Genomic DNA, 72,089 nt, shown 5'->3' with positions numbered 1-72,089 from the left:
CACGTGGGATTAAATTTTGATTTTTCTTTTTTGGGGTGTATTTTTTTGAATTTAGAATGAAAGGGATAGGGCATTTTCCCAAAAAAGGTAAATGGAATCAAAAAAGTCAACCCAATAATGACACACCTTACACCCTTCATAAATGACTCCCAAAATGGACAAATTGACAACTCATGAACGTCTTCTCATTGAATGCTCATTACCCTTAATGAGTTTTGTAAAAAGGTGATTAAGATTAATCCAAGATTAATCCTTTCACTAGTCTTTCCCTAAGGACTCTAATTAACCTTAATCTCTAATTAACTCACACAATTGAGCACGTCATTGGATAGAGCAAGGAAAAACTAATCTATGTGCATCAACAATTGTATAAATTAATTTAAAGTAGGGGATTAATTTGACTCTAAATTATAGTCTCCTTTTTAAGGTAAAATTAAGCAGAGTCAAATTTTTCCTTTTTATGATTTTAAGAAATTTTTTGAGAGATTAAGCTACTCCTAATGCTTGCTAACACTCTAATCAAAACAATTTCAACAAAAAACACACAATTAAACTAAAATTAATGATCTTAGATCTATGTTTAAACTAAAGAGAGCTAACATTCACTAAGAAATGCATTCTCTTGTATTGTTTTATGCAATGGATGCAAATTAAGCCTAATAGAAACTATGTGCAAGCTCTAAGAACATGAAAAACCACAAAAACAACAACAAAAACAATAAATTAATATAAAAATTAAGTAAAAAGCATTCTTTTCAAAAACAAAAAAGAGAGCTATTCTACACCAAAACTCACACAAATCACCATCAAATCCACATCTTTTTCATGGAAAATCACTAATCAAGATAATGGACAATGGGTTATGCGTAGATTAGAGACAAAACGATGGAAAAAGCCAAGGGATAGCTCCCCGGCTGCGCCGCCGGCGAAAATGTTAAGGCTCACCCTAACCCTCCTTAAAACACATCCAAAAAGAGCTTATCTAGTGAAACGCAACTGTCGTGTGAGGATCTTTCCAATGGCCGAGCTCATAACCCTTGAGGTCTCCAAGCTCTACAACTCCTTGGGAAGCAATTCCACCGCGTCTCGCGAGCGTTGTCACACTGCTGCATTGCACTGTTACGAGTCCTCGTTCCTCCTCTCACCTCACTTCACTCACACACACTCACTAGCATGCAAGCACTAGGGAGAGAGATTAGCAAGAGCAAGACTCAATTGCACAATGGGAGAGTATGTTATATTATGAGAGAAATTCACTTATATACATGGCCATAAGTGTTCACACTCACTTAAACTATGGCCAATCGGGCACTTTAGGCTTATAAGAGGCCTAATGCTATTATAATTACTACTCTCATAATATATCCATGAAGTACATCACTTAGGACTTCATCCCCTAACTTGCTACCACATGCTCTTGAAGCGGGAATCGCCATAAATACTCCATCACACCATTACGGGCGCCCATCCAAGTTGAAGCTTTGGACACTATTGCTTGATATCTTGAATGTATGACCCTTTGGTGTATCTACCGTGACTCCTTGATGTAAGATAATGGCGGGTAGCTCTTGTTAATCCTAGAATTGGATTAACAATACTATTACAATGACTACTCTCATAATATATCCATGAAGTACATCACTTTAGGACTTCATCCTAACATGCTACCACACGCTCTTGAAGCGGGAATCACCATAAATACTCCATCACACCATTACGGGCGCATGTTCAAGTTGTAGCTTTGGACACTATTGCTTCATATCTTGAATGTATAACCCTTTGGTGTATCTATCGTGACTCCTTGATGTAAGATAATGGTGGTAGCTCTTGTTAATCCTAGAATTGGATTAACACTCTTAAATGACTTGATTGAATAAGAAGGGTGAAATACAGACTCTTAAACGTGTTACTTGAAGATGGGGCACTCTTAAATGAGTCGCTTGAATAAGAGGGTGAACATAGGCACTTCAGAAAAATCTTTGCTTCTCTTTTGTTGTCCACCAAGTTGCTTCTCTCTTGCAATTTGAGAAGGGGCATGTGAAAAGGGATTTGAGATTTTAAAAAGAGAGTGTAAATGAGCTTAAAGTTCAAAGCTTGAGCTTCAATGGTGGTCAAGAAGCCAGTCAGGCGTGCATGTATGATGGATGCAACTTGACTCTCTAGCCCACAAAAAGTTTAAACATCTTAATTCTCCACTAAGGAGGATATATGGTTTTTATTACAACCATACATGAGTTTGTGCATCAAGATACTAATTCCTTGTTGCATTTTGCATATGTTCTAGTTGCATATGATCTAGTTGTATAACTTGAGTGGTTAGGTGAGGGTTTGGGTTAGGTTAGGATTAGCCATGGTTACTTTGTTTTTGTATAAAAGGCCATCTTGATGCCTTTTTTTTAAATTGACCACCATCAAGAGCAAGGAGGTGACGTTCTCTCTCTATCTTTTTTCATTTTTGAACACACATCTTTCATACATCTCTCCCCTCATAAATACACACACAAATAAAAACACACCAACGGATAATCACTCTATCTTTTACACACACCTGATAAAAACACAAATGCGGATAATCACTCTATCTTTTACACACATGCTAAAGGAGATTCTCTCTCTCTCTCTCATACACTCAGGTATAGACACACAGACTAAAACACACACATGTACACATACACACATGTCTTGCATGCATCTCACCCCCCCCCCCCCACAAATACACACACAAAGAAAATCACAAATGCATATAATCACTCTCTCTCTATCTTTGAACTTGACTTCAAACTCATTTGAAATGTTGTATTTTGCAGAATGGCTTCATCAACCCGATCTTGAAAAGCTCTTCCCAGCAACCTGACGTCATTTCTCAACATTGTCCAAGTACACTAAAAATGTAGGGACAAGTGAGATTGTCTCAAATGTGGTCCAAGAAACAATTATAGCAAGCTCCTCTACCCCATAGAGCTCTCAAAAAAGGGTTGTCAAGCAATCAGTGTGGAAGAGGATGAGCACTTGCTCTCTATACTTGAAAATTTTGGGAGGCTGGTGCAAACTAAGATGTTGCAGGACTGGTTGGCTTCACACTTTGTCGATGTTGTGAGACTTCCATCTGTACCATTAAATAGGCTTTGTGTGAATCCAGCCATTCGAAACTATAGATAACCACATTTTGGAACTTAAAGGAGAGCTTCAATAGGCATGGTTATGTACCATATCTATGGGAGAGTTCATTATTTCTGAGTGTTTCCTCGGGGAAGCTCCCCAAGAACATAACCCAAGGACCCGAGGATGGAACCTTTGTAACCACTTACATTTGTGATAATTTTAGTGACGTAGTGGAGGCAACAAGAGGGCATGATCTAGATCTACAATGCACTTTATATCTTGAGTTTCAAGAGAGTTACCATCGCTTTGATGAGCTAGATTTTGAAGAGGTATGAATCACCACTTTTGCTAGAAATAGTATTGGGAAATTAAAAGAAAACTCTGAATCATTTTTCAATCAAATGAGGTGTATGTCATGAGTGTGCAGGTAGTAATGTTAATTGTTGGGGTGTTTGTTCCAAGCGTCTATCCTCCAACATATATGAGACTAAACAGTAATGATATGTGAGCTACAGACTATGGGTACAGCCACTTCATTGATCTTTTGAGCCACTCCACCTAAAAAGAAAGCATGCCACATATTAAGGGGACAAATAATTATCCACTATGGGGTGCAGTTAAGCAACCCGTTCAAAGTGCAAGGTACATAATAAACACTTGTTGCTGGTAATGATTTGATACAATCATGGACGTTAATCTTAAGTTTTTCTTCATTTTGGTAGGTGGCTCCTTGGTACTTTCACAATGGAGGGGGAAATGGCTAAGGCATGCAAGGAGCCTTGTCAACATTGTATTAGGATAGAAAATGAGTGGCTGTGTTATAATCAGGAGTTGACTCATTTGCAAGATGTGCCCATAGACCTAGGTTCCATGTGGTTTCAAGGAAAAGAATCCAAGAAAATTATTCAAGCAAGCACAAACCTCAAATTTTGTTGGAGGAACCTTGGCATGGACAATCCAATGGTTTCTAGGGCATGATGCATATGTACCATGTGGTAATGCTACTTCTACAGCCCGACAAATTTCTTACTATCCACCACCACCTGGAGTAGCAATGACACCGGCAATGATGCCACATCCTTATGGTATACCACAACATAACATGACCAACCATATCGGTATCCAAATTGGGGGGGGGGACGACCTTGGCCCAACACAAACCAGCAAGATCATGCAACTTCAAGTAGTGTTAGTGCCTCACATGGAATATGAGTCATGGAGATGGCCATGTCATTGGTTGCCAAGAACACTTCTACAGCCCGTTACTATCCACCACCACCTGGAGTAGCAATGACACCGGCAATGATGCCACATCCTTATGGTATACCACAACATAACATGACCAACCATATCGGTATCCAAATTGGGGGGGGGGGGGGACGACCTTGGCCCAACACAAACCAGCAAGATCATGCAACTTCAAGTAGTGTTGGTGCCTCACATGGAATATGAGTCATGGAGATGGCCATGTCATTGGTTGCCAAGAACACTTATTGATGTTTTATATGGATGTTGTATTCAATGTGTCATGTATGGAAGAACTTTTATCAATATCTCGCAAAAGTGTGAAACGTGTTGGCGTGTACATGTGTAAAAACCACACACACAGAGAGAGAGAGAGAGAGAGAGAGAGAGAGAGAGAGAGAGAGAGAGAGATTTTAGAGGTACCTATGTGTTACGGAACACATATTGGTGTTTTCCATGGATTTTGTATTCAATGTCTCATGTATGGAAGTAAGTTTTATCAATATCTTGTGAAAGTATGAAATGTGCTGGTGTGTACATGTGTCAATAACCCCACAGAGAGAGAGAGAGAGAGAGAGAGAGAGAGAGAGAGAGAGAGAGAGAGAGAGAGAGAGAGAGAGAGAGAGAGAGAGAGAGTAATGTTAGAGATACCTACGTGTTATGATTTCAACCACTCGCTAGTTTCACAATTCACCAAAAAAAGCACCCTTCCTTGCATAATTAACGACGACTGTGATGATTATGGAGTTCTCACCATGCAAGTATTAATACAAATACTTATCTAGTTGTTTAGTTAACATCCAAACAATGCAAATAACAACTTTAAATGCTGCAAAAAAGTCTCGTTTTCCTCTTTCTTCACAACCTTATCCACATCCTATTCTCTTCTCTACCAATCACACAACTTCAAACAGCCATATTAAGTGAAAAGAGAATTGTAAAGAAGATGTCAAGGAGTGCGATTAAAGTAGAAAAGACTAGTGTCCCTAGCAGCGGGGTGCCAAAAATGTTACAAGCTACACCATCCCTTCCCTAATGCAAAGGATGATGCTAACCTTAGCTTGTCGTGGGGTACTTGTCGGTGTCCAAGCTTGTATCTCGGTAGACTCCAAGATTTGCTAATGGTAGCTAGCACCTCTCTCTTGCCTCCTCCTTAAAAATGTTATAGGTTCTAGAAATATAAGCCCAATTTGTCCCTTAGCCATAAATCAAATGTGCATAGGATAAAATGTTAGCCTAAGCTAGAGTCAAAGTGTGTAGCATCACTCCTCATGTCCATCCACATGTTAAGGGGCATCCCTAGCATCAAGGGGTTGTGGAGAAATCAGTAAAAATAATTTATATGTACCTCATCAATGATGTCAACAATGTACCTCCTCAAAGGCTATAAAAGCCCATGTAACTAGTTCATTTCAATCTAATGCAATCTATGTTAATCCCTATTATGAATGGTTCGTTGGTCTTTCCACCATGATTACAACGTGGCATTAGATATTATGAGGTCCCTAGGCCTTATTAGAACTTAATTACCTAGTAAGTATATCCTAATTAAGTTAATTAATTATCCCACTTTTAATGGAGCTTTTTTAGGAGTTGCCATTTTTAGCATACACCTCGCTCAAAGGGCTTCCACCGCCTATTCTAGGGCAAATTTCACTAAGCTTTCTTCACAAAAGTTGTAAAGCTACTAAAGGTGTTGAAGCCCATCACTTCAATTTTGTATATTACATACAGCTCAATGTTGTGTTTATCCCCCCAAAATAGCATTATTTTCTATACACGAGCGAGTGCTGAGACTCATTCTTCGAGCTATAAAAGGCAGTTTGGTCTAATTCTTTCTAGTCCATAAGTTGTGCCCTTATGTGCTCTAAGTACCCCTAAAAGGATTTTCAATTTGGTGAAGGAATTGGTGAAGGAATTGAGGAGATCCACCTCCTTCTTCAAACCCATATCAAGCTACAAAAAAATAGGAAAGTACTTTTTAAGTACTATATTTGGTAATTATGTACTTAATTATGAGCTTAATAATTGTTTAATCATTAACGTGATGCTATTTTATGTTTATTCTGTATTTGAGGATTGATTCCTTGCTTGATTAAGCTCTGACCTTCCTCCACAATCATCCACTTGCCATACTTGTAAAAGATTTAGGCACTACCTTAAGAATCTCAGTGGTAAGACCTATCATAATCATGGCATCAAAATCTCTTGACAAATTTAATGGCACTGGTTTTCATACATGGAAATCCAAGATTAAAGGTTATCTAATAAACAAGAATGTATGAAGTCTTATTAGACCTCAAATAGAAGGGGGGGGATGAAGCATCTACTATTACTACTACTAGAGCCACCACTACTACATTGTAAGCTAAGGATGAGCAAGCTTAGGGATCATTATCACTATATTAGAAGATGGTTATATACAATATATAGATAATGTTGAAAATGCTACTCAAGCTTGGGAAACACTTGAAAGGACCTTTGGTGCTAAGGCTAAACATTCAAAAATTAGCCTTAAGTTGTAACTCTATGAGCTAAAAATGGAAGATAATGAAAATGTAGCCCCTTTTATCAATATGCTAAAGAGTCTCATGACTTAAGTTGTGTATGTCAAATCTATTGTTCCTGAAGAAGATGCTATTACTATCTTGTTGAAGAGCATGCATCCTAATTATAACCAAATTGTAATTGTGCTTAAAGAGAAGGATCACATTCCTTCGAAAGTGTGATAAACTCTTTGCAAGAAGAAGAAAAGAAGCTAGCCAAAGACTTCCAAGACAGCGCCTATATAATGTGCAAGTTATGGAAGGAATAATCACCAAAAACCAAAGATTACTATACCAACAACCCTTGTGTGCATTGTGGAAAGACCAACCATCCACCACACAAGTGCTATCTCAAGGACAAGAAGAAAGGTAAAGAGAAGGCTAACACTATGCAGACAAAGAAAGTAACTTTGGAGATGAAGATGACTCCTATGCTTTGTAAAGGATTTATCATTGTTCACTCTTATATGGTCAAGCCTTTTTTTGTTGTCCATACCCTTGATTATTTGTTAGAGAAGAGTACACACACCCTTTGTTGTTTTTAGGGGTTGTTGTATTAGGCAAAATCTATTGTTAAGTGTCAAGTCATTATATCTAAGTTTGGTAGACTACACCATCCCTTCCCTAATGCAAAGCATAATGCTCACCTTAACTTGTCATGGGCTACTTTCCGATGTCCAAGCTCGTATCTTGGTAGACTCTAAGCTTTGCTAGTGGTAGCCAGCACCACTCTCTTACATCCTGCTCAAGCTTCACCAAGAGGTTGCTATTCTCCACACAAGGGAATTCACTCCTCTCAACTCTCACACTCAAGAACTCAAGCATGAAAGGAACATGTACCAAGAATGTAGCTCTATCTCCTCTCAACTCTCTCTCTCTCTCTCTCTCTCTCTCTCTCTCTCTCTCTCTCTCTCTCACACACACATACCATAGAAAAGCAAGAAAGTAAGGATATAAAACTAGACTTGATTGTCACAAGGGGGATTGTGTCTTTCATTATGAGAATAATCTTATTTATACAACTGGCCCTTATTCACACTCGAGAAGCACCCAAAACTTAATAAAAGATGAACTCAATGTTTACAAATTACATGGTTTTGTGGCATAGCCAGGTATTCTCATAATTACAACCTTTAGAGTGCCATTACATGATGCTTATTATGCTATCTCTCATATGTAATGAAGAGATGCTAAGCTAATCTCAAAATGGCGTTAACAAGAGCCCAAATCATCAGACTAAAGGTCTTTCTCTTAGGTGACACTCCTTCACTCTCAAGGGGAATTTGTCTATGTATAAATTGATGTAGGAATTATGTATGCTCAAGCTTTTATATCAAGTCAGACATGAGAGTTTCACGTGTTAGAATCATTGTGTTCTTTTGTATCACATGATTGCAGAGTTTAGAGCCCAAATCATCATACTAAAAGTCTCTCTCTTAGGTGACACTCCTTCACTCCAAATAGGGGTTTGCTAAATATCTTAAAGTCTAATAAGTTTTTGGATAGTGGTGTGTGAATACTTTAGATGTGAACACTCTCTTATTTAAGAGAACATAAGATAAGGCATTTATGCCTATATAAAGTATTGTACATGGTGAAAGTATTATCATAATATAATCATTGTTGTGTTATGCAACCTATCTCTATTATTGGCTATCAAAACTCTCTCTCTCTCTCTCTCTCTCTCTCTCTCTCTCTCTCTCTCTCTCTCTCTCTCTCTCTCTCTCTCTCTCTCTCTCTCTCTCAGCACCATCTCCATGGCTTGAACCTCCATCTCCATCTCTCTTTGCATAAGATATGCTCCTACACTCACGTCATTGACATCTTTGACCCACCATAGTATGGGATTTGATTATGTGATGCCAAAAACCTTGTGATAGAATTAAGGGGGAGTATATGGATTAGTCTTCCTTGTATACTCAACAAGTCAAAACTTATCTAGCTATTGCTTTTGCCACTCTGGCGATTGTGTCACTAAGTTTTGGGACAATCCTTATAAAGTATGTTCAAGTCCACACTTGTAACATATGGAATAAACATGTTTTCAAGTCCGTTTAGGCGATTGTCACTATGTTGGGACAATACTTACAAATATGTTCAAATCCACACTTGTAACATATGCCACTATAAGGAATAACATTGAGGTTAGGCACATGATTCATAGTGCATGGAGCACTGGCGAGACTTAGTGTGGGGTTCCTTGTGAGGACATTCCATAATATGGTGTGGGCCTTTGCACATCAAAAGCATTGCACCAGTGCCCTACATACCATATTGTTAAGGTCTCTTGTTGTCATCACAAGAGTGAGGATTTTGAAATATTTTACTATCCAATTTTTATAAAAAGAAAGCTTGTAGAGCAAGCTTGGGCTAAAATAGCCATGTAATCTATTTTTGATGGAATATAAATACTATAAAAATACTCAAGTGAGGATGCTTTTGGGGCACACGCTTTGGGGGGCAGTTTTTGGGACCCAATCTGGCATTCTCTCTTATTTTCTATGCGCGCTTCCTAAGGTCTACGTTTTCTCGTTTCACTTGCTCTTTTTTGCACTGTAGCTTTGAAGCTTTGAACAAGGAGCCATAGTCTATGGCTAGAGCTTGTTCTAGATACCCATACATATCATACTACTTTTATGGGGTATTTTTGCTCCTAAGATTTATGGATCTCTTATTCTGGATTCTCTGCATTTGCAAGTCGAGCTACTATAAGTACTATTATGCTAGTGTGGTTCATGGAGGAGCCAATTAGGGTGGTAATACTAGAGGTGGTGGGTATGGCAACAACTACAGGTGGTTTGTACATTATCTCTTAATAAGGGGTTATGGTAGATGGTAGTCATTGGAGCTAGTGTGTTGGGAATGGTGGTTGTTGGAGCTAGTGTGTTAGTTGTGAGGAATGGGTACAAGTTAGACTTACCAGCGTGCAACACAGATGGTAAGGGTAATAGTTTGATAATATAATGTTTGACTAAGGTTTTCTTAGGCATTGGCAACCACCATGACTAAAACTTTGGAGCCTACATCCAATCATCTTCTCCCCTTAACCCATCTGTTAATTTGAGTGCCTCGATGTCATTCTCATCTAACTCTCAGATGTGGTTCCTAACATGTTACCGAATCATATCCATGTAGTAGTGTGTGCTATAGGACTAGCTCTAGCTTGTTAGGTTGTATTAGTTGGAATTTGGCCTCGGCCCCCAAGTCAGTACTCTCCTCTTGGCTTATGATTAATTTATCCTCACTTTTCTAGACTCTTGAGATGATGAGGGATTGAGTACTCCTCTAAGTATTGGTTGACAAGATGGAGTCTTGGCTAGATTAATTTGATGTCTCGACATCTCTTGATGTTTGTTCTCCATGGAGAACAGACATCTCTTGTTGTCTATTCTCCATGTTCTTATAATGAACCAACCGCACACTAATCCAAGCGAAGATGTATGAATTGGTTGAAAATGGATGGAAAGTTTACTATGATGTCTTGACATCGCTTGTTATACTTTCTTTGTGGAGTGGGTTATAGTGAACAAACCATCAACCGCCCCAAGTGAAGATGCAAAAAAATTGATGGATGGAAAGATTGGGCTCCGATCAAATTTTTAATCTTTGGATAAATTTTTAATTTTCTATGTCATTGACTTCTTCGGTTGTAGAAGTCTCTAGACTTCTATGAGTGAAGAAGTATTGCTACTTTTGTAGGCATAATCCTATGCCTTCCACAAGAAAGGGAAAAGGAAAGATAAGAGATTAGGGTTTAGAACTCATTACATGGAGTGCCTACAGAAATATGGCTACTTCTATAGGCATAATCCTATGCCTATAATAGTCTCTAGACTTCTATGAGTGAATAAGTATGGCTACTTTTATAGGCATAATCCTATGCCTTCCACTACAAGAAGGGGAAAAGGAGAGAGAAGAGATTAGGGTTTACAACTCATTACATGGAGTGCACATATGAATACTCTTGATGGGATTAACACCATGGAAAAACTTTCTCATGTGCAAGAAGATGAGTAAAAATGATCAGTATGAGCTAATTGTGATTAGGCCCATGATTTGAGTTCACCTATGTACTTAGCCTATAGTTCACACCACACTTATTGTTTGGCCTCTCTACATGTCCATGGCCTTTAGCCTATACACACATATCCTAAGCTAAATATGTACATGGGCATGGTGTGCCACATTACACACATTGCACTCCAAGCAAGATCCTAAACTTGTGAAGCTTCTCTGTGTCCATAAAGACATCAGTCATGTGATCCTATGTCGTCCTGACATATACCAGATCTACGTCACCTGCTATACTAGAACCTTCTCCCTCACAAAGTGATAATGCACCTCAATGTGCCTCATTCTGGCATGGTATATTGGTTTACTAGCCAACTATATGCTAGTCATGTTGTCACAATAAATGACAATTGCCCTATCCACATGTTTACCCATATCACCAAGTAGCTTCTGAAACCAAGCTATCTCATAAAAAGCTGCCATAGCAGCACCCCTATACTCTACCTTTGTACTTGACAAGGCATTGTTAGCTGCTTCTTACTGCTCCAACTCACAGTAGCACTTATAAATGAAAACATAAAACCATTGGTAGATCTCCTGTCTACAACGCTACGAGCCTAATAGTATAGCTTAAGTCTAGCCTAGTAATGATCACGTAGATCAAGCTACTCACTATGTGCCTGTACATAGTGGGGTCCTCCAAAAGCTCACTTGTATCTGCGGCGGCGGCAGAAAGCTTTGTGTTCTACTCCAATGGCACTGAAAGAGGCTTACAGCCTGTTATACCATACTTGGACATGTCCAAGCCATACTGCCTCTGCAAAATAACAAAATGCCATGAGGCAATCTCACCGCCTCTATGCCCAAGAAATACTACAGGTCTCCCAAATCCTTCATCTCAAACTTCTGCTTCAAAAGCCTCCTGACATGTCAACATCACTATCACCAGTGATAATCAAGTCATCCACATAGATGACTAATAGCATGATCTCTCTATCTGCCTTTTTCACATAGAGTGAAAAATCTACGTTGGATATCTGAAATCCAATGGTAACAAGATACTCCCCAATCTTATTTGAGTCTAGGTGCCTGATTCAAGCCATACAAGGCTTTTCATAACTTACACACAGAATCTGGGTGTGCATCACTCTCATAACCTGGTGGCTGCATCACATATACTTCTTGCAAATCACCATGCAAGAAGGTATTCTTTACATCCATCTAATGTAAAGAGACCAACCCTTTGCTTTGCAGCCATAGAAGCAATGACAGCTCTCACGGTTGCTGGGCTGAATGTCTCCTCATAGTCAATGCCATAAGTCTACACATAGCCCTTGGCAACCAATCTTGCCTTACACCTACTCATTGAACCATCAATGTTATGCTTGACCTTATACACCTACTTATATCCAATTACCTTCTTTTCCTTAGGCAAAGACACTGACTCCCATGTTGCATTTGCATCCAATGCTACCATCTCCTTATTTATGACATCTTTCCATTTCTTATTTCCAAATGTCCACTCAAGTGGTGGTCTCCAACTCCTGTATTTCTTTAATCATGTAAGCATAATGATGGGCTGTATATCCATCATATCTCAACCTATCTCAACAAGGTACCTAACTCTCATGGACCTATGTACACTTGGATCACTGCCAGGTGTGCTCAAAATAGCCCTGGTTCTCCTTTATTTAGGAGTAACCACAAATGGAATTCCAAGCCTCTCATCAAGGCTCTGCTAAAAGCTGCTAGAGTCACCATCCACATATGAGTGACCTGCTAACAGATTAGGCACAAAAGGTTGATTTACATTTTCCTTCCCTTTGCATGATATACGTGTACCTACATTTGCCCTCAACCTGCCTGACCATGGAATGAGATTGGATCCACTCCTAGAGGACTCTCTAGGTCCACTAAGCATGTGTGATTACTGCTCTACATGTGGTGCAGTGTCAGCACTTCTTACATCTTCATCTTCTATGTGCCTTCACTGCTAGTGTATACTAGCTGCTCATGTCTTCAAAGATAGTATCTCTACTTACATCTTCATCTTCTATGTGCCTTCACTACTAGTGTATAACCTACTTACTCGCATCTCACAGTGGTAGGGTTATAACATCTATAACCTTTTTGTTCCATAGCATAACCAATAAAGATGCATTTCTCTACCTTTGGATCCAAATTTGTTCTTACTTCATCAGGAACATGCACATATGTAATACGCCCAAACACTTTCAAGTGAGACACATCCAATCTTATGCCTATAAACTTTTGTTCATTTTGGGCCTTCATAGACTTAGCCATTGTATATTCACATGACTAATGTGCTTGTGCCATATGTCAATATCCGCCAATGACACATGTTCCATGTGCAAACATGGTTGCCTTTACCTCAGGCATGTTACCCTTTGCAACCAAGCAACACTGATTTTTAAAGTCTTCCATAAAACATCCCTAAGGATTAAACCTCACTTGTAGACCCTGCTCAACCATCTGTCCAACAGAAACCAGGTTCTTTATAATATTTGGAATATGAAGTACATCCACCAAGTACTTCATTTTGCCATTTTGCATAAACAATGGCACTTTACCAACATGCACAATGGGATGCGCAGTATCCTCACTTATTTCTACATAACTTGGTCTTTCCATTTTTTGCATGTCTCTAAACCCATAAAATGACACTCACTCCTCTCTACACTCACACTCATGAACACAAGCATAAGAGGAACAAGCACCAAATGCTCTTAAATAGTCTTAGATGAATGTCCAATGCTTATACATGCCTTTCATAATGCTCCACAATCATGGACATTAGAGCTTATACATGCCTCCCATGAAGCTCTAAAGTTATGGACATTTAAAACCACAAATAATGAGGTCTCCAAAACAATTCACCTAAAAAAATCTAGTAAGCTTATTTCTATGTTTTGAGCTCAATCTACCTCACCATATGCCTCCTAAATCCCTTCATAAGCTTCTAGCATAGAGACATCATGTAGCCTTGTCTTTAGATAAACAATAATATTCTATCATGTATGGCTCCAAAGTACCTTTTCTCTCTAGTACTCAACACCTTCTCTGGTACATAACTATTCCCTCATCATTCAATAGGGAGGAAGCTCACATGCACTTGTACCTTCGGCCCCATATATTCCTTAAAATGAGAGACATGAAAGACATCATGTATCCTAGTAGCAAAAGGAAGTAACAATTCATAAGCTACTTCACTAACCCTTCTCAACACTTTATAAGGCCCATAGAAGCAATGAGTAAACTTGGTGTTGGTACTTCCCTTGAGTGAGACATATCTAGACTTGGGAATCCTTAAGAACACAAAACCCCTTCTTTGAATTCCAATGGCCTCCTATAATCATTCTCATAGTGCTTCATCTTCTCTTGAGACCTCCTCAAGTGCTCACATTTTCTCCTTTGCAACATCATGGGAAAGTTTGCCTCAACATATATAGTCTCAAATGGTAATATCCCAATGCTATAATGATATGTGAAATTGTAAGCAAATTTGGCCAAGTGTAATTGCTCATCCTAAGCATGTTGTGTCTCAAAACAATAGTGCCTCAACTAGGCCTCAAGCCACTTATTCGCCCTCTCTATTTAACCATCCATTTCAAGGTGATAAGCTATACTAGGTGTCAACTTGTGTGATCCTCCTTCACAAATTTTCTCACATTAGAAGAGATATTACCAAATCTGTAATTTTGTTTTTCACTCTTTCCATATACCATATGGACCTAGGAATGGTAGGAGTTGAAGATGTTTCTCTTATGGGCTTCCCTTATGGATAAGAAGTCAAATCAACCCATAAAACACCCTTGTTTGGCATACAATGGGCATACTTTTCCTCAAAAATCTTGACCAAGAGCATAGCTTCTTTCTTAGGGTAAAAGGTTTTTGAGCTTTAACATCAGCCCCAATATATGGTTCAACCCTTTTAGTGTATTTCACAATCTTGAAATGCTCATCAACACCATCCATATGAAGCATAAGTTTCAAGAACTTGTGTGTGTGATCCTTGGCACTCCCCATTTGTTCCAAATTATCCCATTCATATATGGTTTGATCTCTTTGCAATTGAGAGAATCTTTCATTTCCCTTTTGGAGGCATCCCATGAAATGATATCATATAATTGTTAGCTTGCAAATGCCTCCACCAAGTATGTGTATATCCCTCCAAATGCAATGTAGCACAGTATACCATTTTCCTTTCACTCCTTGGATTTCTTGTTTTTCCATTCTTCAAAAAGTCTTCATTTGAAGTACCTTCACCTTTAAACTTTTCAAACACCATTTTGTCTTTGATGCCCTTAAGCTCATCTTTGTCTTCATTTGCATTGCTTTGAGAAATGTTCACCCTTGTTCCATTTATTTAGAAACTGAAGGCCACATGCTTACCTCTCCATCACCTTTGATTGATATTGCGGCTATCAATCAATGTAATCCTCCAAAAGAGAAGTAAGTTTTTATTATCACCGAGGCCTTTATCATCCAAACCACATAGCAAAGTAGCACTTGGTTGCCTTAATGTCTCTCTCACACAGGTTGCTTCCCTTTGTATGAAACATCTGCATTAGGCATAGAAGAACCTATATCTTTACCCACATCCATATGAGTGTCATGTATAGGAGAAACACCAAGTGATGACATTCTTGCTTTGACGACACAAGTCCCTATCTAGGAATTTATGGAAGAAAATTTCTCAAGCAAAATAATTATTCAACCATTCAACTTAAGCTATTGCAATAAATTCAACATAAACCAAGCTTTATAAATTAACATATAAAAATACATGAAAAATACTTAGCTCTTGTATAAAAATTAACATAAACTTAGCTTTATAAATTAACATATAAAAATACATGAAAAATACTTAGCTCTTGTATGACACAATCACATAAGTGTTTTTAAGCATTCAATTATTAAAATAGTCCATAACCTCCAAAAATACAAAAGTTGTGCTTTTTCTTGCATGACACTCTCTCTTTACCCAAAATAGAGAGCTATTAATATTAAATTACTTGGGGCTAGGGAAAAGCTTTTAAAAATTTGAATATTTGCAAGTCTAAGCTTGTAGAAATAAATAGATAGATGTGCATAAGCTAGCATATAAATACAAAGCTTGTCCAAAATAATGAATGCCTTCCAAAAATAATAACTTATACGCTTCCATCTCAATCTTTTGAGTACTCTTCACCTATAAAATATCCAATAATAAATTGGTAATATAATCAATTATTCCATAAGCATATAAACTATCACCGCATACATGTTTGTCAGGCATAAGTACTCTAGGAATCACCTTGCCATATAAACAACCCCTATAACAAACATAGGAGGCTACAAGTATACGTCAATGTGCACCATATGTATTAACATTTAAAATGGCATCACCCACACATAATGTGGCATGATGCAAAGGTAATCCAAGCATCCTCGAATCACCTAAGAGGGTAGAATAATATTTTTTAAGAGGGCTTAAAATACATTCTCATAACATTCCCTCTTACTTGAGTTTGCAATTCTCTTGAATTACATGTTTGTTTTAAAAGAACGAAGGATCTCAGGGAAGGCATGGAATTATTTCTCAGCACCGATCTCGCATCTTCACGAGGGTGATTTTGGAATTTTAACAAATATTTGACATATTGATTGCCAATACAGGTCGATGCAATGTGCTGGTCAATGATAGTATCTGGAATCAAAACTTCTTCCTCACCCTCAATAAGAGGTGGCTCCTCATACATGGGATGAGTGTGGGAAGTGATCCCTTGAAAGCTTCAATTCTAGTTCCCAAAGCTGAAAGGATTTTTTTTTGGATTTATTTGGTATTTTCTTGTTGTTTTAGGTCGTTTGTGCTCAAAATAAGCCAAAAATTAAGTTTACGGCCCCAAAAATGTACTTAAAAATAACCAAAAATTCTAAAATTGTTGGTTGAACCTTTGAATACTCACCAAAAATTTACAACAACCCATTTGACACCAAAAACTCCAAAAATTGAGTATTTGAGCCCCTTTAAAGCCTTTTTGGGCTTTTGAGATTATAGGGCTTAATCCCAATTAATCAAAACCAAAATAACTGAAAGTAGGTGCATAGGGGAAGAAGGATAGCTTGTAGAGAGTTGCCTACAACCCTTGATGATGTGGAGAAGATGAAACAACTTCTTTTGATAAGGTTTGAGTAATTTTAGAGCCTCTTTTGATTACTAAATGCATCTATGGTGTTCGATTAAGAATAGCATTAAGGGATTGAAAAGTGGTTTTTAAGTTTTTAAGTGGTTTTGAGTAAACAAAAGTGGTTTTCCACCTTCCTTTTTCCTTTGGTTACTGTCTAATAGTCATAAAAACCTCTACCCTTTAACCTTTACCTTTAGCCTTTAGTTTCTTCAATCCTTTTCAATTTCTTCCACAAATTGACCTAGCCCATGCTCTGATATCACTGTTCACTCTTGAACTCTTGTATTACTCAACATGTTTCTTATTAAAGGCTTCTGCATCATCATCCATGACCATGGTGGTCTCACCCTCTAGTCATGTCTATAAATGAAAAAATTGACCAAGCAAATCTTTTCCAATTCAAGGGTTTGACAACTTGTTGTTGGAAGTCTTTAATATAAAGATATAATCACCTTCTTGCAAATCCTAACCATTTGCTCTTTGTTTTGGGGCCCTATGCGGCTGAAAATTACCAAATGAGTGGGTAAATAGAATCCTCCTAAGAAAGTGGAAACACTTTTGTGGCAAATCATATTGATACACACTTTTGTGACAAAACATATTGATACTACTCCTTAAGAACAAACACTTTTGTGACAAAACATATTGATACAACTCAAAGTTATGTGCCTTTTTGGTGTAACATTGCATGAAAGATGACATATCATTTGAAAACATCATCATTATTCCTCAAGCATAGCCATGTGGATGCACATAATCAGGTGCTAAGTAACCTTTTAAGCAAAGAAAGACACAAACAAATTTACTTCAATATCCTAAGTACACTGTAGATGCACATAATTAGGTGCTAATTAACCTTTTAACAACCAAATAAAGATACAAATAAATCTACATCAATATCCAAAGTACATTGTAGATGCAAATTTTTAGTTTGAAATGGTGGGCGTGTGAATCAACAAAAAAAATATTTGTAGTTGCAAATTTAGTGGGCATGTTTGTATTTGGTTTTAAATAGTGGGTGTGTCAAAAATATTGGGCATGTTTGTATTTAGACTCACCCAAAAAGGTAGAAAATGTACATTTTGAAAATAGTAACTCATTTTTGCCATTATGCAAAATGCCATGAACAATGTCATGGAATAGTGTCTTATGTAAAAATTTAGCGTATATGTATCTAAATTATGACTTCAAAATATCTAAATTATGACTTTGAAAATATGAAAACTAATAAATAACTTTACCAAATATCATTTTATACAAATTATAAAAAATAAAAGTAGTTTATTTATTTATTTTTTGCATTTGAATGCTATAAACTATTTATGAATAATTGATTTTTACCTACTTGTACAATTCTCAAGAATGTGTGTGTGTCATGCCGCCAAAAGATCCAATTTTATGTTTTTAAAAAAGCAAATCTCCAAAAAACATAATAATTGGTTTAAGTGGATTATTAATCAAAACCCCTATTTAAGTGGATTATTAATCAAAACCCCTATTTAAGTGATATATGGGGTCATGTTGGTGCTTAGATTTGTTGAAGTACATAAGATTTTAGAATTTTGTTTAAACAAATCAAATAAAACCTCTAACATCATTGAGATCAATCACTGACATGGGAAATTATGACAAACAATTTATTACAAGCTAACATCACATGTTAATTCTTTGAAAAAAAAATAGTTGGACCATCAAATGCAAAATGAAAAGGACAATTTTGGCAAAATTGAATAAGTTAAGGGAACTTTACATTTTAATACATCATGCTAACACCAGTCACCATAAAGGGGACTGAATTCATGATTTTCAACTTCAAAATATGATAAAGGAAAGTATGGCATCTTTCTATTCATTAATAAAAAACTAATCAATGGAAACATAAAACCCAAAGAGGTATTTATATGCAAAACAAAACAAGCAAATGAAGACAAGTATAGGCATATTGCATGCTAACTTACGTTTTCCATGAGAGAGAGAGAGAGAGAGAGAGAGAGAGAGAGAGAGAGAGAGAGAGAGAGAGAGAGAGAGAGAGAGAGAGAATTTGTAATGCAATACTTGAATCTTCAGCTGCAATACTTGCATCAAAAGCTAAAGAAAAGGATGCAAACTAGGTTGAAAACTATTAGATAAAGTTCAAATTGCATAGAAGCTTAAAACAAAGATTTAGCAATAGTAGTGATAGTACAAGAGGTATACAAGTTTTTCTAAGATTCTTATTTAACTCACATTCCCATAAAGGTAAGGTATTTGTGGAAGAACAAGTGATTTGATGTACTAGGTCAAATCAAGTCCTACACTAATGTGAGCACTATTGCTTCTTCATGTTTACATGGCCTCACCATGGCTCCAGACTAGCAAGACTAGCCATTTAATCCTATTTTGACAAATCAAGTCCTGTACAAATGTGAACGTTATAGCTTCTTCATGTTTACGTGGCCTCACCGCTAAATGGCTAGCAAGACTAGCCATTTAATCCTAGTTTAACAATATCGAAGAAAACATTGTAGGCTCATCAATATGTTGATGGAAGATTTTCCAATTATGAAACCTTGATTTCATTTTTCCTATTCAAGATGAATTTACCACCTACTACTCTTCATCTTATGAACACAAGTGGAACTATGTCCAATAAACCTTACTTTTTCTTATATCGAGATGAATTTACCACCTACTACTCTTCATCTTATGAAGAGAAGTGGAACTATGCCCAATAAACCGTGCTTTTGACAAAGACCAACTCTTTTCATCAGTATGATGCAAGAAGATTTCCCAATTATGAAACCTTGATTTCATTTTTCCTATTCAAGGTGAATTTTTGGCTTCTATACACTTGCCATACCACATACATTAAAAAAGAAGACAAAGATCTCCATTGTGGCCATTAGCCTAGTACCAAGCAATCTTTCTCGTATTTAACAATTTCTCTATACCATCTCATCCAAGGATGTAAAGATCCTTCTACCCTTCCCTCTTAATTGCCTGACACAATATCACTATACACAAAACTCTAAGCTTTTTATCAATGATGCTTTTGCTTCTAAACACTTAATACGTTTAGCTTTTTATCAATGATGCTTCTGCTTCTAAACACTTAATATGTTTAGAGCCTTGTGTTTAGCTGAGGCAGTCAAATACAAAAGCTCATATGGATATATAGCTTCAAAAGCTTTTTACTTTCAAAGTCCATGCGCCCCCCCATCTTGGAACAAGGCCACACTCACTTGTAACCTAGCATCTCTCTCTCTCTCTCTCTCTCTCTCTCTCTCTCTCTCTCTCTCTCTCTCTCTCTCTCTCTCTCTCTCTCTCTCTCCCCCATGTTTATTTGGATAGTCATTCCATGTGGTGCAAGATGATGTAACATACATCATATGACATGGCAGGATGATAGAGAAAATTAGGGAGGACATCACCATATGCCAATATTGGGCATCTAGTTAGGCATCAGGAAGTGACCTACACATCAAGGTTACTTATATGGACTAGATTTATGCATGGTCTTTTGACAACCTATAGCATGGTCATACATGGTCATGTGTGACATATGAGGACATATGCCATGGAGCATTTAGGCAATATAATAGTGCTATATGGTTACATCATATACTTTGGTTGTACGCCCATAATAGATAAGCTCGATGAAGATCGAAAATAAAATCGTAGAGGTGCTTCAAGAGTGAAGGCACATTTATGGTGTAAAAACAAATTATTGGAAGTTGTATAGAAACTTGAGTACATTTTCAAGGCACTAAATATTGCTAGTCTTCATCACATGGCTATGCTAGCTGATTCTGAGTAGCCTTATTGAGATCAGAGACAAATTGTGCGAAAGCCTCTAATTTTGCAAATTGGGTCAATTCCAATTTCGATAATTTTTTAAAAACTTATCACAAGACAAGTTTCTACATGTAATTCTAGAGATCAATTATTTCCTTCTCAAGGTACGAATGGCATTCCAAACTTTACTAAACTAGAGAGAGTAATTACCTCACTTTCAAGATGCTTATATATACTAATTAAAGATTAATAATCTCACTTAGATCATGGTCCAACTAAAATCGAAATTATCCTTTAGGCAAATCATTTGCATTCCTAGGGTTGATACTCATCCTCTACTCAATTCATGTGTTATCACCTCAATCTCATGCTACAAGTAATACTCATATCCTCTATGAGGGTGTAATGTACATGTGGGTGCACAATATGGGTTTCTTGGTGCTTGGATAAACAATGCACATAGAATGGGTAGGGGGTCTTTTTGCGTGAAAACCTAAGCATGTACATGTATGAAATAGAGGCTTCTTATTACGTATTATAAGAGGGTACATATATAGAATGGGTAGGGAGTCTTTTTGCATGAAAACCTAAGCATGTGCATGTATGAAATAGAGGCTTCTTGCATATTATAAGAGAGTACATAAACTATGTATATCTAGTGAATCATGCATCAAGGAAGAGTTCCTTAATCTATTCTAGAATTTACTATTTCATTCTCATGTGTCCATGTGGAGTTCCATAACCTATTCTAGAATTTACTGTTTCATTCTCATGCTATAACCCAAGAAAGCCTAAATAATTGGTTTTAAAAAAAAACACCCGGGGGGGGGGGGGTTGAGTCGAATTGATAAACACTGTAGGGGGATATTATGAGTGAAAACTTGTGCATATACATGTATGAAATATGGGTTTCTTGGCGCTTGTATAAACAATGCATACATATTGGGTTGGGGGTTTTTCTAAGTGGAAACCTAAGCATATACATGTACACAGTTCCACTAAAAGACAACACATACATAATGGGTAGGGGGTCTTATGTGAGTGGAAACCTATGCATATATATGTATAAAGATGGGTTTCTTGGTGCTTGGATAAACAATGCATACATAATGGATCTCTTTTTGACTGGAAACCTGTGCATACATAAATAACTAAATATAAATAATGGGTAGGGGGTCTTATGTGAGTGGAAACCTATGCATATATATAATGGGTAGGGGGTCTTATGTGAGTGGAAACCTATGCATATATATGTATAAAGATGGGTTTCTTGGTGCTTGGATAAACAATGCATACATAATGGGTAGGGTCTTATGTGAGTGGAAACCTATGCATATATATGTATAAAGATGGGTTTCTTGGTGCTTGGATAAACAATACATACATAATGGATACATAATGGGTAGGGGGCTCTTTTTGAGTGGAAACATGTGCATACATAAATAACTAAATATAAATGTAGCGAGAGAGGTGTCCGAGGGGGGTGATAGCATGCGCACTTACCGGATTCCCTCCTTTGCTCCATCGGACCAAAACAGAGCGTTTTGTTCCAACATGCCGCAAGGGTCTTCTCCTTCAAATGGTCAATCAGAAGGTAGATTTTCCTCCTTAGATTTCCTTCCCACCAACTCCTCTTTCTCTCACTTCTCTATCTCTCATCGCCTACCGGTTGTATGTGCATAGAACTTCGATCGATTTTGAGTTGGGCTTCTCCTCGTTGGACGATCGGACAGAAGGGACACATTTGCGTGCTACATGAGTGAATTGAACTCGCGTTTACTACAAGGCAGAGGAGTAATGCTCTAGTGTTGGGCTATTGTCCTCGCCCTTGGGTTGGCTACTTATGTAATTGAGAGAGCACTGCAGAAATTTAGGAACATTTCAAAGTTTGTCTATGTAGCATGGTGGTTGATGAGTGGCCTAACTAATAATATATTTTTTAAAAAAATTCAAAATTTAAGAGAAGCTATCTTTACACAGGGTGACAGGGACTTCGCCAAGGGCTGATTTAGACGCCGGAGAGATGGGGAACATGAGTCATCTTCTTCTTCCTCTCCGCCATAGCCAGACCTCTCTCAGCTCCTGTGCTTGTGCCCTACCTAAACGGTCGTCTTCAGAGCATGTCTGTGTCGAACATTGTGTCTCAGGCGTGCTCTCCGGCTCTGCAAGTGAAGCTCGTTCGTTGGTTGAAGTACAGAAACACACAGTTCTGTTCTTTCCATCGCCATTGAAATCTCCTCTTCTTTGTTTTTCTCCTCTTTCTGTTCTTATCTTCTTGTCTGGATTTGACTGAGACAGAGGGTGCAGAAGGCCTTGCCTTAGAAAGGCAAGAAAGACTTGGTCGACTAATCCTAATTTCCCATGCAGCTACATTTGCGCTTCTATAAGCAACCCTAATTTCATCTGCAGATACCTCTGCACTTTACTCAGAAGAAAGAGGAGGGGCTGTGTAACCTCAACCTCACTTTCAGCTTCATTTTGCACTTCTCATGTAAGCCTAATTCCTTCAGTTCACTCCGTAATCCTAATTTCGCCTGCATCTTCATCTCTTCCTGAACAACTGGAGCTTCATCACGAAAAGCGAACGGAAATTTTGAAACTACGCCATAGCCAAATACCTTGAGCCGATAAAATGCGTTGCTGTCACCATGGCCTCCCATTCCTTTTTCCTTCATTTTGATCCTCTCTCTCTCTCTTGAAAACACAGAAGCCTTTTGGTGTGAACTAATGTCAGAAACGTCAGTTATAAGGAGTTTTCTGCCATGGAGTCTTAATCTGATCAATCAAGGCCAGCACAGAGTAAGTATATAACTTTAGGCTTGCCAACGTTCATCACACTGAAGTGTGCCAGCAGGTGGACGGCCCTATTGCGAGCTGAGCTGTTTCGCTTATCCCAATGCAAGCGACGCACTACAACACGACTTCCTCACACACTGTTTTCCAGAGTTCTTCAACCTCTTGCTAGCTGACCAGGGATACCTGTTGACTGGGTTAACATGGAGAGACCACTTTTATCTGTGTAGCTGCAACTTCTTTTGACAGCTCAATGTCGGAACTCATGAGCAGCATCAACGAGGATGAGAATTTCCTCCACTCCAGGAATGATCAGCAAGCTTATGACTATGGTGCCAACGTTTATTCATCCACCAGTGCTTCCAGGTCTCAGACAAAATCCAGGCGCAAGAGTGCAGTTAAGCAAAGCTTGGAGACAGACGACCTCTTCAACCTGCTTCATGGCTCCAATCCACTCAAGGTGGAATTGAACCGGCTTGAGAATGATGTTAGAGGTAAGACAGTCTCTTACCTGCTTTGCTTGTGTGTGAAGTTGTTCTTTTTTTGTGTTTTGGTTTTTGGTAGCCTTGCATTTAGTTGGATAATTAAGAGATGCAGTTTATAATATATACCATATACATTCAACCCATATGTATCTATTTGAAAGGAAAATAGAGTGGTGCAAGAAGAGCCTATACATGGATGGGTAAGTCCCACACCCAAGTAACATTACTAAGCTGTTCGACTCATTGCACATTCTTGGGTAACTTACACTTTCTGCAAATTACTGTCGACAAATTTCAGGTGTCCAAGTGCTCATATGTTACCATACGATAGTTCTATACAAGACATCATCATGTGTTATGGGCCCAAAACATTGCACCCAAATATTTGGGCTGCATCGTGGTCTTGGTCCCCATCTCACCGTGACCTTGGCACTCCTGGACATTGAATACATCATTCAGTGTCTCACCTTGTCGGGTGTCACCCTTCTCATGTCTCATTGGCTCATGGTCCCAATTAAGCTCGGCTCCTTCCATTCGTCTCGGTTCCTTGATCTTGTTGGCATGTCATGGCTCGTTGGCACATCACAGCTCCACTGTTTCCCTATCTTTGCCTATGTTAGTCTTGTTTTTTTATGCTTCGGCATGTCACCGGCACGGTGGGGTGTGTATACCTAGTTGGCAAATGGCACCCTGGACTACCCTCGTCTCACCTGGGAGGCCTATTGTGCCTACCTGGTGTGTTACGTTCCGATAGGCCTAGGGTTAGGGCTAGGGACGTGGACTAACCTATGTTAGGATTAGGGATTAGCTGGGGCATGGGGACCTGGAGGGTTCACATGTGGGCTAAGGGTGCTAGCAAGATGGGGTCTAGATTGGCTAAGAGCTTACTTATAATTAATAGCCTAGCTATTAATGGCCTTTGCTTTATTTATGGGACTTGGAGGGTTCACATGTGGGCTAAGGGTGCTAGCAAGATGAGGTCTAGATTGGTTAAGAGCTTATAATTAATAGCCTAGAGCTAATAATGGCTAATAGCTTATAAATAAAGCAAGGGCCATTAATAGCTAGGTTATTTCTATATAAGTGACGTTGGGGGCACTTATGAGTTATTGAGGTATCCGCATGGTAGACAGGAGAGGCCTACCAGGGGCGTGCAAGACCTCATGGCCATGGAGTTGCACGGTGGGTGGTTTGGCCTAGTGGTATTGGATGCTAGGTTGGGGCCATTGGCACCAAGCAGGCTTGCGGTAATCAGACCTCAGGCTCGGGGGTGAGCCCGGAAGACTCTACTGTTGGGTGGTGAGTCGCTGACCACAATCTATTGCGGTCATGCAATGCGTACAATGTTGGGTCTATGAAACCTTGTTAGGGTTTTAGTTCTAGGTGAGATGATCTTTGGACTTCGTGTGTGGAGACCTTACAGTGGTGTTAGAGCATGGATCAGTAAGTTCCAGAACTCAAGGCTTGGAGGATGTACAAGATAGTACTCTCATGCGGGCTGAATTTGGCAGAAAGCCATGCTTTCTCTATGTGGATGTGCGAGAAAAGCGTGGAGAATAAGAGCCCTGAGCATGGATGTGCATAGGGCAAGAGAGGATGAAAAAGCAAGGCTCATCATTAGCAACCGGAGGGGGATTATGTCAAAATACGCAGCGGAGATGATAACAAAATCTGGGATCACAAGAGCAAGTAGAGTGCAGAAAATACACAGCACAAGAGAAGGAGAGAGATAGGCGTGTAACTCTTCTCTATACACAAGATCTCGCAATGAAAACTGAATGAATACAATGTGGGGGCAATGGGGCCTATTTATATGGCCCCATACTGCAGTCGGCCAGCGCTAGGATGCGCCGCCAGCCCACATGACTTGGCACTTCCAGTCGGCCAGCAGAAAAAACCTCCACGATCCCTACTGAGCAGGTCGGCCAGCTCCATGTGCAACAGAGTGCAGTTGGCCAGCTATACAGATGCTCCTGCCAGCTTGTGGTGGCAGCCACCCACACCATGGAAAAATGGGGAAAAAATACGGGGAGTGAGGAAAAATGAGAAAACACCTATACAGGGCGGGCACGCCCACAACAGAGGCCCTGGTGTCTGAAAAAGACAGGAGATGACTTCTAACACCCCCTCTCAGCTCGTGGCTGTGAAATCAACCCTAGGGAGCTGGAGTGCCGCCTGAGCGTAGCCTGAGGTAGAGACTTTGTGAAGAGGTCCGCCGCATTGTCCTCCATCGAACAATAAAGTAGCAAGATGTCACCAGCCAAGATCTTCTCACGAACAAAGTGATACTGTATCTCTATGTGCTTGGTCCGAGCATGGAAGACCCGGTTCTGAGCAATAGCTATACAACTCTGGTTATCACACTGGATGACTGTGGGCTCCTTCTGTGGAAACCCAATCTCGCCTAGCAGCCTCCGCAACCACACAACCTCGCAAGCAGCACCACAAGCAGCCCGGTGCTCTACCTCTGTCGAAGATAGGGCAATAGTTGGCTGCCTCTTACTGCTCCAAGAAACTGCTCCTGAGTCGAGGGTAAAACTGTAACCTGAAGTAGATCTCCTCGTGTCTGAATCTCCTCCCCAATCTGAGTCGCTCCAACCTTGGAGTTTGACTTCATCCCCTCTTGTGTAAAAGAGTCCTAGATCCTTCGTACTCTGTAGATACTGCAAGATCCGCAATCCTGCGTCCCAATGAGACTTCAATGGCATTTGGATAAAGGAGCTCAACAGCCCCACGGAGAAGCTCAAGTCCAATCTGGTGTTCAGCAACCAGATCAATGAACCAACCAACTTCCGATACTGTGAGGCATCAACTGGCTCACAAGGATCATTAACGGTTAATTTGTGTTTGGGTCCATCGGCGAAGTAACAGGCTTGCATTTCTCCATCCCAAAGGCCTCAAGCAACTCTTGAACATACTGTTGCTGAGAGACAAAGAACCCCCTCTGGGTCTGCCAGATCTCCAATCCCAAAAAGAAGTGGAGTAAGCCTAAGTCGGTCATCTCAAACCCCTTTGACAAGGCAGCCTTTGTCACGCCAATGTGCTCTACATGACCGTCGGTGAGAATGAGATCATCCACATAAAAGGATGATAATCGTAACCATGCCGCGTTCCCGAAAGAGATATAGGTTGGGATCTGCAACCGATCTCTGAAAACTAGTCCGAACAAAGAAGGAATCAATCTTCTGATTCCAAGCCCTGGGAGCTTGCTTAAGACCATACAAGGCCTTACGTAACCTGTAAACCATCCCTTCTGATCTTGGAACAACAAAGCCTGGAGGCTGCTCAACATACACCTCCTCCTGCAGGTCACCATTAAGGAACGCAGATTTTACATCCATTTGATACACTGGCCACCTCTGAGAAGAAGCAAGGGCAAGAACGGTCCGAATCGTGGTCATCCGTGCTGTCGGTGCAAAGGTATCCTCGTAGTCGATGCCTGGCCGCTGAGCATAACCTTTAGCCACAAGTCTGGCTTTGTGGTACTGACCCATCTGACTAATATTTGGTCTTAAAGACCCATTTGACACCAATGACTGACCGTTTCGACGGCCTCGGTACCAACTCCCATGTTTTGTTCTTCTCGATGGCATCAAGTTCCACCTGCATGGCTTTCCTCCAAGTATCCTGTGAAAGGGCTTCCTTCACGGAAGTGGGCTCCTTGTCCCGCATAATACGAGACATCAAAGCATAGTTTACCTGAAGAAGCTCCGCTGTATTGCTTTTGTCGCGGACTCTTTGCGATCTTTGAGGGCCGTCCTCTGTGGTCCACTCGGAGGGTAACTCCGTGACACCTGACTCCCGAAGGGTGTCCAACAACCACCTGGGTACTTGAACAGATCGTGGAGCCTCCTGCTGTTGCGGGGGCTCTACTCGAGCTGCGGGCTCAACCTCGTGTACTGACTGAGGTGGATCAACTGGAACAATAGTCTGGGAATCATCATCAGACTCTTCTGGATCTCCAAGAAGTGGCGGCTCCTCGATAGTGGAGACTGGAACATGCTCATCAAAAACCACATCCCGGTTGACAACAATCTCGTTCCTGTCTCGATCATACAATCTGTATCCCTTGGAAAGAGAATTATACCCCACAAATATAAGCTTGCGGGATTTGGAGTCAAGCTTCCCCCTCTGCTTCTTCGGAATATGTACGTACGCATCACTCCCAAAAACACGGAAGTGCGAGACATCAGGTTTCCTGCCAAAGTATGCCTCAAACGGAGTCATATTAGGTACTGAAGTCGTTGGAGACCGGTTGAGGGTATGGACAGCTGTTGCCACAGCCTCTCCCCAAAGTGGACGAGGAAGATCACGATGCTCCAGCATGGTCCTCGCCATCTCCACCACAGTCCTGTTTTTGCGTTCTACTACTCCATTCTCTGAAGGCGATCCTGTATTGGCCAGTTCCCTCTTGATGCCATGATCTGCACAAAATCTGAGAAATACATTCGAGGAGAATTCACCCCCTTTGTCAGCCCTGAGAGTCTTTTCTTGCAATCCAGACTCTTTTTCCACCATCACGCGCCAATCTTTGAACCGTGCAAAGGCTTGGTCCTTCTGTGAAAGAAAGTAGACCCACGTGAATCTGGTACAGTCATCAAGCAGCAGCATAAAATAGAGAGATCCTCCCAATGATGGTGTCTGCTTAGGTCCACACAAGTCAATGTGAATCAACTACGGTTTTGAAGCCTGCCTGGAAGCCTGCTTCGGAAAGGATTCCTTGTGCTGCTTACCACGTATGCAAGAATTGCAACGTCCTTGCCTACTGCCAACATCTGGCAAGCCAACCACCATCTGGTCTTGGAAAGCTCGCCGCAGTGCATCCACATTTAAGTGGCCAAAATGAAAGTTCCACAGATCTCCGACCTGAGAACCTGTCAACGAGGAGAGTGCAGAGAGCTTGTAGATACCATTCTCCATACCGCCTTCCCAAACAACCTGGCCAGTCTCACGGTCCCGTAGATCAACGGAATGCTCCTCCAATTCCACCCGAAAGCCAGTCTTGCATACTTCATGCACTGACAGAAGATGGAAACCAAGAGCAGGGACGTAAAGAACACGGGAAGCATGCTTGCCCCCCTTGCCGTCGGGAATAATCTCCATCCGGCCCTCATTGTGTATCGGAATAGTGGAGTTCTCGCCAATGAAATTGCGACCTGACTGCCATTTTAGATCCAAAAAGAAGTCACGGGACGGAGTCGTGTGCTTGGAAGCACCAGTGTCAAGAATCCATTCCCGGGTGTCCTTCGCGGCGGTGAAGCCAACTGCCTCCTCGCTCAAAGATGATGAAGCATCGGAGTCCATTATCTCTAAGTGCACAAATGCAGGAGTCTTCGCAGAGCTGAGGCTGAAGAATCAGCACTCTTCCCCCAGTCCGCTTAGGACACTTCCTCCAATAGTGGCCTTTCTTGCCACAATCATTGCAGGACCGCTCGGCCTTCAGCTTCTCTCGTTCTGTGTCGGGCTTCTTCTCAGAAGACTTCTCTGGTGAAGCCTTTCCCTTGCCCTTGTTGCTATTTCGGCCTTTCGACCATTGGCTAGTTAAGGCCTCCGAACCTCCGCTGTGAGGAGGGTTCGTGAAACGTTCCTCCTGGTCCAAGACCATGGGCAAAAGCTCCTCCCAGGTAATGGTGCTGAGCCTGCCATTCGTAATCAAAGAGGAGTAGAAAGCGGAATACTGAGCAGGCAAGTGGGACAGCAAAGTAATGGCCATGTCTTCAGATGATATCTCCTTCCCAGCCTGGAGGACTTCTTGCTGAAGGGCCTGCAGCTTGTTAATGTGCTCCCGCATCGTCGAGGACTTTGCAGGGTTCATAACCCGCATCTGTACTTCCAAGGAGATCCTCTTCATGGGTGATACCCTGTTATAAAGAGAAGCCAAGTGCTACCATATGCCTTTGGCCAGCGTCATATGCTTTACGTGATTGATTACTTATGGTGTGCAATTGAGGAAAATAAATGACCGGACCCTGGCGTTGACACGATCCCACATCTGTGCCTGTGCCTCATGGTCCTTCTTCATTGACAGTAACTCCCCTTCCTCTGCTTCCGGCTGTGGAACCCCGATAACGATGAAATCAACAAGGTCATATGACTCCAGCACAGACTCCATCATAACCTTCCAGATGCCGTATTGTTCCCGTCCAACTGACGGTCCACTGGGAACGTGGGGAGAGTTGGGATCTTCACATGCTTCTCAGCCACCTTAACAAATCTGCCATCGCGGGGATGTAACTGAAAAGGGTGGGTGGGTGGGAAAAAAAACTCTAAACCTGCAAGTGGCTGTCCAGCTACTTAGCCCGCCTTCCTCTTGCTACTTCTCTTCTCGAACAGTCCCAAACAGTCCACCTATCAGCAACGCAACAATCTCCCTCTTGCTTAGAAAACTCCCAAGATCTTTCAAGAGCCTAGGGCTCTGATACCATGTCAAAATACGCAGCGGAGATGATAACAAAATCTGGGATCACAAGAGCAAGTAGAGTGCAGAAAATAGACAGCACAAGAGAAGGAGAGAGATAGGCGTGTAACTCTTCTCTATACACAAGATCCCACAATGAAAACTGAATGAATACAATGTGGGGGCAATGGGGCCTATTTATATGGCCCCATACTGCAGTCGGCCAGTGCTAGGATGCGCCGCCAGCCCACACGACTGGGCACTCCTAGTCGGCCAGCAGAAAAAACCTCCATGACCCCTACTGAGCAGGTCGGCCAGCTCCATGTGCAACAGAGTGCAGTCGGCCAGCTACAGATGCTCCTGCCAGCTTGTGGCAGCCACCCACACCATGGAAAAATGGGGGAAAAATACGGGGAGGGAGGAAAAATGAGAAAACACCTATACAGGGCGGGCACACCCACAACAGAGGCCCTGGTGTCTGATAAAGACAAGAGATGACTTCTAACAGATTATTCTTGGATCGCATGAGGCTGGACAACTTAGGGTATGGCCATGAGACAGTTGGAGCAGCCAAGCGTGGCACTTCAGCGGGCTGAGAAGGCCATCAGGCCGACGGTCATCTGCAGATGAAGGCCGGCAAGGAGGGTGGCCAGTCTTGCTCATGTAGGGCGGCCGGAGGTGGCTTAGCCATGGCAGGGCAGTGCACCCATGAGGTGTGCACATGTGGACAGCCACGGCCTGGTCATGCACAGGCTGACTAGGCCTTGGTGTGCATGTGATGGTGTAACATGCGGAAGCTTCGGGGGAGATCGATAACTTCAATGCTTAGAAAAATAGCACACTTGTCGCGACAAAATTAATGCACAAAACTGAATGTAGATGTGTAGAAAAATAGAGAGAGAGAGAGAGCAAGGGAGAAGAGGACACAGTATTGGGTCCTGAATACCCTTTGTAGGCCCCCCACCACGAATGGTGTATTTGCTTTTATTAGAATGATGCAAAACTGAAATAAAAGACTGAACCTGAACCTTCTTGCCTGAGATAGATCTCTGCCCTTGACCCTCAATCCTTCACCCCTTCTGTGTTAGCTTGTCCTTGGCTGTCTTGGCCCTGGCGAGGCTCTATTGGATTGTGTCACATGCACTCTGCACTCAGTGCATGGTGACAAGATGGTGAATTATGAGATGAATGGACTGAAATATGCAATGGGTATTTATACCCCTCTAGGATATAACACCGGTCGGCTGACTGAAAAATGCCCCACGGCCAGAAAATCAGCATTAAATGCTAGAAAACCTGCGCATCACCTAAATGGGCTGCTGGCCATCAGGCACCTCTATTTCTGGCTGCTGGGCAGCCTGTGTGGGCTGCCCCACACCTGGCCTACAATCCTCTAGGGTTGTGTACCTATCTAGGAGTCCTAGGGTTGTCCTACAGCCCTTCCATGGCCATCCCATGGCTGGTGGGCACAGCCAAGGCCTTCCTGGCCCCTATGGGGGTGGTTCTACACCTCCCCTATGCCCATATCTGTCCTTGGGGTAGCCCTATGGGCTGGCCCCTTTCCTATACGTAAACCCTAACTGTCTACACAGTGGTCTGGCATCCAATATCATACCAAATACACAGAACCACTGACATCATTCCAGACGGAGACTCACCGCGCGGACTGGCACTGTTTCATGTATAGGACAATGCACACCTGACCTTGGACGCATGTGTAGGACAATGCACACTTGACCTCGGACGACTGGAATGGAACCTTGGCTGACTCCGTCTCACGGACTGGGCTCACATGGGACTAGTTTTCCATCCCAGGTCTTGCACCTTCTGTACAGATATGTCTACGTGGCATCCAAGTGCGGGATGCACGTGACATCCCCTTCTGCTTAACTGGACGGAAGCTGCATTGCCTCCAAATAATTCATCAATAACGCCGGATAGTCGTCGAAAAACTCTTTGTCAAGCCATACCGCTTCGTGGGTCCCTTAGTCCTAAAACTTTGTGAGGAACTGTCTTTGTCTTCGGCGTGAGCCATGCTTGAAGCGGTGCAAAAGGATCTGTTGTGGAACCATAACTTCAGTTTCATCAATAATATCTGGTTTCGCCTCGTCTTTAACTTCTGAAGGGATCGGACCTGCATATGGCTTTAACCAACTGACGTATTGGCAAGGGTTGTAACAACCCTATCTTCTTTCCATGAGGAGCTTTCACCTTTTGACAAATATCACAGTGTTGTACATATGAAAACACATCTCGCCTCATCTTTGGCCAATAATATTGCCGTTCCAATTTCTCCAAAGTCGAATTCATGCCCCTATGACCACCAGTGATGGCGTCATGGGCGTCATGGAGAAGAGCTGCCCTGAACGACTTCATGACACATAGTCGGCCTTTGTAGAAAAGCCAACCATTGCATATCAAAAAGTGGCATGGTCCTGTGGCATCCAATGCCTGTTGAATGTTCCCACTGTGTTTTGAATTCCTCGGAATCCGTGTACGTGTGCTTCATGTCGTCAAGTCCTGTATCAACAAGGTCGAGTCTAGCGGTCTGAATCAAAGTCACTTGTCCCTTCCTGCTCAAAGCATTAGCCACCACTGGATTGGCCTTTCCTGGAAGGTACTCAATCAAACCACCAAATTGCTGGAATATCTGGCTCCAGCGGTGTTGTCGGTCACTCCACTGTGCACTTGGCATTGTCTGGATCCAGCGTAATACTTGATGGTCAGTGCGAGCCTCAAAGTCACGGCCATAAAGAAAATGTTTCCAATGTTTCAAGGCTTGTATAACTGCAAGGAGTTCATGATCGTAGACTGAGTAATTCTTCTCTGTGGGCAGTAACTTACGAGACATGTAAGCTAATGGATGACCATTCTGTTGTAATACACCGCCAATTGCGATGTTACTCGCATCGGTGATCACCTGAAATGGCTCGTCCCACGAGGCAAGTACTAAAAAAGGCGCTTCTGATAAAGCCACCTTGAGGTTCTTGAATGCCTCCAACGCTCGTGGAGTCATTCGAATCCGTTGCCTTCTTGTCTTGACACCCTTTAGTAGATCGGTGAGATCCGCCGAGAGGTCAGAAAACTTGTCTATGTGGGTGGAGTATGCCTGGCATATACCCACAAAGGATCTGATGTCATAAGCTGTCCAAGGTACTTCCCAATTGACAATCTCGGCCACCTTAGCCGGTTCAAGTCGAATGCCTTCTGCACTAATTATATATCCAAGGTAATGAACCTCGAATAAATAAAATTTCGACTTCTTCTCAGTGACGTAGAGCTCGTTGCTTTCCAGCAACTTCAGGACTTTCTCCACATCAATGTCATGCTACTCAATCGTAGCTGAAAATACCAGTATGTCGCCCAGAAAAATGAACACATACTTTCCAATTAATTCCCGGAATACACGCATCATCATGCGGTTGAATGTAGCTGGGGCGTTCGTCAAGCCAAAAGACATGACCACAAATTCATAGTGGGCCCGTTCCGTACGGAAGGTTGTCTTGGAGATGTTCCCCTCCACAATCCTCACTTGGTGGTACCCACTCTTTAAATCGAGTTTCGAGAACACCTTAGCCCCATTTAGTCTCTCGAGAATATAATCTATTCGAGGAATCGGGAATCTACTCTTGATAGTTAGCTTATTGAGTGCACGATAATTGACACATAAACGAGAAGACCTATCTTTCTTCTTGACAAACAGGATCGGTGCTGCAAATGGAGACACGCTAGGGCGGATGAAGCCAGATTGCAACAATTCTTGGAGTTGGCGGTCCAACTCCGATTCCATTGCCTTGGAAAGGCAATATGGAAACTTGCTCGGGGGTTCCGAGCCTGGGAGGAGATCAATCTTGTGGTCCTCCAGTTTGGATGGGGGGAGCTGGGGAGGGAGATTGTCCCGAAGAAAAATCTTTTGGAACTTTTCATGGAGAGCCAAATACTTCTTGGAAGCATTGGCCACTGTTTGGGCAGTCTGGAAGTATATCATCGCACAATGTGCGCTTTTCTTGATTGCTCGTTTAGCCTGCAAGTGGCTTATGAGCGGAAAGTTCGGAATTCTTGGCTCACACTTAATGGTCATTGGGACGTTTGACACATTCCGATTAATCTGGAAAGTGTGCTTGTCCCACTTGACATCAGGAAGAAACTTGTGAAATCACTGAATGCCCAATATTATGTCTGCTTCTACCAAAGGGACAACCATAAAATCACGCACAAACTCTATGCCCTGAATAACCAATTTAGTGTTAAATTTGCAGCAATGTGATGAGCTATGGTGAATCAAATGCAAGAATCAACATAATTAGCAAGTGATTAGATGATAATTAAGACAAAATTAGTAAGCAATTAATCTAATAGCTTAATGTAGGCATGGATACTCAAAAACCAGCAATTTCTCATTAGGCCAATGCCTCAATTTATAGGTTTTACATCCACAAGATGCCAAGCATCTAATCCCACTGATTTCTCCTTGATTTGTGTCACCTCCTCTACATCTGGGGACACCTTTTTCTAGAATCTTTCCACACCCCTATATTCACTCATGCTACCCTTGATTCTCTCATCAGTAGATTCCTCTCACCTTTTCACTGCTACCCACTCAATTACAGACTCTCTTTTACAGTCTCTTGCTAAGGGCTTGTTTCCGTACACACCCATTCACTTTCATATTTCAACACCTCCCCTCAAGTGAATAATTCTAGCACACTTGGACCCTATACCAAGTTTTCCTTTTACTTGGTAGCCCACGACCAGTGCCTCAAGTCCCTAACTCATGGTCCTTTACACTCTCTCTCTATGTGTCCAGGTTGCTCACACATACATCTACCACATGGCCTACTTCATCGGTGGTGGCTCAGAGATGGTTTTACTCTGTTGGGATAGGTTACATTGGGTTGTGGGTTTCTCTCTCTTTCTCTCTCAGAAAAGATGTTCTGACTCCTCTACCTTAGGAGTCTCCATGAAGTTTGCCGATGTCGATTCTTCTTCATTTGGTTTGTTGTAACAGTCTCTAGCCATATGTCCTGGCTTCCCACAGTTGTGGCAAGTGAAGGTCCTTCCTCTTGTTGAGGAAATCATAGTCAAAGAGTGTGTATTTTTGAGGCTTTGTGTGAGAGTGCCACGTGTCACTTTGGGAGTTATCCCATAAGCATATGGTATTTGAGTGTGTGTGTTCACTCTATAAAAGTGATGTACTTTCTTGTGTCATATCAATCAAATCAAGCTATCTTGGTCTACATGTAAGTACTTGTTCATTGCTTTCATTTCCTTTCATTTTCATTTCATTATGTTTGCCATCTTTCCTTTCTGCACCTAGAGTTAGCTTGCTCTTGTGTTCCAACATGGTATCAGAGCCATGCTTCTCCATGGGCAACCCTTGGGGGTGAAGGCGGACCCACAAATGGAAGTTGGTCTTCCTCCGCTAACTCTTTTACAAGCTGCCCACTGCCCACAACCACCATCTCGCCACCAGCCTCTTCTTTGGCTCCACATCCATTGTGTCTCCTAACTCCTTGGCAACCACGGATCACTGGCCCCAGCCCCTCCAGCGCTAGCAGGAGCGTGAGTGCAGTGGTCAAGCCCTGAACTGGCGAGGAGGCCAAGGGCAGCTGCAAGGAGGCTCTGAAGCTTGTCGCCGCATGAGCATCATCGCCAGAGCCAGTTGTCGAAGAAAAGCTCTCCAGAAGAACAAGAGGGAGGCTTGATGCTACTAAGCGTAGGTGAAGCACAGCTTCTGCTGAACGCAAACAAGAACGATGCCTGCATCTCCTGAGCAGAGCGGGCTTTGTTGCCTGCTGCTGGGCCATTTGGTGGATCTGGTTGTCGGGGCAGAAGGCGATGGCAGGAAGCGATGGCGAGCAGGCGTTTGAGAGGAAGGGAGGAGCTTCGTCATCCATACGGCCGGGAATCTCAGTCAGTTAGCACAGCCATTTGTTTAGGATAAGTTTCATCACAACCCTTATTTCTTGGCTTCACACTTCACCACAGATAGGGGTGCTTTCACATGAAGCTAAAAATATCAAGTCTTTTTGAGCTAAATTCCATTGCAAAAACAGTAAGTTTTCAGTTCAGATTTGAGTCATGACTTCGCTATCTTCTAGTACATTGTTTATGGATAAGTTCAAGGGGAAGGCTTTCCCACATGGCAAACCAAGATGCAGTTGCTACTTATGCGTGAAGGAGTCTGGCAAGTTGTTGAGAATGACACAATTGATGCACTTGATCAGCCACAAAGAAAAATTTGGAAGCAGCAAAATGCAAAAGCCATTGCCCTCATTGGTCTCTGCTTGGCGGACTCTCTCATTCATCACGTCGACTTTACATCCACGGCTAAGGAGATCTGGCATCGACGATTGGAGAGCATCTTTGGTAACAAGGTCACTAATTCCAAAGTTTTTCTGAAATTGAAGTTTTATGAGCTGAAAATGCAAGACAATGAAGAGCTAATTGATCATCTCTCCAAATTTAATTCTCTTGTTCAAGTTTGAAGTGTTCTCCAGATGATGGACAAGATGGCAGTACTAATCAAAAGCATGCAAGGCATTTCTCGCTTTAAGCAGACCATTGAAGTATTACGCCTGGCCGCTACTACATATGATGACTTGGTTGCTCTTCTCATTGAGAAAGACCGCCGGAACAAGGAAACCACTTCTACGTCCTTGACCTCAAGCACTGAAGAGGGGCTTATCTCCGCCAGCAGATGGAAAGCCAACAAGAACATCATCTGCAGATACTGTAAGTGGAAAGGTCATATTGAAGCCAATTGCTTCAAGAAGAAGGAGAAAGAACAAGAACAACACCATGCCAATCTTGTTGCTAATGAACCACCAGACGAGCTTCTCGAAGATCATGCACTTTCTGCCCATGTCACCCTCGATGAGGATGACAAAGGTTATTGTTTCTGATTTCTTCTATGTGTGTATGGGTGCTTTGCCCTTGCATTATGCATAAAATGGATGAAATAAACAGTGTGATGTTATCCCTCCCTCTTGAATCTGTCTATATATGTACTTCAAATACATCTAGACTAACTACTTCCTCGTAAGCTCGAAGTATATCTAAATAGTCCTTGAAGTACTTCTTTGGGATCCATTTGGCATCCAATAGCAAATAATTCTTGAATTCCAAGAGAAACTTTTTGACCGCGGTCTTTTCTCTTTTTCTCACAAAATGAAACTCAATTTGTTCCGACTCTTCCTCAAAAGGGTTTTGTTTTAGCTTTGGTCCACAAAGATTCCATGGCAATATGCAATGGGCTAAACACCACTGCAAACCACTCGTCGAATTGCTGGCATGATGTCAATCTGATGATCTTTAGGTCTCTCTGGCGTCTTTGCCTTCCTTTCCCTTACTTGTCTCGAGGAAGTTGCATGTGAGAGAGCAGGCCTAGGAGTAGCTTCCCTGTCTCCTTCATAAGAAATAGAGTGGGTAGCTCAAGCTCTATGTTCCATATCCAAGCTCTATGTCCAAGTTCATATCCAAGTTCAAGTAGTCCAAGTTCCCATGAGTAATCTCCACAACTCCTACAACCTTGTTGATGAAGAAAACCATGGAAAAGCTCTTTTTGACAAGAAAACTGATATAAAACCTGTTTTAATGGTTTTTGGGCGGGCGATAAAAACATCCAAAAAGGAATTTTTAGGGTTTTTGAAATTTCTGTCCACACATGTCCGTACAGCTCCGTACACATATCCATATCGCCCATGCATATGCCCATACAAGTCTAGGGCTGACCGTACATTTGAAAAGCAAGTTGGAGAAGGTGTTGATGGCGAAGAAGAAGCTCTCCATGATCATAATGATGCCCACACACACTCCATGATCTCCTTCATGATGCTACAAGAGAGGTTGAAGCCTTTTTATACTTGAAAAGGGCTCTGCTTTTTGCCAAAAGCTTGTCCATGCTTTTGCTTTGCCTTTTTATGCTTTGCTTTTTTCTTTTTGCCTTTGCTTTTGCTCTTTTTACTTTTATTAATAAAATATTATTCAACTTTTGGTGCTTTGCTTTTGGTGCTTTGCTTTGCTTGCTTTAAGGCCTTGCTTTTTTGGCCTTAGAGCTGTTTTTTGAGAAAGCACCTTTAAATCTTTTTGGTCCGGTTCAGTCTCCTCTTTCCAATGGTATCCTAGGCTTACGTTCAACCTTGTTTGACTTTTTGCTTTTTCTTGCCTTTTTGACCGAGAATGGTGCTTTTTCTTAATCAAATCTTATGGACCCTGTCCCCATGTCTTCTTCCACCTATCTGATGTCCGGGCATGGGTTTCATCATGTGAAATAGAGCTAGGATGGCCAAATAGTTATAGTGAACCACCTCAAGAGGTTTCGAAGCCCGCCTAGTAGTCTGCTTCGGAAAGGAGTCTCTATGTTGCTTCCCACAAATGCAAGAACTGCAATGTCCCTGCTTGTTGCCAACATCGGCAAGCCATCCACCATTTGGTCCCGGAAAGCCTCCCGTAGCGCATCCACATTCAAGTGGCCAAAACGGAAATGTCACAAATCACCGATGTAAGAGAAGAGAGTGCTGAGAGTCGGTAAATCCCATTCTCCATCAAACAACCTGGTGTGTTGCTTTGTCCCGGATAGCAACAAAACGCTCATCAAACTCCACCCGCATGCCAGTCTTGCAAACCTCATGCAATGACAAAAGATGAAAGCCAAGAGATGGGACATAAAGAACCCGGGAGGAATGCTTCTGTCAAATCCCCACCGATCTCCTCGTGATCGATCTTGGTTCGAAACTCGAATCCTGCAAACAAAAGAACAAACAAACAAGCAAAGGGGTGCAGGCTTGACTCACCTCCCAACCATGATAGCCGTGGGCGAGCCCACAGTCTTGGCTGTCCCCACCGAGCCACGAGCTGAGCTAACTAGGATGACGTACCGACCAATCTCCTCCTCGCGACGTCCCATACCGCCACGAAGCTGCCCTCGTGGGCCTCGAGACTGCTGCCAGCCTCGGCTGCATAAAGCAGGTGCACGTCTGCACTAGATTCAGGCTTCAAGACCATAGAGCTCTCACAAACTCGCGAGACTCTCTATCATACAATAACTAACCTTGGCCACCCTTTTATAGGCTCTTGGCCAGTCATCGGGCATCCACACTTGGCCGCCCATCCGTCCATACTTGGGTGCCCGCCCGTTAGTATTTCCCTAACTCAGCTCGTCAATCAGCCTGCCTAGTTCCAAGCTTCCCCAAGCCTCGAAACTAGTCTTGCATGCGTATAGCACACGGTAGATACACACTGTGCACTTGACATACTCCCCTTCCTCTAAGAGCTCACTCCTGAGCTCACTAAAAAGCCAGGGTAATCTCTCTGAAGAGAAGTCAATGTCTCCCATGTAGGGTCCTCCTCAACACGATCCTTCCACTTGATCTTGTATTCCGTGATAAGCATATGATGCAATCTTCGTTCACGAAATCCAAGAATCTTTTCAGGTTCGCGCGGAACAAATGCCATGTCCTGGACATCTATGATTTCTTGAGGAGTAACTAACTGATCTGCTCCAGCCAGTACTTCCTTAAGTCTACTTACATGAAATACAAGATGAACTTTCACATGAGAAGGCAAATCCAATTCATATGCAACTGAACCAATCCGTCGTGTAACACGAAATGGTCCACAGTATCTAGGGGATAATTTCGGAGATCTACCAGTTCGTAAAGTCTCGAAATCTTTCGGAACTCGCAAATACACCATCGTTTCTTCAGAGAACTCTCTGGGTGAACGATGTCTATTAGAATAAAACCTGTCTCGGTCTTGAGTACTTCTAATAGATTCCTTTGCAACTTGTAACATTTCCTGCATATCTTGCAAAAAATTACGTGCTGCATCATGCTGAAGTCCTGAGAATCCTACTGTAATAGGTGATCTTGGTTGAAAACCATACATAAGCATGAAAGGACTAAATCCTGTACTCGTATGCTTAGTACTATTATATGCAAATTCTAACATAGGAAGATAATCCTCCCATGAACTCTGTCTTTTGGATACATATGCTCGAAGCATATCCTCCAAAATCTGATTCACTCTTTCAGTCTGGCCATCAGATTGAGGATGATCAGAGGAACTCAAATTCAAAGTTGTTTCCAACTTCTCAAAAACAAGTTTCCAAAAATCACTCGTAAACTTAGTCCCTATGTCTTGCGGTAACCCGTACAGTCTAAACAATTGCTCGATAAACTGCCGAGCTAATTGCGTAGCTATAATAGGGTCTTCCGGGTCGGTAAAAATCTAGCCATTTTTGTCAAGCGATCTACCACAACCCAAATAGAATCGTAGCCTTGATGTGTTCTTGGCAATCCGGTAATAAAATCCATGGAAATACTTTCCCATTTATTACCTGGGATTTGCAAAGGATGCAACAACCCAGCCTGTCTAAAGCGTTCAGCTTTATTTGCTTGACAAATCTGACACTTGATAACATAATCTTCTACATACCCTTTCATCTTCGGCCAATAAAAAGTGTGTTTCACTAATGATAGTGTCCTGTGTATCCCAGGGTGTCCAGTAGAAGGGGCGTTGTGACACTCCTTAAGAATCTTGGACCTAATGTCCGGGATTTGTGGTACACAAATTTTGTCATTACGGAACAGTAAACCATTCTGAATCATCCACTGGCCTCCTGCAGCTTGAATAGTAGACTGCTCAATCACCGAGTCTTGGTCAATCAATGAGCTCCCGTCCTGGATCTTCTGCCAAAATGGACCAAAATAACTATCAGTCCTGCAAAGCCCTCTCAATGACTGAAATAAGTCAGTAGAAATCTCCGTGAACGACAAAGTATTCACCTCTCTAATCCGACTAAGTGCATCTGGAATACTATTCATGGACCCTTTCCGATAACGGATCTCAAAATCAAAATCTTGCATTAATTCTGCCCAACGAGCTTTCCTTCCTCTCAAATCATCCGCATCACACACATACTTGATTGACTGATGATCAGTCAATACCACAAACTTAGAGCCATATAAATAATGTCTCCAAACCTTGAGAGAGCATAAAGCTCCTTCTCAAGGGTTGGCCAACGAGATTGAGTGTCGTCTAGCTTTTTACTTTCAAAAGCAACCGGTCTACCATCTTGAAATAAAGCAGTCCCGATAGCATAGTCACTAGCATCAGTTTCAAGAACATAAGGCCGACTAGGATCAGGCAATGCTAAGATAGGTGCTCCCTTGACTTTATCTTTTAAAAGTCTGAAGGCCATATCTAAATCGTTATTCCAAGTGATAGCCTGATTTGACTTACGTCCACGACCTTTCAATAAGTCGGTCATCGATAGTGTGAGCTGAGAGTACTCCCGTACAGATTTCCGAAGAAAAACAACAAAACCGAGAAAAGAACGAAGTTGTTTCACTGTTCGCAGTATAGGCCAATCCAAAACCTTCTGAACTCGGTCATAGTCAATGCTCAATCCATCTCTAGTGATCTTGTGTCCCAAGTAAATGATGTCGGTCATAAAGAACTCACATTTACTCAATTTAGCATATAGTCGATTCTGTCTTAAAATAGATAAGACAATCGTGAGGTGTCTGACATGATCCTCAAGAGTACGACTATATATCAAAATATCATCCAGGAACACCACCACAAATTTTCCCAAATGTTCACAAAAAAGATCGTTCATCATTTGCTGGAAAGTAGCTGGAGCATTGGTTAACCCAAAAGGTAATACGAGAAACTCGTAATGGCCATACCTAGTCCGAAAGGCGGTTCTTTCGACATGCCTTTCATGAATACGTATCTGGTGATAGCCGGTACGTAAATCTATCTTCATGAAATATTTCGTTCCTGCTAACCGGTCAATCAGGTCATCTGATCTAGGGAGAGGATAACGGTTCTTAATGGTCAGCTTGTTCAATCTCTTGTAATCTATACACATTCTCCAAGTATTGTCCTTCTTTCTCCTAAGCAACACAAGTGCACCCCAAGGTGATTTACTTGGACGGATCTGGCCCATCCTCAAATAATATGCGAGTTGTTTAGTCAACTCATCTTCCTCGGCTTGGCTCATCCTATAAGGTGGAATACTGACAGGATGAGCACCAGGGATCAAGTCAATACGATGATCTACTGCCCGTTCAGGTGGTAAACCCGATGGCAGTTCCTTAGGAAATACGTCTTGAAACGAATCAAGTATCTTCTGTAATTCTTTGCTTTCAAACACACTTAATTCATTCACATCCAACGAAGGGGTGAGAAAAGAAGAAACTGGAATCAATACATAATGGAAAGCGGTATACAAAGAAGAATTCATTATATTTTCAAAATCAATTGTATTTACAAGAGGTCCGTGAGAGGGATGGATACAATCACCTAAAATACTATACTTGGTGTCCCTATGCTGAAAAGAAAAAATATGAATAGACCAATCTATCTGGACGTCAAGAGTCTTAAACCTTTCAACCCTAATAACAAGTCTACATTTTCCAGATGCATATCATAGCATTCTAGAGTGTCTTTGTAGTCTTGAATCTGGATTGGAAGCATCTCCACCTTGCGATCCCAAACTTGCCTTTCCGCAGGTAGGCGTACCTCATAGGTATGGTCGCTGAGTGTCGTATCAAGACTCAATTTCTGCACAAGTTTGTAGTTAACAAAGTTATGCGAACTGCCAGGGTCTAAAAGAATGTGAACCTTATGGCCATTCACTTCTCCATAAACTCGGAGAAGATCATGCAAGCCAAATACCTTAGAATTGAACAGACAATCAGAACAAGTATTGGGGCGAGAGTACAGTAATTGACGTACTTGTCAAAGACAACTGGTTAGCTGCCTTTGGCTTGGGTCCTGCGTTTGACTTGGTACCCTTTTGCTTCGGGCACTCGTTACGCATGTGTCCTTTTTCTTCGCAGATAAAACAACGTCCTTCCTTCTTGAGCTTCAAAGCCCTAAGGAGTCGTTTCTTCTTCGCTGGTGTCGAACTTGAATTCTTCGAAGGTTGGTCCGAAGACTTTCCTTTTGTCGTGTTAGCCATAGTTGCGGAGAACTTTCTTTTATGCTTGTTTCCTTGCTGGGTAACGGGTTTCGACTTGGAAGAGACCATTGTATCATCATAGATACGAGCTGAATGGATGGCCTCGTCCAATGTTTTACATTTGTTATTTTTAACCTGTAATCGGTACGAGTCTGGTAAACCAGCTACGAAAAACCCCAAAAGAGTAGTGGGATCCATCTTTGTAGCTTTCATCTGCAAGTCGCGAAACTTCTTGAGGTAGACCTCATAAGTGAGGTGCTCCGAGATCATGGTCAAAGCTGAAAACTGGGCAACAACATCGTAATCATCCTCTTTCTTGAGGAATTCTTTCTTGAAGATATCTTCAAATTGAGCCCAAGTCGTTGGCTTAGGGTTGAGTTCCTTCCACCAAAGCAAAGCTTTGTCGGACAGGAAATCTGCTGCTAACTGGATCTTCTTTCCATCATCATATGGATGAAACTGAAAGTGAACTTGCCACTTGTGTAGCCACGTGTCCACGATCTCCTTGGTTCACTGCTTTTGCTTGCCCCCGAACGGTTCCGGAGTAATATTGAGGCCTAAAGCTGAAGCCAAGGTATCCATACCCGAGAAAGTAGAGAGGGTAGTGGTCAATAGAGCGATGGAGTTCTGCAAAGCTTGCATCTGGGCTGCGATTTGTGCCTGACGTTCCGTCGAAGAAGCTTTGAGAGCTACATTGAACTCTTGGAAATCTGATTTTGACACAAAATCGTCATAAAGATCGGCATCGGTACCTTCCGTAGCCGGCAAGCCTTCACGGTCCACAAGGGGCTCCAACTCTGATTCTTGGGTCGACATCGTGAAGAGGGTATGTGGAGAGAAAATTTGGTTTTTGCACAACAAAAGTGCGAGCGAACTTGAGAGCTTGAGAGCTTGAAAACTTGAGAACTTGAGAGATGTGCGGCAAGAAGCCCACTTGAGGGGGTTTATAAAGGTTTCCCAAAAGCTAAAAAATCTCGAAAAGCTAGGCTTAGCTTTTGCTTAGCTTTTGTGTTTTTTTTCCTTGAATATATATATATATATATATATATATATATATATATATATATAGAGATTCTAGGTTCTTAAAAAAAAAATAAAACACCTTTGAAACCTTAGAGAGGGGTTCTTTTAAAACTTTGAAAAAATAAAATAAAAAATAAAAAATAAATAAACTCCAAAAAGAGAAAGCCCAAAAAAACGTGTGCTTTCACCTTTGTTTTTTTTTTCTCCAGGATTAACTGGCGGCGTGTGCTGCTGGCGCTGATGTCAACGTGCGCTGCCCTTCTTGCCGGCGCCTGAGTGCGCATAGGTAGGCTGCGCCACCCTCGAGTACGCCTGGCCACACCTGGGTTGGCTACGCAAGACCTGGCCTAGGCGCTGCCTGGCTGGCTATGCTGCCTAGCCTGGGCGCTGCCTGGCTGACTCGATTGGCAGGCCTGGCCGCCTGGTCATGCAGGCTTGGCCGCCTGCTTCCTTGCCTGCGTACAAGTCCGCCTGTGCACAAGGCTTGCACACGAACGTGTGCGAATGTGCTTTCTTGGCCGACTATGTACTCGCCCGCCACAACGCTGCCCACAAACATGGCGCCAACACGACCTCTAGCACGTTGTCCAGCACGCCATCACGTTTCAACCCTTCTCTTCGCTCTCTCTCTCTCACTCGTTCTACGAAAAGCAAACGTGCTTTTTTTTTTCTGTTTCTCTCCCTGCAGTTCATGCGACTGCACAAACAATTCAGACCTCTTCTTTGCCAAGCAAAAAGACCCTACTTAGACTACCATCTCCCATCAACATGGGTGGCTTTGATGAAAAAAAAACACATACTATTCTGAACTCTGCAGTATGCACAGAAAAAACAGCAAGCTTTTTAACACATACCGTTCTTCGACCTCTTTTCTCTACCTACCGACTTGCTCGTTCACGAGGTATGCTCTGATACCACTATCAAATCCCCACCGATCCCCTTGTGATCGATCTTGGTTCGAAACTCGAATCCTGCAAACAAACGAACAAACAAACAAGCAAAGGGGTGCAGGCCTGACTCACCTCCCAACCATGACAGCCGTGGGCGAGCCACAGTCTTGGCTGTCCCCACCGAGCCACGAGCCGAGCTAACTAGGATGACGTACCGACCAATCTCCTCCTCGCGACGTCCCATAGTGCCACGAAGCTGCCCTCGCGGGCCTCGAGACTGCTGCCGGCCTCGGCTGCATAAAGCACGTGCACGTCTGCACTAGATCCAGGCTCCAAGACCATAGAGCTCTCACAAACTCGCGAGACTCTCTATCATACAATAACTAACCTTGGCCACCCTTTTATAGGCTCTTGGCCGGTCATTGGGCGTCCACACTTGGCCCCCCGCCCGTCCATACTTGGGTGCCCGCCCGTCCATACGCCCGTTAGTATTTCCGTAACTCAGCTCGTCAATCAACCTGCCTAGTTCCAAGCTTCCCCAAGCCTCGAAACTAGTCTTGCATGCGTATAGCACACGTTAGATACACACTGTGCACATGACAGCTTCCCTCCTCTGCCACCATCAGGAACGATCTCCAACCTGCTCTCATTGTGAATCGGGATAGTGGACTCGTCACCAATAAAGATGTGACCTATTTGCCTCGAGAGATCTTGTAACAACTCTCAGGGAAGGAGTCATGTGCCTGGAAGCACCACTGTCTAGAATCCACTCGTGAGTATCCCCAACGGTGAGACCAACCTCGTCCCTGCTCGAAGAAGATGAAGCGCCGGTGTCCATAATCTCTGAGTGCACACAAGTTGGAATCTTTGCTATTGTAGCTGTCTCAGTGCTTCAATGAGGATATTTCCTCCGATAATGACCCTTTTGGCCACAATGGTTACAGGTCCGCTCGGCCTTCAAAGCATCACGCTCTGAGTCGGGCTTCTTCTCAAAAGACTTCGACAGTAAAGACTCCCTTTGCCCTTGTTGTTCTTGCGGCCTTTCGACCGCCGCTGGCCAGTCAAAGCCTCAAAACCTCCGCCTTATGGAGGGTTCAGAAACCCCTCTTCTTGGTCTAATACCATCGGCACAAGCTCCTCCCATGTAATGGTGCGGAGTGACGAGTCTCCCACTGGTGATCAAAGAAGAATAGAAAGCTGAGTACTGAGGGGATAGATGAGATAGCAAGTTGATAGCCATATCCTCTGATGATATCTCCTTCCTAGCCTGGAGTTTGTTCATGTGCTCTCGCATCGTCGAAGACTTTGCAGGATTCATCACTCGCATCTACACTTCCAAGGAAATTCTCTTCATGGGCGATACCCGATTGTACAAAGAAGCCAAGTGCTGCCAAATCCCTCGAGCCAGTATCATGTGTTTGATGTGGTTGATCACTTTGGGTGTGCAATTAAGGAAATGAAAGAACACACACGGGCATTGAAACGATCCCAACAACTGTGCTTGAGCCTCCCACTATTTCTTAGTGGATATTGAAAGTTTCTCCTCCTCCAACTCTGGCCTTGAAACTCCAACCACAATGAAATCAGCCAAATCATAAGACTCCAAGACAGACTCCATCATTACCTTCCAGATGCCATAGTTGTTCCCGTCCCATTGTCGGTTCACTAGGAACATCGGGAGGGTGAGGATTTTACATGTTTCTCACCAACTCCAGCAAATCTGCCATCTCGGGGGTTCACTTGGTCTTGTAAAAGGGAGGGTGGCTGGGGAAAAAAATATGAAGAAGAGGCTGCACCTAAATGCAAGGTGGCTGTCCAGCAATGATGCCGCCTTCTACCTTCTTCTCCACGTCCCATACAGCCCAACAAATACTCCAATCAGCACCAAACTCAGCAGTCCTGAATGCTTACTGTCTCCAAATCTTCAAGTCACCTGGGGCTGTGATACCATGTCAGAATGAGCAGCGGAAATGAGAAAAAATACTGAGAGCAGAAAATACAGAAATGCAAGAGAGGAGAAGGCTGTATAAACTCTGCTATATACACTTGAATCTGGTACAAAACAAGTGTGTGTGGGGGAGTGTGGTATATATACCACCTGGGGCTGCTGGTCGGCCAGTGTAAAACAGGCCGACAGCCCCAAGAAAAGCACACGACTGAGATATACTCCAATCGGCCAGCATATGATGCAAGTCGGCCAACAAAACAAGTCGGCCAGCAACAGAAAAGCAAGTCGGCCACCTCCTGGCAGCAAGACTCCTACAGCCGACCAGGGAAAAAATAGAGCCCCCCCACAACTAGCAAAACTGGGGAAAATATGGACAATGAGGAAAAATGGAGAAACTCACACATGGGCTGGCACACCCACAACACTGGCCCTCACTCCCTACAGTGTAATATGGTACAGATAGGAGATGACTGCTAACACCTCAAACTCATATTTTAATAGTCTATTGTTCAAGTCAATATCATTACTATTTTTACCTTTATGCTTGTGATCCGAGTCAATGGAATCGCAACCTCATTAATAAAGCTGGCCCACATTATGTCTCTAGGAGACATAACAAGGAATGGCATGCCATTCTTCTTGAATGGTCAACTTAGGTCAGTCTTGTGATAACTGATCACATCATGAAAAAGACAAGGTGCTCAAGTTGGCCACAGCTGTTGATTACAGTAATTTATAAGACTTGATATGGTTAGGGGCAACTCTATGAGGCCACAAACATGTTTGAGAGTGCATGTTTTAGAATTGAAATGTTGGTAGGGTATTTCAAGTAATTCTTCTATGGTTTAACTGTTGCAGATAAAGATCGAGAACTTCAAGAAGCTCAAGCTGAGATTAAGGCATTGAAACTTTCCGAGCGAGCCAAGGAGAAGGCACTTGAAGAGGTATTATGGTGCACCTATGCACTACTTTTAGTACCTTTTTTCTCACTCAGCACGCTAGCAAAGCTTTCATGGCTGTTGAAGTTCCAATTTCGAGAAGACTCCCTCTTTAGCTCTCATCTTCAGTTTACAGGCAGAGCTGATTTATAATGTGAACCAAACTGACATAGAAGGTGGGTTTCAGCTAGATGATGAGCTTAGGAAAGTGGAGGGAAAGCTCAAGCAGACAGAGCTCTTACTGGACAACAAGGTGGTGCCCAGATTCTTATCATCATAAAATCGTTGCTATAGATAATGTGATCTATAATCATGTAGGTAGGTTGGAGCAGTGTGTCCTACAGCTGCAAACTGAGAATATGATTCACTGTTGCTTGGTATCATATCTGGTGTTGCAGAATCTAGAAACAAAAAGGATAAATGATGAGAAAAAAGCAGCCCTAGCAGCCCAATTTGCAGCTGAGGCAACACTTAGAAGAGTTCAGGCAGCTCAAAAAAATGAATACATGCCCCCGTTAGAGGCCATTTTCACACCTCTTGAGGCTGAGCTGAAGATCGCACGACAAGAAGTACTTTCTAGCTTCTATCAAAAATGTCTTTCAGTGAACCTTATCCAATTATAATGCATTCTTTATAGAAATGCATTGGTTTTTAGTTCGTCAAGGTATGTTTATCTTGTTGAACCTTTTGTAGGTTGCAAAGCTACAAGAAAATAACAGGGCCCTTGATAGACTGACAAAATCTAAAGAAGCTGCCCTGCTGGAAGCAGAAAGGACTGTTCAAATTGCAGAAGTCAAGGTGTCCATGGTAGATGACCTTCAGAATCGCAACCAAGAGCTGATGAAGCAGTTGGAGATTTGCCAGGTGCCTTCACACATGCCAATGCTCTAGCTTGAGATGTTTAGGCACTTGGAAGCAGCTTTGTTGTCCTGATGTTTCATATGTTCAAGATGCAAGGGCAAGAATCTATATGATTTCAAAGGAATGGAGAGTTGAAGTTGTCTAGTTGTATGAGGCAGGAGGAGAATAAGATATTGGAGAAGATGCACAGACAGAAGATCACTGAGGTAGAAAAGCTGACTACATCTGTTGCTGACCTTAAAGAAGCTGTCCTTGCTGGGGGAGCCACAGCAAATGCCATTCGGGAACAACAGCGACATGTTGACCATTTGATTGTAAGAAACTGCTTGCTGGGATTAGTTTTTTTGTGGACCGAATGTAAAGCTTTTTTACACCAAGCATTTCATTTAGTTTTGCATATGCCTTAGCAAATCAAGATCTTTTACACATTCTGGTGGCCACGAGCTACTTGACATCGTGAGAATAGATTTCTATTTAACAGGAAGAGAAAAAAACCCTCGAACGAGAGCTTGTGCGAGCAAAGATTACTGCTAATAGGGTGGCTGTTGTGGTTGCAAATGAATGGAAAGATGCTAATGATAAAGTTATGCCTGTAAAGCAGTGGCTTGAAGAGAGACGATTTATGCAAGTAAGCAAACAGATACTAGTTGCTACCAACTAGTATATCCCACAGTTAATGTTCACCTTTAGTTGTTTGAGGCATTTGTGCTTAAGTTTTCTCGTTTATTGCAGGGTGAGATGCAACAGCTTCATGACAAGCTGAGTTTAGCAGAGCGCACAGTAAAGGCAGAGACACAATTAAAGGTTTATATTTTGTCTAGTTGGGCAGAGTTTATCTTGGTTAACAGTGCTTTATGAACCTTGCTAGGCCCACCTATGCTTTTTTTTGCAGGAAAAACTCCAGTTACGCTTCAAAGTACTTGAAGACGGCTTGAAAGGACCAACAAATGGTGCTCCTCGTCGACTTTCTGCCACTGAGGAGGGCTCGAGAAGTGTTATGAATGGTTCCTCTAGGCGTCAGTCGTTCGGAGGAGCTGATGATGCATTGAGATTAGCAGCAAATGGCTACAACAACAAACACCGTACTTCCATTTCACAATTGAGAGGTTCTATATCGAGTTCTTCACCACTAAGGAATGCAAAGTTGACAAAATCTTTTGATGGGAGAGGCCCTGCTGACAGTTTACCAACAAGCAGGGGCAAGAGTTTTTCAAATGGTTATGAAGACCATCTCAGGTACACAACTCCGGTCTCTGGGGGTGATTCCAGCAATATGATGAAGGAAAATGTAGACGCCAAGAGCGAGGCTGCTGAAATTCCTGGTGATACAGTTTCTGGTCTATTATATGACATGTTGCAAAAGGAAGTGATTGCATTGAGAAGAGCTAGCCATGAGAAGAATCAAAGTCTGAAAGACAAAGATGATGCAATTGAGGTCTGTTTTGAACTGATCTGTGCGTTGAAAAGTGTTTCAAGTGTCTCAGTGATGTGAATACAAGGGTTCTAACTTCTTTATGGTATGATCTTGCCAGATGCTCTCAAGAAAAGTAGATACATTGACAAAAGCCATGGATGTTGAAGCAAAGAAGATGCGGAGAGAGGTGGCCAGTATGGAGAAGGAGGTAGCTGCACTGCGTGTAGGCAGGGAGCATGAGATTAGGTCCAGGCATCAGGGTGCTGCCAGGGGACTTTTAAGTAGTTCACAATTGCTCCTTGGAAGGTTGGTTCTCTTTCTCAAAGAGTTGCGTTAGTTTGTAGACAATCTTTAGTTGTATGGCTTTGAGTTTATGTCATTCTTGCTAATCACGTGAGGTGCTTGTTTTTCTTACTATTGGACAACATAACTAGAAGGGTCCTCAGACTCATAAGAAAGGCCTGCCTTTGGGGCACTGAAAAATGCTTGCATCACTGCTATAAGACCACTTGCTAGTCGCATTCGTGACAGTTATAAGGATTGGGGGTGCATGATATGGGACATGCATGCTTTGAGGTGTGGATTGGGCCAAGGTTGCATGATCTCCAGGTCGGGGATGGCTGTTGCCATATCCTTTGTTTTGGTAAAGGATGATGTTTGGAAAGCGATAATGATAAATTGAAGCATCGAAGATAATCCTAATGAAGTTGCATCATAAGGTGTTGTGAGGATGAATCAAGGCTAGCCAAAGGAGGTCTCAAGTAGAGGACGTATAAAAGAGGATAATGGCTCTAGGTGCCAATTTTTTTAAAGAATGTCGGGATAGCTCTACCGTTGGACATTGAAGATTTAGGAGACCTATGCTTTAAAAAAAACACTTTCTTGGCTAAGTAAGGATGTCCAAGCTTATGATATCAACTGCAAGAAATGTCTAAGAATGAAGACAAATTGTATAAGGAAAGGTGGTCTGTTTAATCCATAGGAGATCTCAGGTGCCGGACAGGAGAGTAATTTTATTGTGGTACTACTGAAAACGTAGAACACATACCTCTGTCTTGGTGGTAGTTGATCGATTTTACAACAAGAGGCTCATTTTTCCAACCAAAAAAATGCGAAGACTTTTGTTAATTAGTTAGATTATTTGTGGAGGGGTTGCTTAAACCTTGAAGGCTACTTTCTGGTATAGTTAGTATTTGAGATAGTAAATTTTACAGTCACTTTGAGGACCGTCTCTAAGAGTTAGATATAAGATTAAGTATAAGCATAATGGAACATCCATAGGACGGCGGCCATATATAGAGGGTCAATCTCAACCTTGAGAATATACTTCGTGCATATGTTAAGAAGAGACAAACTTATTGGAAAGAGTGTATACCAATATTAGAGTTTGTCTACAAGAGTGCAAGCATTCAATTACATGCTTTTTAGCTTGGAGGTTTATTAGAAGTAGGGTTAGTGAAGAAAATGATACAAGTAGCTAAAGACTTTTTTAGGATAATAGCCAAATGGTCAACTTGGCTTGAGAAAGCGTTACAAGGGCTCGAGATTGAGCAAGAGGTATGTAAACTCATGGTGAGGGTGGATAGAGTTTACTAAGGATGATAAAGTCTTTGAGAGTGTCCTTGATTCTTTGTAAACCTGGAAGACGGGCGAGTGCCCTAAGCTATCTCCTAAGTATTGTGATTCACTTACAATGCTTGGGTTGCTTACGAATGAAATCTATCAGAATTGATCAAGGGTCTGTAAACTGTAAGGTTTAGGGTTAGCAATGAATCACACAAAACACAATCGACTTGGAGAAGGAGACAGAGTGAAACAGCACGATGCACACACAATGATGAGATAATAACAAAGAGTACCCTCCACGTCGGGAAGATGGAAGAGGATTCGTTGGTCATCGTTCTATACGTTGATGACATGCTACTCACAAGCCACAATGTTGAGAAGATTTCAGCCTTAAATTGATGACATGCTACTCACAAGCCGCATGTTGAGAAGATTTCAGCCTTTAAGGCTGAATTACAGGCTTTTTTTTTGAGATGTCAGTTCTGGGCCCATTGCACTACTATTTGAGCATTCAACTTTTATAGCGTGATGATAGGATTGTCATGATGCAGTCAAAGTATATGTAGAGATTGCTTAAAAGGTTCAATCTTGAGGATTGTAAGCATGTGGCAACACGAGTGGAGACAGGTGCCAAGCTTAGCATTTAGGATTCTAGAGAGCCTTTTCATCAGACATTATATCAGCAGGCTGCTAGATGCTTGATCTATTTGTCACGTGCATCCCGCACTTGGATGCCACGTGGACATATCTGAACAAGAAGGTGTAGGACCTGGAGTGGAAACTGGTCCCATGTGAGCCCAGTCCGGGACGAGTCAACTAGGGTTCCACTCTATGCGTCCAAGGTTAGGTGTGCATTGTCCTGCACATGAAACAGTGCCACCACGCTGTGAGTCTCCCTCGGGAATGATGTCAGATGTTCTGCGTATCTGGTTTGCTACTGGATGCCAGACCTCTATGTAGGCATGTAGGTTTTGCATGTAGAGATGGGGCTAGCCCATAGGGCTACCCCAAGATTATTAATGTGGGCATGGGGGAGGTGTAGAACCACCCCCAAGGGGCCAGGAGGGCCCCGGCTGTGCCCACTGCCCACCAGCCATGAGTTGGTCTGGAAGGGGCTGTCGACCAGTTCTATGGCCTGTAGACAGCCAGCCGACTGGGCCTCAGGCCCTACAGGAGCCATCGGCCAGGCGTGGGACAGCCCACACAGGCTGCACCAGTCCACAGCCCATGTGCAGAGTGGCCAGCCCACTTGCAGAAGTGTGAAATCATTTAAAGCATTTTATTGCTATTTTTTACTGGTCGTGAGCACTTAATGCTGCCACCCGACTTCAGGCTGCTGCCCGATTGGGTACCTGAGAGGGTATAAAAGGCCAGCCACGTTTTCAGTCATATTATCTCATCAATCACAAAGTGCTGAAGCATCTCAAGGGCCTGATCAATCACAAAGTGCTGAAGCATCTCAAGGGCCTGGACAGCCAAGGGAGAAGCTAACACAAAGGGTGAAAGCTGAAGGCCAAGGGCAGGGGTTTTACCTCAGCCAAGAAGGTCGAGTTTCAGTCTTTATTTTCTGATTTGCATCATTCTAATAAAGCAAATACACCATTTGTGGTGGGCGCCCTACAGAGGGTATTTGGGACCCAATACTGTCTCCTCTTCTCCCTCCCTCTCTCTCTCTCTCTCTCTCTATCTATCTATTTTTTGCACATCTACTTCAGTTTTGTGCGTTATGTTCGTTGTGAAAGATTGCTGAATTCTGAGCATTGAAGTTACCGATTCGACCCCGAAGCTTCCGCATGCTACATTGGTATCAGAGCCTTCTTCAAGTGTGAAGATTCAGCCAAAAAAAACCCAAAAAAAAGAAACTTTTTTTTTACTCGCTTGTGCAGTTGGTTTCTAGACTCTGGTGGACCACCTCCTTTCGGTGTGACTCCTGCCCCTCCAAGGACAGTTGGTTTTCAGCCTCCGGAAGTCTCCCACACACACTGGATGGTCAGATTGCACTTCGGCAAGGAAGTGCATTTTCCTGCTATGGTGAGCTACGACAAAGAGAGAATGACAACCTTGGGACCAAAGTGCACCAGGCAGTCCATCTAGGGCATCAGGCATGAGTGTAACAAAGATGTTCCAACAGATGATGCGAGCAATCGCAAAACAGGGTACCAAATTGGAAGAGCAGAAGATGCAGATCTTGGCCTTGGAAGAGCGCACTCGTTCTCCAACTCCTCTTTTTCCGTCTCCTACTCTCTCTCCTTCTGTTTCCCAGACTCCAGATCCTCTACAAAATGACTCTTTTGAAGGGTCACGACTGTAGCCGAGTTCTATGCTCGAGGTGCAGATGCGTGCATTGGAGATTCGACAGATGGAAGACTGTGCGGCAGTAGCTGGTGTTGTAGCACAAGACCACGCCAGACGACGCGTGGAACACGAAAGATACCTTGCGGCTTTGGATGCAAGAATGACACCAGCGGCTTTCTCGAGTCATTTTTCCGAGAAAATGAACTTCAGTAAGTATAATGGTAAACTAGATCCCACAACTCTTTATTCTTGGTTGCATTAGTTTGAAGCTTATTTTGCCATAATCAAAAAAAGTGATATTGACAGAGTGATCTTGGCTAGTTGGTATTTGGAAGGTGAGGCCATTCCTTGGTAGACCTAGTGGGCTCATGCCCACACCAAATTAGGTATGGTGGCAGCTTATGTTTGGGACGAGTTTGTCCTCGACCTTAAGCGGCAATTTCTACCATTCCATTACCTTGAGCGACTCGAAGACGAGTTTAGGGGAGTGTGTCAAAACACGTAACCGGTCAAAACACGTAACCGGTCCTTCAGTTTGTCAATAAGATTTCAAACTTATGTTTGCAGTTGGGCTTATCTGACAAGGACAAGAAAGGGAAGTTCCTTTATGGCCTTGACACGCATATCCAGTGGGAGGTGTGTATGTTTAGGTCAGCCACCTTCGAAGACGCATTCTCGCTTGGGCAAAGTGCCGAAACGAAGCACAATGGCGAAAAGCCCAAGACTTTCCAGCCTGCTACTCCCAAGGCTAACTCCTCGAGGGAAAAAGGCCAGAACCAGACGGGGTCTTCCCCATGACAGAGCACGGGAACCTCTGGCTCCAAGAACTTGGCCAATGCATCCAAGCTTATTCCAGACCAGAAAGCTTAGGCAGGCTAGACCGGTGGTAAATTGAGTGCTAAGGAGATAGCTCAGTACAAGGAGGGTAGGTATTTCTTTTGTCATACAAAAGAACACACTTCTAGTGGTGAGCCTAGCTCCCAGATAGACCCAAGCGGCTGCCCCTAGTTCTTCGGATCCAGTGCTTTGGTTGGTGCAATCATTAGTCGGGAGCTCGAAGATAAGCAAAAGGACGCCCATGACTAGGAGTATGAGCGCAACGAATTGCTCAAGACCTTTGGCTACATAGGTGGCCAGAGAGGAGTTGTCTTGTTTGACAGCGGCAGTACAGAGGATGTGGTCACGGAACAGGCCGCTCGGCGAGCCTGTTTCATCTTGACTTCGATGGACAAGAAAGTTGAGGGATTTAGCACAGGCATGATGATGAGCATCAAGTTTAAAGCTTAGAGTGCTAAGTTAGTCATTCAGGGCGTAGAGTTTGTGCATGATTTTATGGTTGTCCCTCTTGTAGGAGCAGACATAATTTTGGGCATTTAGTGGTTCCACAAGTTCTTGCCAGATATCAAGTGGGACAAGCACACTTTCGTGATTCATCAGAATGTGTCTAAAGCCCTAGTGACCATTAAGTGTGAGCCAGGAATCCCGAACTTTCCTCTCATAAGCCATTTACAGGCTAAAAGAGACATCAGGCAAGGCACACAGTGTGCGATGATTTACATCCAGACTGCACAGACGGTGGCCAGGACTTCAAAGAAGTACTAGGTTCTCCATGACAAGTTCCATAAGATTTTTCTTCGAGACAACCTCCCTCCCCATCTCTCCCCGTCCAAACCAGAGGACCACATAATAGACCTCTTCCAAGGCTCGGATCGTTTCCATACCACCTTTCCAAGGCAATGAAATCGGAGTTGGACCACCAACTCCAAAAACTGTTGCAATTTGGCTTCATACGTCCCAGTGTGTCGCCATTTGCAGCTCCGATCCTGTGCGATGATTTACATCCAGACTGTCGAGACGGTGGCTAGGGCTGCAGAGAAGTACCAGTGCCATTTGCAGCTCCGAGCTTGTTTGTCAAGAAGAAGGATGGGTCTTCTTGATTGTGTGTCGATTATCGTGCACTCGATAAGTTGACTATCAAGAGTAAGTTCCCGATGCCTCGAACAGATTACGTACTCAAGAGGTTAAATGGTGCCAAGCTGTTCTCGAAACTAAACTTGAAGAGTGGATACTACCAAGTGAGGATTGTTGAGGGGGACATCCCCAAGACAGCCTTCTGTACGGAACGGGTCCACTATGAATTTGTTGTCATGCCTTTTGGCTTGACGAACGCACCAGCCACATTCAACTGCATGATGATGCGTGTGTTCAGGGACTTAATAGGAAAGTGTGTGTTCATTTTTTTGGACGACATACTAGTATTTTCAGCTACCATTGAGCAGCATGACATTGATGTGGAGAAAGTCTTGAAGTTGTTGGAAAGCAACAAGCTCTATGTCAATGAGAAGAAGTTTGTTCGAGGTTCACTACCTTGGATACATTATCAGTGCTGAGGGCATCTGACTTGATCTGGCCAAGGTGGCCAAGATTGTCAGCTGGGAAGTACCACAGACTGCGTTTGACATCAAATCCTTTGTGGTTATATGCTAGGCATACTCCACCCACATAGACAAGTTTTTTGACCTCTCGGTGGATCTCATCAATCTGCTAAAGGGTGTCAAGACTAGAAGATAGCGGATTCGAATGACTCCATGAGCGTTGGAGGCATTCAAGAACCTCAAGGTGTCTTCGTCAGAAACGCCTTGTCTAGCGGTTGCCTCGTGGGACAAGCTATTCCAGGTGATCACTGATGTGAGTAACATCGCAATTGGAGGTTTATTACAACAGAATGGCCATCCAATAGCTTACTTATGTCTCGTAAGTTACTACCCGTAGAAAAGAATTACTCGGTCTACAATTGGGAACTCCTAGCAGTCATTCAAGCCTTGAAACATTGGAAGCATTTCCTTTATGGCCGTGAATTTGAGGTTCGCACTGACCATCAGGCATTACGTTGGATTCAGACAATGCCAAGTGCAAGTGGAGTGACCGACAGCACCGCTGGAGTCAGATCTTTTAGCAATTTGGTGGTATGATCGAGTACCTTCTAGGAAAGGCCAATCCAGTGGCTGATGCTTTGAGCAGGAAGGGACAAGTGACTTTGATTCAAACCACTAGACTTGACCTCGCTGGTATGGAACTAGATGACATACGCAGATTCTGAGGAATTCGGTACACAATGGAAACAGACATTGGATGCCATAGGACCATGCCACTTTTTGATACGTGATAGTTGGCTTTTCTACAAAGGCCGACTGTGTGTCATAAAGTCGTTTAGGGTACCTCTTCTTCATGACGCCCATGACGCCATCACTGGTGGTCGTCGAGGCATGAATTCGACACTGAAGAAGTTAGAAAGGCAGTATTATTGGCCAAAAATGAGGCGAGATGTGTTTGCACATGTGCAACAGTGTGACATTTGTCAGAAAGTGAAAGCTCCTCGTGGGAAGAAGATAGGGTTGTTATAGCCTTTACCGATTCCTGAAGGACCTTTCCAAGATGTATCCATGGATTTTGTCACGAATCTACTTCCCAGTCCGGGTAAGTGTAATACTCAGTGCTTGACTATTATTGATAGATTTAGCAAATTTGTTATGCTTATCCCTTGTAAGGCCAATGTGACCGCCGAGGATGTTGCCCATTTGTTCATTCGGCATTGGTACCCGATTGGTGGGATCCCTAGGACCATAGTGTCAGACCGAAATGCCAAGTTTACCAGTCATTTTTGGAGAGCATTGTTTGATAACTTTGGTACTAAATTGAATTTTTCCAATGCATTTCACCCACAGATTGATGGCTAGACAGAAATCTACAACCAGTTGGCTTTTGATGTGCTGAAGTATTATGTCTACGATCAACAAGGTAAGTGGGAATCTTATTTGCCTTTAGTTCAAGCTGTGTTGAATGATTCCTTTTCTTCAGCTATTGGTAGGACTTCATATGAAGCAGCGTTTGGAAGATCATTCTAGTCGCTATTGACCAGAACCTCGTCTTCAGTACCTGAAGTGAACAGAATGACGGAGTCTTACTAGGAGATTTTGGAGTCAGTGAAAGACAGGTTGACTAAAGCACAGGAGGCCTACACTCGACGACAGGCCAACAACGACCAGAGGAATACGGAGTTCTCGGAAGGAGATTGGGTTTATCTTCGGATCATTAAGCAAAGATTGAAACATGTGGGCAAGCGATGTCTAAAGCTATCATTCAGGAACATCGGATCTTTTCGCATCCAGAGAAAGATTAACGAGGTTTCAATGAAGTTGAAGCTACCTCCGAGCTGGACTATGCATGATGTGTTCCATGTCAGTTGGCTAAAACCATATGTAGGTCCAATCCCTTCAGAAGTGAAAGACGAAGTGGAACCAGGTATAGTTGATGAAGCTGAAGTGATGGGTCCAGAACAGATCCTTTTGCATCGCCTCAAGCATGGCTTAGGCCGAAGACAAAGACAGTTCCTCACAAAGTTTCACGACCGAGGGATCCACGAAGCGGTATGGGTTGACAAAGAGTTCTCCAACAACTATACGGTTTTATTGACGGACTATTTGGAGGCTATGTAGCTTCCGTCAAGTTAAGTAGAAGGGGATGTCACGTGCATCCCACACTTGGATGCCACGTGGACATATTTGAAGAAGAAGGTGCAGGACCTGGAGTGGAAATTGGTCCCATGTGAGCCCAGTCCGGGACGAGTCAGCTAGGGTTCCACTCTATGCATCCAAGGTCAGGTGTGCATTGTCCTGCACATAAAATAGTACCAGTCCGCGTTGCGAGTCTCCCTCTGGAATGATGTAAGATGTTCTGTTTATCTAGTTTGCTACTGGATGCCAGGCATGTAGGTTTTGCATGTAGAGATGGGGCCAGCCCATAGGGCTACCCCAAGATTATCAATGTGGGCATGGGGGAGGTGTAGAACCACCTCCAAGGGGCCAGGAGGGCTCCGACTATGCCCACCAGCCATGAGTTGGGCTGGAAGGGGCTATCGGCCAGTCTTATGGCCTATAGACAGCCAGTTCACTAGGCCCCAGGCCCTAGAGGGGTTGTCTGTCAGAATGCACAACGAAAATGAAAGACAACTGCTGTAGAGAAAAACGGGGAGAGAGAGAGAGAGAGAGAGAGAGAGAGAGAGAGAGAGAGAGAGAGAGAGAAGCTGTAGAAACTTTGCTCTATACACAAGATTCAATACACAATGTACAAAGCGTGGGGGCAGGGCCACATATATATATGGCCCTAGGCTGCTAGTCGGCCAGCCCAAAACTGGTCGATAGCAGCCTTGAATGCTCACGACCAGAAAAAAGGCAGTCGGCCAGCATTGACACAGTCAGCCAGGTCATCACGTAATCGGCCAGCTCTGTAAATAGCTGATAGCAACACATCAGTCGGTCAACAGCGGATAGTCCCTCACGACCCAGAAAAATGGAAAAAATACATGAAAAAATGGAGATACACCTAACTGGGCAGGCACACCCACAATAGAGGCCCTAGTCTGTAATGTACAGATAGGAGATGGCTGCTAACACCCCCTCTCAATTCGTGGACATGGAACCAACCCCAGTGAGCTGGAGTGCTCCCGGAGCATAGTCTGAGAGGTAGAGACTTCGTGAAGAGGTCCGCCGCATCGTCCTCTGTCGAACAAGATGTCACCAGCCAAAATCTTCTCACGGACAAAGTGATATTGTATCTCTATGTGCTTGGTCCGGGCATGGAAGACCGGGTTCCGAGCAATAGCGATACAGCTCTGGTTATCACATTGAATGACCGTGGGCTCCTTCTGTGGAAACCCAATCTTACCAAGCAAGCTCTGCAGCCACACAACCTCGCAAGCAGCACCACAAGTAGCGCGGTACTCTGCCTCTGTAGACAAGGCAATAGTTGGTTGCCTCTTGCTGCTCCATGAAATAGCTCTTGAGCCGAGGGTAAAACCATAGCTTGATGTAGATCTTCTCGTGTCTATCGGTGACGTGATAAGCTTGCAGTTCTCCATCCCAAAGGACTCAAGCAACTCATGAACATATTGCTGTTGAGAGACAAAGAACCCCCTCTGGGTCTGCCAAATCTCCAATCCCAAGAAGAAGTGGAGTAAGCCTAAGTCGGTGAAACCGGCCTCTGGTAGAAACCAAAGTGCGGTAGACTAGCAGTCACCTGTCCACTTGTAGTCTAGATGTGAAAACAAAGAAGATTGGAGCTAAGAGTGCCCAAATCTGAAAACAAAGCGACACCTGTTGGCCCCAAAGCTTGGCACCCCTTGCGGTATTTCTTTATTCAATTTCAAAAGTATGAAAGGCTGAGTACAACAAAATCAGCCAAGAGATTACACATGTATGTCCAATCTGACAGCCCACAATACCTCTTAGCACAGAGGATTCACACACACAGATTTGTGTCTCAAAACAACACACTGTGCCTCCCTCTGATCAGCCAAGACCACTAAGCAGGGCAGCCATGAGCATACATCTGGCATATCTCAAGCACATGATTCAACATCTCAGCTCATACATACATTCACTGTTCAACCTCTGTCTCCACCCTTTTCAATCTGCCATACCCCTCCTCTCACAAGGGACCAGATAGCTCAAATCTGCAAACAGACATAAAGCAATAGAAAGAGAGATAGATGAACAGATGCAGAGCTTACCAAAATCAGCTCGTGGATCTGCATCGGAGGAAGTAACGGTACCAATCTGTACTTGCAGACACTTGCTTCAGCAATCTTGCTTCACACGTGTGAGTGTACTTGTCTGTACCTTCCTCTCTGCATCCAATTCAATGCTGTACCTGATTGTTCAGACCATAGAAGCTGCACAGAACCAGTCCGTACTGCCCCTACACACGTGTCAGAATCTGTCCGTACAGAATTGTACGGCCAGTTCTGCTGTCACTTGAGTAAATTGGTGCGCCTGCTCTCAGCTGTACCCGACTGTACCTGATGGTACAGTTCTGTACCTGTTGTACGGCCACCTGTCAGCAGTTGTACAGGTGACTGTACCTGCTGTACGGCTTCTGTCAAAACCCAGCATATCAGCGCCGCCTGCACCAACAGAGAGAACTGCAGCAGCCGTACTGTACTTGCAGTCATACAGGGCTGTACGGGCTGCACACGTGGACTGTACGGCTGGATTTGCATAGAAAAACAGAAGCAGCACAGTATTCAGCAGTCGACCTCTTTCCTCTTGCTTTCCACGCTTCCCAACAGCACGTATGCTCCACTTTTCCCAAAAAGAAGAGAGAGAGAGAAGAGAGAGAGGCATACACTCCAAAAGTGGAGTTGCTCCCTCCCCACATTAATCCTATAGTCCCAACTTTAATAAATATTAAAGTTCCCTAGGGGCCACTAAGGCCTAGGGGCAACCATTCATAAAACATTAAAATACTAATGTTCTAGTTCCCCCCTTCACACCTAGGGATGTCCACACATCATTAACTCTGTCTGGGCACCCCCCATGTGAATCATTCAATATTTTGACTCAGCAACCACCATGCCCACACTTGTGCTGTTCCATTTTCATAGGGCCATGACAGTCGGTCATCTCAAACTCCTTTGACAAGGCAGCCTTCGTCACTGCTATGTGCTCCACATGATTGCCAGTGAGAATGAGATCATCCACATAAAGGATAATCAACGTGACCAAACCACATTCTCGAAAGAGATACAAGTTAGGATCTGCAATTGATCTGTGAAATCCAGTCCTTAGAAAGAAGGAATCAACCTTCTGATTCCAAGCCCTGTGAGCCTTGCTTGAGCCTCCCGTTCTTTTTGAGTAGAGGGTAAAATCTCCCCATCCTCTAACTTCAGCCGTGGAACACCAACCACAATGAAATCAGCCAAGTCATAAGACTCCAAGACAGACTCCATCATTACCTTCCATATGCCGTAGTTGTTCCCGTCTGATTGTCGATCCACCAGGAATGTGGGGAGTGTAGGGATCTTCACGTGCTTCTCAACCATCTCAACAAGTATGCCATCTCAAGGGCTCACAAGGTCTTGTGAAGGGAGGGTGGGTGGGGAAAAAAATGAAGAAGAGGCTGCAAATAGTATGCAAGGTGGCTGTCCAACGCGGTGATGGCCGCCTTCTACCTGATCTTCAACTCCCGAACTGCCCAAGCAATCTCCAATCAGCAACACAAATTAGCAAACCCTCAAGCTCCCACTTTCTCCAAGCTTCAAGCCACCTGGGGCTCTGATACCAAGTCAGAATGCACAATGGAAATGAAAGACAACCGCTGTAGAGAGCAAAATGTAGAATAGAGAGAGAGAGAGAGAGAGAGAGAGAGAGAGAGAGAGAGAGAGAGAGAGAAGCTGTAGAAACTCTGCTGTATACACAAGATCCGGTACACAATGTACAAAGTGTGGGGCGCAAGGCCACATATATATATGACCCTGGGCTGCTGGTGGGCCAGCCCAAAACAGGCTGACAGCAACCCTGAATGCTCACGACCAGAAAAAAGGCAGTCGGCCAGCGCTGACACAGTCAGCCAGGTCATCACTCAGTCGGCTAGATCTGTAAACAGCTGACAGCAACACATCCAGTTGGCCAACAGTAGATAGCCCCCCACAACCCAGAAAAATGGGGAAAATACATGGAAAAATAGGGAAAATTTTAGATACACCTAACTGGGCAAGCACACCCGCAATAGAGGCCCTAGTAATGTACAGACAAGAGATGACTGCTAACATTGTCGGCCAGGTGTGGGACAGCCCGTCATAGCTTATGAGGAGGAAGGTTGGGGGCTAGCCCTTCAGGTCTCTCACGTTCGCATATCGGCAGTACTCGTCCCAGCCCCATCTGTTGATCACTGGACTCCGGGCTCATGCCAGAGATGGGAGATTTGTAGCAGCATTGTAGGCTGGCACATATGGAGAGCTCGATGCAGCGAAGCCGTTAAGGGTACCCACACTCCGCCTACGGAGTCTATCGGGAGTATTTGGCTCTACATCATTCATACCCTCCGTGGTGGTGAGTGGGGGAAGTTGCAGGGTGCCTTTTGTGGCTGGTTTTTTGTTAACTAATAGAAGGATCTTTTTTCCGGGGAAAAAAAAACAATGCAGATTTGTTCACCAAGGCATTGCCCAAGGAGAAGTTTGGAGCTTTTTGAAAAGCTTTAAACTTACTATCTTTTGTAGATTGATATGTTAGAAATTTGTACTCACATCATCACTAGAGGAGGGATTTGTGAGATTTATTAAAGTAGTGACTATGTGAACTAGGGACAACAGGGCACTTTTTACCTTCACAGTGAAGGGTTCCCCCGCCCCCCCCCCCCCCCCCCCCTTCCCTTGTGCGCCCCCATGGCCTTGCGCCTGCATGTGAACACACTCTTTTAAAGTGTGTAAACTGGCTTATTGCACATGGTTGGAGTGACTCAAGGAGGATGCACATCATTAACATCTTAGTGTCACCTACTTCTTACATGCACTTGATGCAGGTAAGGCGGGTGAGCTCATTACAGCTGAATTCATTTTCAGCCATATGCGCCGGGCCATTGTGGATGTTGGTCTTGAGAATGTTGTGTCCCAGGAAGGAAGGATGACAAGTTTGGTAGTCCATGAGGAGACAAAGGGATGATGATAGTCATTCAAGGTCAAAAGTCAGAATCCCACCATCAAGTTTAGGAGGAGGGGAGGCTAATCCCTGATTAGGCAGCACATAAACAGTAGGTTTAGGGCAATAACAGCCTTAGGACAAGCCAGGACCCTATCGGCCAGCATTGGTCAGCATAGGGAGCAGTCGGCCACTAGTAGATGCTCACATGTGTGAAGGTGCCTCATTTAATGCAGGGGACAGCAGTCGTGAGCAGGCCGGCAGCATGAAGGGCAGACCGACTAGCATGTTGGGGCTTATAAAAAGGCGAGTCCAGAATCAGTCTAGGCATCTGACCCCCTTTTGGTCAAGAGTTACGTCTTTAGGTTCTCCTTTTGGAAGGCCAAAGGCCAATGTACAGTCATATTGACAGCCTTTTGTACTATATAAAAAAATACAGCTCTCTCTCTCTCTCTCTCCCCCCCCTCTGTGTGTCTTTGTTGGTGTCTTGCATCAGTATTACTTAGGTCTGAAAGAAGACACACGCAGATTTTGTGCATGTGACAGCTGCGTCTTGTGCAGACACACGCCATCAAATGCGTATGCATACATACTCTCTCCTACCTGTACAGGTAGATTTCAAACATAGGCGAGCCACGATTTCAAAAAGCAAAAAGCAAGTACATCATACCTTCAAATCTGAGTATGCATCAAACCCTAGCAATAACAGATATAGGAACATACCTGTTTCACGTGAAACCCTAGTAAAGCAGATCGGAAAGGTTACTGAAATCTTGCACTGTGCATCACCTCTTTGTCCTCCATTGGTTTAGGATAGCTCTGATGCCTAGTGAAAGGGGATTACCGCGACACAATGCATAAAGAAACCCTCAAGGTGAAGAGCAATTTGACCTCAATAAGCAAAACTTGGATGTATGCAATTCCCAAGGGTACAAATAATGCATGGCATGAACAAAGGAGTCTAGGGGCATGTGTTTATGCATTTGAAATCAAGAAAACTCCAAGGCAAACCCTAATTTTGAAGCATCTACCCTAAAACCCTGTTTAATGCTCATGAACCCACTCTATTTCCTATAGGCGACTTCAAAAAGCAAAAACATGTATATTATACCTTCAAATCTGAGTATGCATCAAACCCTAGCGATAAAGATATAGGAACATACCCATTTCACGTGAAACCCTAGTAAAGCATATCGGAAAGCTTACTGAAATCATCTTGCACCGTGCATCACCTCTTTGTCCTCCATTGGTTTAGGGTAGCTCTGATGCCTAGTGAATGGGGATTCCTGAGACAGAATCCTTCCAAGATCTTCTAGAACTTAGGACAAGCACAAGATTATGTGGGAGCCTTTCTATTGGCTTTGATGGGTCTCTTTATCATAGGTCTAGGGAATACACCAACATCCTGGAACTCGGGCCAGGCCTGATAAAGAGACCCATCAAAGCCAATAGAAAGGCTCCCACAGATTAGTATCCACATTAGGGTTCTGCAGGCTGGCTCAACCACAGGATCTCCCCCAAGCGAAGGGGCTAAGGCTTCGTCCATATAGACTCACACCTGTCAGCCCTGGCGTCCCATACTACTAGGACCTGCCCTAAGGGGCTGTTTGTGTCAAGGATGCACAATCTGGAGGGATTGCCTCCATGGTCTAGGTACAGATCATCTTGTCACGTGACAATACAAATAATCCACTCTATAGGCTCATCTTACTTATATAGTCACTTATAAGTTATAAATAGCTAGACCTAATGGGATTATTAACTTTGTGAGCCTCAGCCACTATAATCAGGCTGCTTACTAATATTTTGGGCCCCCTAACCCATATATTAGTCAATCTAGCTCTCAAGTTAGCTTCAGGTACATAACATACAGTTAGCCGGTGCTGCCTGCCTGGAGTGAGGTGTGTCTGTCACATGTAGATGCCTTTTTATCATCATTTTCGCATAAACTGGTTGTGCACAAGACTGATAATGCAATGTGAAAGACTGATTATGTAATGCGAAACACTCAATAAGAAAGCTGTTTTTACACGTGCATGAAGGAGAAGAGATGAAAACACGATATTAGTGCCTTGCATGTAGAGAAGCCGTGTTGCATTTTCAAATTCATGTTAGATACATATGTGACCTTGAATGTTGCTGAAGAGGTGTTTTGTAAATCTGAAGTTTGAAGCACCTGTTTGTCAAAGTCCTTTTCACTTGTGACTTAGTCCAAGCCATGTATGACGGAGCTGATTGTCTAGAGGTTCTCAAATAGATTTTTCATTTTGTTAGAAGTGAACTTACATTGCCTGGTAAGGTTGAAAATAGCCCGGACACTCCTTTGGAATAAAAATCTCTGCATGCTTTAATGTGGCAGACCTGTTAGAAATCTTTGACAAAGAGAGATGAGTGCTTTGAGATAAGGTACTAGTTACTATCAAATGTTGAAAAAAAAGGCAAAGCTCTCGGCAAGACAAGATGACACTGGAATAGAGCCAATACTTTCCTCTACATGGGGATGCTTTGAAGCTGAGATGCCTGTCAACATGTGCATGGAAAGCTACAGGCACTGTGGCTATGATGATTATCCTAGTGTTTTATGGCATCATAACTGGCTAGTGTCAAGGAGCAACTTTCACTTGCTTATAGTGTACAACATGTGTATTATTGTCCGCTGTCTAGAGCTGAGATGGTCAACGAGATTTTGGTGTTGAAGATACCAATCTTCATGAATTACTTCCAGGTCTTTTAAGATGTGAATATTTAGGATATTTCAAGGAGAAAAGCATATGAGAGCTGTGGACTTCGTTGGGGATAAATTGTTGTCTATTTGCTTGTGGTTATATCAGGAAATACATAGTTTCCCCACGTAAAAGGTTAATGTTATTTTCGATTGCAAGACTTGGCTGTTCTTTTTTTTGCTGTTAAAACTCCTGTGTGCTTTGTTTTCAAAGCCATTCAGAGGCTATGTGCTAGCTATGTTCCTGCATTGTCATGAATGATGGAAGATGCTGCCTTTCATCAAGTACTCCATCAAAATTGCTCATCAGAGTACTGCCAAACAGGGTGGACCAGCATTTCTTTGGTTTTTTCTTGTGTCTCCGTCAAAGGTTCTTGAGTCTCAACTAACAATTGCTCAAAAAGAACTAGTGTGGCTCTCAGCACGACTCAAGTGGGAACCAGTGAAAAAGTTGCATCTTTCATATCTTTCCCTGAGGCACTCTGTAGGATGTTTGGTGGACCTTATGAGTTTTCATTACCACCTGACATTGATTTAAGCTGCAACCTTAACTCATTGATGCTGGCACAAGAGGCATTTTCTTCACTTGCTTCACCTCTTACATATTTTGAGTTAATCACAACGCAGACACTTAATTATCAGTTTGATACACACTTAGTTTGCGTCGAACAACTGTGCTGTTTTGCCCTTGAAGTGCAGACTCAAATGTGTACACACATCTGTTGAGCCAAACTCTTGTATGCAGGAGTAAGGTCTTGTCTTCATACATCACGTTGGATACTCCTTGAAGAGACCAAGATCAAAATGTATGCAAGAGGAAGATGTTTTTGCTGTGTGTTCCTCTAGAGGATTTGGAGTATCTTTGTGGGTATCTCAGCTTGAATGGAGTAGCACTATGAAGCCAAAGAGGTCTAGTGGGGTAAAGACAAATATATATATATGCTTATTTAATTTCCAAGTTTTTAAAATCTGAGGTCTTATAAGTGAAATAGTAGGGAGGGTTACCACCCCTCTCTTGATAGCTTGTAATACTTGTTTCTCTCTCATTGATTGAATGCTAACATAAAGCTCATTGGGTTTACTTTAAATCTTCTTGTATAGTAGACAAGACTTATTGATTCAATGAGTATGTCACGTGCTACTTATTCACTCACTTTTGAAATCAATGCCTACATAACAATGTTTGAACCGCTTATCAATCCAACATGTACATGCCACACATTGATTCATGTGCATACCACGTGCTGATTTGTTACCTACATAATACATTTGCCAAATATCCTACAATGATCCAATGGGTCACAAAGCAAGGAGTGGTACACTTGAAATAGATCACTTTTTATGGTGTAGATTGAATTTATGGTTACACTTTTATGTTTTAATTGTATGTATTAAGTTAAGAATTGTTCTATGTTTAAACCTTCAAACTTCACTTTTTGGTGTTATGGGATCTCTCAAACAAGGTTGACCCTTGGGTTAAGTGTGCACCTTAGACGCTCAAATTTATATAAAAAGAAAACATGCACCTTAGTTGCTAAAAAAAACATGCACCTCAAACTCTCAAATTTATATTAAAAGGCGGGTGGAACAATTATTTTTTTTAAAAGAAAATATGTATAACAGAAAGGTTAATGTTTCTTGTCCGTTTGGTGTGCACAAACATTTAGCTTCATCTCGAGCCTGAAAGTATAGGATCCATCTGGGAAATTAACTATCAGAAAGCATGTCTTGTATCTTTTTAAGGTTCTATTATATCACTACTTGGATTTGTATTATCCCTTGGTGTCATTGACCTTTCTTTTTTTGGCCATTCTTTTTAATATTCTTGTGATGGTAGTAACACATAGAAGGTTTCTTCTGGGATCTATTTGAAATTGAAAGTCCATTAGAATATTTAACAAAATTTGTTGTATCATGGCTTTTTGTATTTATTTTCATTGTTATGATTCCATCAAGTTCAAAAGAACTCAAAAGCCATAAGAAATGTGGCCAAACTAGCACTCGATTGGGGGTGCGAGTCCATAATCTCGCACAAAAGATGCGAGTTTGGACACGTGGCTTGTAGACATGAGTTTGGACATGTGAGCTTGTAGACATTAGCCTAGAGACGTGAGTCTAGAGGTAGGTATGCCTTATATTGTATAGACTAATTATTATTGTCGACTCATACGAGCATTCCTACTCATATCCTTGGAAGATGTTCTTGTCATACAAACCGTACTCGTTACAAATTCCAAGAAAAATTCTTGTCCTTCGTAATTATTGAAGAATTAAGGTATAAATTCTTGTAATATAATTTGTACTAGCTACAAATTCCAAGGAAAATTATTGTTCTTCATAATTATTAGAAAATTAAAGTATAATTATTATCCAATAAGTGCACATCAACCTTGTCATAGGTCTAGCTTCTAGATTTTCGTACCTCCTAGTAGGCTTATTTCATAAAAGTGAGTTGAGTTCATATACAAAAAGGATGTAAACTTACATGTGAGTATGTAAACGTGAGTCTAGAGACACGAGTCGAGGCATGAACTTGGACATGTGAATCTAGAGGCGTGAATTTGGATACGTGATCCTACATATGTGAGTTGACAGATGTGAGTGTAGAAGTGTAAACTTAGACATGTGAGCTTGTAGACATGAACCTATAGATGTGAGCCTCATTAAAAAAAAAACTGTGTTTGAAACCATTTTGAGACGTGCACCAGAAGTAATAGGACCTTTGATGCGAACCTAATCTAGACTAATTGTTAGAATTAACAATACAATTGTTCATAGCACATCAAACCACACTTCTTCAAACCCATCAAGTTTTCGATTTCACCAAAAAACTAGCACTTATAATTGTGAGCGGAGGAACATCGGAAGACTTGGGAATAGGAGTCTCCACCATGATCCTCGAAATTCACCAACGGGCTCTATTGACAAAAGGCCCTAAATTTTAACGAAGGCATTCAACCGTCCTATTCTTAGTTGAAGCTCTAGTGAAGGACGAGGAGGAGGACTAGAAACCTCAAGGCTCGCTCCTTCAAGAAGCCTTCAAAAGATGTATGACACCACAATATTTCAAACATTTAGTGTTGACTTGAGCTGGGTTTATCCCAAGTAGAGTATAACGAATAAGCAGCCCGACAACTGTAGTTACAGCAAATGAGACTCGTCCCTTTTATTGTACCACCAAGGATAAGTATTCCACAATACAGTCAACAGCAAGTGCACAGTGTGCAAGCAAGCTCTTCACAAGAGCTCATTATAGAAGTGCCTTTATCACAGAACTAAGTTTCAATTCTTCTCTGTTTGGACAAGGAACATAGAACATGGGGAAGGGTCAAGAGCAAGTGTTAGGGACTACCTCAAAACAAAGCGATCCATGAGAGCATTTGCATATGATGTGCCCTCAGCTTGTAGTCTCAAAGACAAGTCGGCAGAGAACAAGTGCCACGGAAATCGCATAACCCAACCCCATAGGGCAAGAGATCACATATCCTGAAACATAGGGTTTCGTGCAACCACCTCCTTACGTTCCACCGTCATGTGAATACATAGAAGACATGCTGAGGATGGTGTTTTAAATGGGAAGGGGGATTACAACCCCAACATCTAGAGGCTTAGATTTGGGCAAAACCACGCCAATCCACATCTCAAAGATGACCAAATTTAATGAAACTGGAGATCCCATTTAGTACCTCAATTTGTGAGGGCATGGGATGGATTGATGATCCCACCAAGATTTGTTCATTCGGACTTTGTGTTTAAGGCAAAGTGGGCCAATGGTTTAGATCTCTAAAACCATTTGAAAAGGCTAGCCACTAGGTCATTATGGAATTCTTGCCCAGTGGAGCCAGATGGAGCCTCATTGCACAAATATATAACCTCAAGCAGGAGGAGGAAGAAACAATGCGGGAGTACATTACTACAACCAAGTATCTCCTCTCCATATGAGATGCAACACCCATGAAAGACTAGACGTTTGATTCATGATCGGTCTTAAGAGCAAGACATTTGATTCATGTGATCGGTCTAAAGAGCAAGAGGTTTCATGACCATCTCTACAATTCTTCGATGTCACGAGACAATAGATCTAATAGATAATTTATGTGACAAGGATGTATAAGTCGTCCACCCGAACCCAGAAATAGGAGATTCATCATCCAAGGCTTCATCGACCAAGGGTGCACAATGAGAATCGGTTAGAGTCCTAGTCAAGGACATGAGAATGGATGAGTTGGTAGAAAATACACTCAACTGTTTAGGCCAGCTGTGGGTGACAGGGCCAGTCCTAAGGGCAACCTCATGGTCATCCCCAGCTAGCTCCTCAAGCAGGACACTCGCATCTATTCCCATGAAGAGATGGTTTGGTGTGTAATTTGTTGTCGATATTATGCAAGTATACATTGTCCAATGCCAAGACCTAGATAATAACAATGTTGTGCTCATTTCCACCACCCATGGGAACCATGACATAGCTCATTGTTGGTACCAAGGAAACCCAACAATTTTGTGCTCATTTCCAACACCCAAGGGAACCATGACATAGCTGATTATTGGTACAAAGGAAACCTGGCAAGGTGGATTCTGGCACCATGACAAATGATCCTTGCGCTAAGGTGCTGGCAAGGTGGATTCCGGCACCATGACAAATGATCCTTGCGCTAAGACAACCATTGGCCTTGCCAGCCTCGCCACCACAGTCACTCCTTAATAGACATAAGATCCAACTCCTACCTATTAAAACCCCTTATCGAGAGGTATGTATGGAATGTCCCAATTTCCCTATATCCACCTGTGGTTCTACCACCTAAACCGGTTCCTCCAAGAACCGCACCAACAATGGTATTATGACTACTTGTAGAGATAGAAAATCAGGAATAAAAGAGCTATAAGTCTTATGACCAATAAGGCCCATATGAGCAAAAACATTATGACCCTCTATGGGTATCTTGAACTAGATTCACCAAGCCATGGTGCAACATAGAGCGAGAGACCTCAACAATATGGTACATAGGCCACCACCAATGCAATGTTTCTGATGCAAAGACACACCATGTTGCAAAGTGCCTTGACAAAGATCTTGCACCAAATTCCTTAAGTGCCCTAAGCAGAATCCCAAGCCCAAGCCCCAACCCCAACGTAATTTGTTATGTGAAGACCATGCTATAAGTGTGGATTCAACCATGGGATTGTTCTAACATAGTGACTGACAATCATCCCCATGGTAGAAGCCTTCTGCTACCACTTTAGTGACTCACAAGGATTGTTCTAACATAGTGAACTGACAATCATCCCCATGGTAGAAGCATCTGCTACCACTTTAGTTGTTAAGTGTACAGGGAGTACTTATTCATATTCTCCCAAGATTTGATGAGGGTGGTAGCCAAAGAATCATCCAATGCTAGCAATAAGATGAATGCCGAGACTTCAACTTCGAAGCAAGCAGTCAAA

At 42.8% G+C, this 72,089-nt stretch overlaps 1 protein-coding gene across 9 annotated transcripts; it reads left to right on the top strand.

The window, feature by feature from the left end:
* The first annotated feature begins 22,831 nt into the window (after positions 1–22,831).
* Positions 22,832–67,765, top strand: LOC147603651 (microtubule-associated protein 70-1-like). 9 transcript variants are annotated; one of them, XM_086796445.1, is made up of 12 exons: positions 22,870–23,060; positions 23,168–24,156; positions 48,237–48,322; positions 48,504–48,569; positions 48,715–48,885; positions 49,010–49,180; positions 49,336–49,491; positions 49,659–49,805; positions 49,910–49,981; positions 50,070–50,612; positions 50,710–50,897; positions 67,393–67,765. In XM_086796445.1, the coding sequence occupies exons 2-12, from the start codon at positions 23,916–23,918 to the stop codon at positions 67,433–67,435; spliced, it is 1,884 nt and encodes a 627-aa protein (XP_086652571.1). In that variant the 5' UTR covers positions 22,870–23,060; positions 23,168–23,915; the 3' UTR covers positions 67,436–67,765. The 9 variants fall into 9 exon arrangements, with proteins under 9 accessions (XP_086652570.1, XP_086652567.1, XP_086652569.1 ...); XM_086796442.1 differs by having other exon boundaries at positions 66,973–67,615; XM_086796440.1 differs by having other exon boundaries at positions 49,659–49,823; positions 66,973–67,615.
* Positions 67,766–72,089: the final 4,324 nt, after the last annotated feature.

The sequence above is a fragment of the Cibotium barometz genome, chromosome 63 (assembly GCF_041138505.1).
Source record: "Cibotium barometz isolate CiBa-2024 chromosome 63, ASM4113850v1, whole genome shotgun sequence".
Lineage (NCBI taxonomy): Eukaryota > Viridiplantae > Streptophyta > Polypodiopsida > Cyatheales > Cibotiaceae > Cibotium > Cibotium barometz.
This window is presented reverse-complemented; position numbering and strand designations above follow the sequence as displayed.

Excerpts from the sequence above, each read along its gene's own strand:
- LOC147603651 (XM_086796439.1), top strand. The coding sequence starts at position 23,916 with ATGTCGGAACTCATGAGCAGCATCAACGAGGATGAGAATTTCCTCCAC. Across the intron at positions 49,181-49,335 it reads AGCAGTTGGAGATTTGCCAG|GAGGAGAATAAGATATTGGA; the intron begins GTGCCTTCACAC and ends TGTATGAGGCAG. Across the intron at positions 50,613-50,709 it reads ACAAAGATGATGCAATTGAG|ATGCTCTCAAGAAAAGTAGA; the intron begins GTCTGTTTTGAA and ends TGATCTTGCCAG.